The sequence below is a fragment of the Acipenser ruthenus genome, chromosome 3 (assembly GCF_902713425.1).
Source record: "Acipenser ruthenus chromosome 3, fAciRut3.2 maternal haplotype, whole genome shotgun sequence".
Taxonomy (NCBI): Eukaryota; Metazoa; Chordata; class Actinopteri; order Acipenseriformes; family Acipenseridae; genus Acipenser; species Acipenser ruthenus.
Genome location: NC_081191.1, coordinates 66,513,381 through 66,564,788, shown reverse-complemented (window position 1 = coordinate 66,564,788; position 51,408 = coordinate 66,513,381). Strand labels below are relative to the sequence as shown.

Here is a 51,408-nt window from a genome sequence, read left to right as displayed (position 1 = left end):
GCATAAGAAGACTGCACTCACAGCTACCAGAATTCTCACAACAAAAAAACGTGTGAAAGTCGGTGCAATAAAATGACTCATGATTTTTCTGGGTAAATATCAGGGTTTATTTTGGTGAACAGAAGGACAAAAAAAAAGTAGATGCTTTGACAAACGGAAACTTATGTGGGTTGCTAGAACTGAAAAAGAACTCAAAACACTTTATGCCACCTCTGAGTTTAAGTAAAACAATATATCTCTAATCCCCCAATAAAACTTTTTTGCATTTTAGATAGATTTACTTGCCAGGCACTTGATTTTGCGAGGGCTTTAGTAAAGTTTCCAGAACTCCTGCGTAGCGTAGGCTCACAGCAGTTTTTTTAAGTGTCTTTTCCAAGGCTCGTTCTCCTGCAGTCTTGGATGTAGCCAATTTTCAAAAATACTCTCTCCACATCAGCTGAGCCAGGTGGAACACTGAGGATGCGAGAAGCAGCACTGCTCAAAGATCGGTGGATTTTCCAGAATTCATGAGGAGTCAATGCGTGGTTGTCTGAGGAAGGCATTGCCATGTACGCCTGAAATTCGCTTTCTAGATTAGCACTTTCTTCGTTAGGTACCACAAAGGGGGAGATTATACAAGCATACTTTATAAATTTATCAGTTGAGGCCACACTTTTGCGATGAGGGTCAAACAGCATAATTACTTTCCAGAATGATGATTCGTTGTGAAAAGCTTCAGGGGACATATTGCGAGTGACAGTACTTTCCCACTTCTTTGTCAGCTCTTCGTGAAAACTTTTGAAAGCATTTGCTAGTATGTCCTGCTCACTGACTGGCAACATGGACATGAAAAGATTGTTAGATTGTTTTTTTTTTCTGAAATCTCCCCAGATGTGCTTTTGCGAGAAAGTTCTGCAGAGATATTGTTAACCAGAATGCCATACACCTCTGTATTAGAGAATGTTGCATCTCTTGAAGAACAGGATTCGAATTTCTTCTGTGCTTCATTCAATGGCTGAAGTGTTTCAATCAGGAATTTGAGGCTTTGCCTAGTTTCTTGCATAGCTGCTTGAGTTTTAAGCTTTTCGGCTTTTCCACTGTTGAACTCTTTGTTATCTAAAAGACACGTTAAAACACCCCATGCCTTCTGAACACTCTGTGCAGCCAAATACAGACTAAACCATCTAGTCGGTACAACAGCAACTGGAAGGCTGCATTCAAATGCAATCTCTTTGCAGACATCATAGAAGAGATTTTTTGTTTTACTTGAATGCTTGAAAACTGCACCAAAAATCAATTACGAACTTCTTTAAATCAGCCATTTTTGGAACACCTGTTGCATGAGAGACAGCAACGTGCAGTAGGTGAGCTGGGCAAGACAAACGAAGCAATTCAAGTTTTTCATTGAGCTTTACATCCTGTGTGAACTTCACGCAGTAAGAAGCGGAGTCAGAATTCACTGCTGCCACATCCTTCCAGGTAAGTGAATATTCATTTAAAGTCTTACTGACACACGCTGCAACTGTTTTACTATTTGCTAACATTACAAACTCCAAATTGGCCACAATGAGCGCAGGCTTCTCCACAACAAAATCAAAAAATGAAAAAATCACCAGGGTAGGGTGGTCGAGAACATCTTGCGATTCGTCAAAAATCAAAGAACTAACCACATTTCCGGTCAAACGCTCTTTAATTCTGTTGGTAAGGGCAACATTATTCTCCTCCAAATATTTATTGGTCAGGTTGATTGAATTTGGCAAGAACTTTGCAGCCGGACAGAAGTTTCGTACAAACTCCCCCAAAGGACCGTCAGCAAGGCCTAGCAGCTGCCCTGGAAAAAAACAGGGCACGGACAAATTCACTTACTGCATCGTGTTGATCTCGATCTTTCTGCCATGCCTGCATGAATGATGATTCCAGTGCATGCTGATTTCTAATTTGTCCTTCTTCTTTTAGTCAGAAGTGTTGCTTGCTCTCCAAAACGTCTTTAATCCTGTCTGCACGAGTGTCAATTTCGATGCAACACCATTTGTAGCGCAAACACTCAATGTCACCCTGTCCTGTACTTTTTTTGTTTTTTTATAACTCTCAAAAACCTCCTTATGTTCTGACACGTACTCTGATACAGTTTTTCTTTTTCATCCCATTTTATTTTTAAAACCGTTAACTGCTACTGCTGGTATGATGAATTGAATTGTGTACGTGGTGTGTGAGATTCGTCAGTACGTACAGATGCGCACGCACCTCTGAGCGTGCTTGCATGTATTATGTGTGTATATCTACATCTGCATTGCCTTACTTCAACAAGCAGCTCTGCATATATGCGTATAATAATTTATTATTAACATAACACATGTAATGCAATGTATTGTATTTCTATTTTTATGTACTTGAGTGATACAAAATTCGGGTGAAAATCGGTAAAACTGAATCATAGTTTTTGTAAAACCTAGGAATTTTTTGGTAAAAATTGGATTAAACCAAAAACGAAGGGGCTTGCCCACACTCCAGCAGTCCCCATCACCCTGCATCACCAGCGAGCAAAACCACACCCATCTCCACTGCCCCATCACACACTAACACTGCCCCCTCTACAGACGCACACACTGTTAGTCAGGCATCCCCCCAACCCCCACCCCCAGCAACACTGACACAATGGCATCAAAGCAGCACAGCGCAGAAGTGGTCTTATTCATGGATTCTAACGGGAAGTACCTTGATAAACGGAGGCTCTTCCTTGGCCTGCAAGTGAACAAGATCTGGTGCCCAAACACAGACAGAGCCCTGCAGCTACTGAAATGAACCAGCCTGGGGAGCCCCCGACACATCATCATTCATACCGGCACCAATGACCTGGGCTAGCGTGGAGAAGTGGCCAAAGAAGTGAGAAAGGTGGCAGAGAGAGTCATGCAGGAGTTCTGACTCCAGAGTTGTCATTTCCACACTGCTGTCTAGAGTAGACACCGCCCCACACATCATCAGTAATATCAACACTGAGATTGTCCGGGGCTGTGCTCTGACTCCCAACGTCCACCTGCCATTGCAACCCGGAGCAGCATAGCCCAGCCAAGTCCAGCCAGACCCAGAGCACCTCTGTGCACAAACCAGCACCAGTTCATCTACGCTAGAACCCTCGCTCAGCCAGCCCCCCCTGCCACCACTGATCTGGGTGAGATAAAACAGCTCCTCAACATCCTCTGCTCAAGACTGCTGAACTGAGGGACTTGCAGCACTCAGGTAGGAAACAGGAAACCCTAGTTTACTTGGGAAAATATCAGAAATTAATATGATATAAATATGAAAGTAAAAAACAAAAACAAATGTGTATGTATATGGGGTCTGTATTCCTCGGTCTTCAGGCTGAAGAGCATAGACCCTGAGTTTGTTACCAATGTAAATATTATTAATAATAATAATATTATTATTCTATTAGAGATGTGGTGCCGTGCAGATGTGCCCACTCACTGTCCCTCTGGCTACAGGGAGATCACAGTGCCCTTCCTGAAATACAGCACAGTCAGACAGGCAAGGATTCATGGGGAATACTAGTGTGGTAAAGAGGGGACAGAGGGGAGCCTGTCCAATTCATCGTCACAATTAAACAAGGACAGGCACACACATGGCTCAAAATAAACAAAAACGCAGTCCAAGCTGAAACTGACATTTATCTGTGTACAGTCTACACCCCTCCCTCTGAATCCCCATACTACAATGAGGAAAATTTTCAGAATGGGAACAGAACCTGACTGCATAAGCACACAGGGTAATGGGCATGTATTTGGACAAACCCCTCTGTACCTCACACCTACCTCAATCCACAGAAACAACCCTGATTGTACTGTGAACAAAAATGGGAGACAGTTAGTGCATCTCTGCCAAGCCTTTGGTCTGTACATCATTAATGGCAGGATCAGAGGGGACTTTAGGTAGATTCATATACTGCTCAGCTCTTGGGACTAGAGTAGTTGATTACGCCATCACTGACCTGGACCCCTCCTTTATTAATGCATTCACTGTTAGGCCACAAACACCTCTGTCAGACTACAGTCAAATTACTGTGTTCCTAAAAAGAACAGGACAGCCCAGTAACACACTAATACAGCCATGCAAGCTGTACAATCTGAACCATACTTACAAATGGGCTCCAAACAGCACAGAGGAATTTGATAAAGCAATTGGCTCTACTGAAATCACTAACCTTATTGAAACATACCAGCCTAATGAGAGAGGAGTAAATCTGGCAGTTAAACACATTAATTAAATATTAGAAAAAACAGCAATCAAGGCAAATCTCAAACAAATTAACAGGAAAAACAACCAGAAGCACAAACCCAAAGAAAAATGGTTTGATGATGAATGTAAAACAATAAGGAAAAAATTAAGACAAGTATTAAATCAAAAACATCATCAGCCACACAACCCAGATTTACGCCTCAGGTACTGCAAGACCCTAAAGCAATACAAACACACCCTAAAACAGAAAAAGAAAAACACATTAACAAAACCCTCACAGACATTGAGGAATATATTAACCAAAATCAGTTCTGGGAAATGTGGAACGATATGAACTCAACAAAAAAACACAAATTGACAATACAAAATGGAATTATTTGGAAAAAAAATATTTTGAAAATCTTTACAAGGAAACCCTACAAGAGGATTTTACAACAGAGCAAAGTTGAATTCGGGAAACATTAATTAGAACTATCTATTAAAGACAATCAAAATCCACTTGACTTCCCAATCTCCCTGCAGGAGCTAGCAGAGAAGCTCAGGGACTCAATCCCAGGAAAGCCTGTGGCCCCGACAGCATCAGTACTGAGATACTCAAACACAGCAGCCCTAAGCTGCAGGAGGCCCTGCTTAAATTATTCAACCTGGTACTACATGTAGGCTGCTTCCCTGACATCTGGAACCAAGGGCTTATAACCCCAATTTACAAAAGTGAAGACAAATTCGACCCCAACAACTACCGATGTATCTGTGTGAGCAGTAATCAGGGGAAGGTATTCTGCAGTACCATTAACACATGAATACTGACCTTCCTTACCAAACACAGTGTCTTGAGTAAGACTCCTTACTTAGAGGTTAGAATTAGGGATTAAGTTTAGGGGTAAAGGTATCCACACACCAGTCGCGATGACATGACATGCACACCAGAAGCGACACCGAGGCAATGCGACAGATTTGAAAACTGCCAGATCTATACAACTATTAAACTATACAAAACTGTGATCAAGACTGGTACATATTAGTCAACATTATGTAGTATAACACATATGGCAATAAATCATACATACCGGGGCTTATCCGTGTATATTATAGGGGCAGCAGTGTGGAGTAGTGGTTAGGGCTCTGGACTCTTGACCGGAGGGTCGTGGGTTCAGTCCCAGGTGGGGACACTGCTGCTATACCTTTGAGCAAGGTACTTTACCTAGATTGCTCCAGTAAAAACCCAACTCTATAAATGGGTAGTTGTATGTATAAATAATGTGTAATAAATAAATTAGTGTAATTATATGAAAAATAATGTGATATCTTGTAACAATTGTAAGTCGCCCTGGATAAGGGCATCTGCTAAGAAGTAAATAATAATAATATCCAGTTCCTTCGAAATGGGCTCCCATATATTGTTTTTCAAATCTGTATCTTTATAATTGTAAGTCATAAAGCTCTGGATATTTTTTTCAACGACAAGTATTATTGTTTCCTCTGTCATTTTGGATACTGCTTCACCCTGCTGGACCACGTGCATTGAAGCTGTTCTCTGGTTGTTCAATGCCCTTGTTGACCGCAAGAAACAGCATTCAATCCTATTTATTTCGCGCCGCTCCAGTGCTGCTCCTGCGTCGCCCATCGCGTCGCGTCGCGTGTGGTCTGAAATATACTTGTATAAGTTAATACTTCGTGTGAAGGGTGTCTCTCTTATTGTATAAGATATGTCATCTCACGCAGTTTACTGGGGAAAGTTGAAACCTGATTACTTAGTGGTGTTCATTGGGTTTCATCATAGGAAGCACCTCATGTTGGGTTAATCATACAGTATATTTATCACAAGAAGGTAAAACATGACTTCACACACGTTTAATGAACAAAGCACAGATATATCAACATGTCACACGCGAATAATAAAACAATAACAAAACTCCAACACAACACCACACAAACACACATATTTAACAAAATGAGTAAACTTGTGATCGGATACTGTATCCTCAAGCAAAATCCGCAGGCAACAATTTATGCAAGATCATAATAACGAATTATAATATTTAAAATATACAGCTTTCTTCCCCTGTCAATCTTTGTATTATTATTATTATTATTATTATTATTATTATTATTATTATTATTATTATTATTATTATTATTATTATTTATTTCTTAGCAGACACCCTGATCCAGGGCGACTTACAATCGTAAGCAAATACATTTCAAGTATCACAGTACAAGTAATAATACAATTAAGAGCAAGATAAAACAATGACTTTAGTTGTAGTGTACTGTATCCATTGCTCCAACGTAACCGGACGGCATTTTACTAGCTGTTTACATGTATTTTAGTCCTTCAGACAACAGTTCAAACTCCACACTAACAGGGCAATAATTAAACAATGTAACAGGATGTGTGTGTCATGTGCGTTGTGGAAACACTGGTTCTGAGGCAAGAGTACTGGTGAATTGGGTGCTTTTATTCACAATCTGTTTCTGTCTGTGCCATGTTTTCGGATAGTGAGTTAAACAGTGGCTAAAATGTTCCTCGCAGGGACACAAACGTGGCGCACAATATATACAGTGAAGTAGAAAAGTATAAACATTTCCCTATTAAATTAAAACAAAAACCTTGCTCTTCTTGAGTGCTATTGGTAGATATTGCTTCCAAAATGTATAGCCACTTGTACGTTGATATTTTCGGTTGAAAATCCTTAATCCAGTCAGATGACAGATCAGTCAAGCAAAGGATACCGACGTTCTCGCATATTGGCAAAATGGCTAAGTATTTCGTCTCCTATAGTTGTTCTAATGAAGGTGTTCACTCTCTTCAAAACTGAGAAGAATCTTTCATTGGCAGCTGTGGTGACTGGCAAGGTATGGGCGATTTTGAATACCTTCCAAACTCCTGAATATGCCACAGGCAATGTCTGCAATTTAAGCAATGTGAGTGTCGCAGTCCTCTGCATTTGATAGTCCTAAATGTAAGTACGCTTTTGCCGCACATCAATGTGAGTGCTATACAGTTTAGAAAGTTCTTCAATTTTGTCGACACCCAGAACTTCGGCGACTTGGTATCAAACGCTTCGATTGACTTGAAGAACTTTTTCCTTAAAGTGCCGACTGAACTCGGCAGTGACGCGATCAATAATTGCATAGAAAGCCTGCATCATCTTGTTGTGAATGCTGGTTGGCTCGTCATCGTTGTTTCCTTGCCCAGTATTGGAGTTGATAAAATAGTCCGCTAAGAGTTTTGATACTTTGTGGATTCCTGTTGGTCTGGATGTAGATGTGGAAGTGCCAGGGTTGAAATCGATCGCAACACCAACACTTGCAACAAAGTGGTTTGCTTTTACCAATGTAGCTTCCCATTCTGACTTTGATCGTGCTGTATGCAGCTGATTGCCAGTAACTTTGACCAAGTCTGCTGTTCGCAGCAACACAAGACCGCTTTTTTTGTAGTTGCTCGGAGAATGCATTCGTTATACCCAGCACCTTTTCCAGCATGTGAAGGTAGAGGATGAAGGAGGCAGATTCTGACCGTTTTCAAACCAATAGCCTCGGTGGCGCTGTCTTTTTGCAGTGAGATAGTTGCTTGCGGTACACCCAGAATAGCTTTGTAACGCAAAATGATCTTGATTGCTCTGTACCAATATAGCCACCATGTGTTGGCAGTTCTCTCTAGATGAACAGTTTGTTTTAAGTGTTTGTGCTCCTGTATAAACAACTCAGTCTGGTGTTACTGTTATCTATAGGGAATCAGCACTTAGGATATGCTTGTGGTATGTGCCTATAGCTCTTTCTTTCACACGTACCTAATTATTAAAGCGTGTTGCTCCTTCTTCGATAGATCCTTTGTCTCATAAATTAAAAGTGCAAATAATTTTGCTTCTTGAATTTCAGCAACGATTGTATTTTGTATTCGCACACCAAATATCTGAATCGGGTCGTTTTGGTACTCGTGTGATGAATAATGTCCGTACCTTCGCTCCATTTTTCTTCTATGGTTTTCATCGGTCTCGGAAAACACGTTCAACAGTTCGACAAAGTGTCCTCTATTGTTAGATGTACCTGATTCATCGTGCCTTCGGAAAGGTAATCCTTATCGGCCAAGAAAACTTGCTGCTCTAAGAAGAGCTTTAACATGAGCTCAGTTTTCTTAGACATCTGCTGACCTCCCTGTAGATAGCTGTGATGCTATAGACGTTTTTTCATCCAAACATATGGCCTGATACTCTGACCATGCAACGATTGAGCTTTTTATGACAGCCACTTAGAACATTTATTCATAAATGATTTTATATTTCCTACATTTTCTCATTTTATTTAAAGAATGCCACACAAAATGATGGTAAGAAAAACAATAAACAGCATCTTCTTTGATAGACAATTCGATCCACTCGTGCACATGGTAGAAATGCAGTGGTCGCCCCCTCGGCCCCAATTGGCGCCACTTTTTGAGTGTGCGAGTTAAGTGTTGTAGCGGCCTCTAGTGGCTACTACATCCGACGCTCGCCACCTGAACTGAAAGACAATACGCAGTAATGATTTCACCAATATTTCATAAATAAATTCATATTTTTTTCTTAAAATGACCTATTAAAGCTCAACAACAAAAAAATTGGCAGAATTTTCTATTCGAGTTTGTGAGTTAATTGTACCGTACATATTATTATTATTATTATTATTATTATTATTATTATTATTATTATTGGTCTACTTTTTTTGTTTTACACTTAATACTTGTTACATTCTTACTCCAGTTAAATGATATAGCTCTTTTGGTGTACAAACTGGATAGCCAACAGTGTCTGATTTCTAATGAAGTACAGTTTATAGAAGGGAAGGACACATTCCCTACATTAAAAATGTAGGAGAAACAGTAATCCAGGAATCATATATAGAAAAGAAACTGAACATGATCTGGGGACAGTGCAGCTTTAAAAACCCTATTTGCTGTGTGCCCAAGCCCAATATGTAAGCAAGTGTGTGATAATCCTGCTGAATTCAAAGCACACAGATCCAGACTATTCTGCTGCTTATGTTGTGATCGATGTGTGAGCAAGTGATGGCTTAAAGGGTTATGGACTGACTTTTACTTTGGGGAAAGGCACAGAAATTGGTAAGTTGCTCCACATGTTTATAAATAAAGTATAATGCACCAAACGTATTGCATCATTCTTGAGGGGTGATCTTTTCTGGATTTGCACATACAGTACTGTGTAAATTCACAGGATTGTAAAACACTAAATATCATTATATATGGATGAATATATTTCTTTCTATTGTTATTTTCCAATTTAAAAATAAACAAATTGAGGTTGAGCAGTTTAGCTGTCAGTTAATCTTGAAATTGACACGAAACATACTGTTCATGGTTTAACTCTTCCGTGTGACCCTTTCCTCAGTCGTGTGTGCTGTGAAGGCCCTCTCAGTTCATGTTGTTGGGAAGCATGTGACAGAGATTGTGAACGACTTCCGTGGGTTTTACAGGCTGCTCACAAGTGATGGGCAAATGAGATGGGTAATTACTTTGTGATCCAGGAAATGCATTTCAAACCTCTGTTCAGGACAACTTCACAGAAGAACCACTTGTATATTGTGACCACTCTGAGTAATGTGATTTTCCAATCCAACACCTGCCAGAGCGCAAAGGATAATGTAACGCTCCCAGTGGGTCAAAAGACTTTCTTTTAAAGTCTGTTTAAAAATATAAATGTTTCTGTCAGTATTAAATGCTAACGAAGCAGAATGAACAGATGTCCAATTTTAAAATGCAGCTGAATGTTACTGTAGCAAATTTCCCACAACTGAAATCAATTTGTCACAGCAGGAGCATCTGCGTGTAACTAAGTGCACTGTGTAAGATTACAGATTACTGAATTTGTGTGCAAATGTTCTGTAACAGATTGGTCCAGAGAAAGGTGTCATACAGCTAGCCACAGCAGCTATTCTCAATGCAGTCTGGGATCTGTGGGCTAAATCCGAAGGCAAGGTAAAAGACAACATTTCCTATTTTCATCTGATGGATGTAGTCATAGCTGGGGAAAATACATTTCTAGTAACAGTTTCTTCAGTTTTATGAAATCATTAGCCAAAATGTAAAAGCTTTGCAATTAAACCTTACACAATAACACTATACAAATACAGACCTTTTTGAAAATGAAATATAAATATCAAGAAAAATGCAGTGTATTAAATGACTAGCCATTTAGCTGTGTAGGAAGTTAGGAAATTCCAGGATTCAAGATTTCTGCTTAATTCAACTTCTGACAAAAGCAGACAAACCACGGTTCTAATGCGTCTTTCCTTTTCATTAGCCACTTTGGAAGTTGCTGGTAGATATGGTGAATTAATACATGCCTCTTCTACTGCTTTTGTTAGAAGCCTTCTCAATGGGCTACTGCTTGCCATTAACTTAAAAGTGGGATCTATGCTCTGTGTTACTGATACGTACATCTAAGCTCATGAGTAGTTGTATTTGTAATGCAGTGCTGGGAGAATGACAATGAAAGCCCATGGCAAAATCTCTTTCTTTTTATTTGAGACGTAGCCTACACCAATCCCTGCTTGGCTTTTTTTGCTTTAAAAATAATCACTTTGTTTTATCCATGGCAACCTTACTCTACATTCCATGACAGACAAAAGGCACAGGTATAGCTTGCTAAATGTGGAATTTGTATAATGTTCTGTCATAGGACCCTAAAAAGCTTGTGTCCTGCATAGACTTCAGATACATAACTGATGTGCTGACAGAGGAAGATGCTTTGGGTAAGTTTTGTTTTGTTCTTTTTCTGACGGTATGATTCACAGTGCACACCACCTGCCCGTGCTTTTACCAGGTGAGCCACTCTGGGAGCACAATCTGGGTTAAAATTACAGATTTTACATACAGTGCCCTCCATAAGTATTGGGACAGTGAAGTCAAAATTGCTATTTTTGCTGTACACTCAAGCAATATTAAAATACAATTAAAAGATGAATATGAGGCAAAAGTACAGAATGTCACCTTTTATTTCTTGTGGTTTCAAGACATACATGTTTTACCAACTAAGAATAACAGCACTTTGAGTTCCATCCCCCCATTTTATATGAGCATAAGTATTGGGACAATTCAACTTAAAGCATATATAAGAAGTATAAAAGCTAGTGTTTAGTCATGACCCATTGACATCACCAAACTCTTGGTATCGTCCTTTGAGATGCTTTGCCAAGCCTTTACTGCAGCCATTTTCAGCTGTTGCTTGTTTTGGGGAGTTTCCGACTTCAGTCTCCTCTTCAGCAAGTGAAATGCATGTTCAATCAGATTTAAATCAGGAGATTGACCTGGCCAGTCTAAAACTTTCCACTTTTTTCCCCTGATGAACTCCTTGGTTGCGTTGGCAGTGTGTTTTGGGTCATTGTCCTGTTGCATTGTGAAGCGCCGCCCAATGAGTCTGGTGGCATTTTCTTGTACATTGGTAGCCAATGTACAAGAGTGAGCCCGTTCCAGAGGCAGCCATGCATGCCCATGCCATGACACTACCTCCATCATGCTTCACAGATGAGGTGGTGTGCTTTGGATCATCTGCAGTTCCTTTTTTTCTTCACACTTTTGCCTTCCTATCACTTTGATAAAGGTTAATCTTCGTCTCATCTGTCCATAAAACTCTGTTCCAAAACTACTGGCTCATCTCTGTACTTTTTAGCAAATTCTAATCTGGCCTTTCTGTTTTTGGTGCTGATCAGAGGATTGCATCTTGCAGTGTAGCCTTTATAATTCTGCTGCCGAAGTCTTCTGCGAACAGTAGATTGTGACACTTTCACCCCAGCATTCTGGAGGTTGTTGGTGATTTCACTGACACTTATTTTAGGGTTGTTTTTCACAGCTCTGGTCATTTTTCTGTCATCAACTGCTGTTGTTTTCCTTGGCCGACCTGGTCGTTGCCGATTGCTGAAGACACCAGTGGTTTCTTTCTTTTTCAGGACTTTCCAAACTGTTTATTTTGACTATGCCCAACTTTTGTGCTATGGTTCTAATTGAGTTCCTCTTTTTTCTTTTAGCATCCAAATCGCTTGCTTTTCTTTCATAGACAGCTCCTATGCCTACTGACACCAAACACAGACTCCAAAGGCAAAAGCAAAGGATAGAACTGAGACTACTCATTCATAGCTCTTATGTGTGAACAATCAGTGCACCAGGAAACACCTGTGAGCCAAATGTCCCAATACTTACGCTCACATAAAATGGGGGGATGGAACTCTGAAAGTGCTGTTATTCTTAGTTGGTAAAACATATATATGTTGAAACAGCCAGAAATAAAAGATGACATTCTGTACTTCTGCCTCATATTCATCTTTTAATCGTATTTTCATATTGCTTGAGTGTACAGCAAAAATAGCAATTTTGACTTCACTGCCCCAATACTTATGGAGGGCACTGTATATCTTGAACTGCTTGTCCCATAGTGTTAGCTTCATAAGGAAGTTCTTTGGTATATTGAAATATGCACTCTGGTATTTTCCCCAAGAGGTGATTTATGGACACACTTTGTAAGAATCCACTGCCATATCTTGTAGGCGTTTGCAATTCTGCAGCTGCTTCCTACTCGGATGCAGGGTTAGAAACTTATAGTAGTCCAGCACCCAGCCCTGGTTTCAGAACACCCCTTGTTTAAGTATATTGAAATGAACAGGTGCCATGACTTTGAACAATCCGGCCCCTTTAAATCTGCTCTGAACTGATCACACTTGGATAAGTCTCACATGAGTCTGTAGGGTGACTGTTAGGAGCTGTTCGTCCAACGATGAGGGAAGGAACAATATGTTTAACAGGGGTTGCTCCAATTCCTGGCTACTGAATCATTTAATTAATAGACTTAATTTTTGGTAGTTCAGAAACCCAGGACTGTGTGCAGGCTAGTGTGAGTTTCTAACTCTGCAGATGGCTGCCATATTGGGGTTGTGTCTTTCTTTCTTTATTTATTTCTTTATTTTTTTTATTTTTTTGGATGATAAAGGCCTAACTATTTCAGACACTTGATTCATACTCCATACACAGTGGTATGCTGTGATTCCCTAGTGTGAGTTCGCTTGTGCAAAGCCTGCTGGGGACCATGAAATTGACCTCTGACCTAAAATGGCTGCCATGTTATGGGCATGTGACTTTTAAATTTCCTCTGTATGTATAGTACACTGTGACAGTTGTCTGTTTGGTACATAGCTGTATTCTTAGATTTTCTGAGTTCCGTTACCAGTGCTGTCCAGTACACATTAACTCTTCAAATGCCACCTTGTTTGAACCTCAGGCCATATCAATAATACAGACCACATGCTTTCAACCATAGTCTTCACAGGTTGTATTCTATTCTCTCAATGCAGTTCCATTACAGGGTATGTCCAGTAGAAATTAACCCTTTTTCACTTTTCCTTTTTACTTCATGTTTACAAACCATGCAGTCTGATGTAACATAACCGTTGCATTCTGACACTGTTTAGAGCATTAAAATATATGAGAATCTGGGGGTATATGGGACATAGATGTCACTGACATACTTGTTTAAAGGGGATGTCCCATTTGAGCCTTCTAAGATCAATTAAATATGGTCAACATATCCGGTTGCAATAAAAAATAAAACACTATTAGCATGTAAAACACATTTTTATTGAAACGCTCCTCCATTGATGCACTCAAGTAGTACATTTTAAATTCAGTCTGCCGTATGATTCTTAACCTTTGTACTAGTTTTATTGTCTTTTGGGGTGTTCATATTATTCTATTTCTACAGATATCCTCCAGAAAGCTCAAGCAGGGAAGAATCCAAGGGGGTATGTATATTTGGAAATTAAAAAGCCAGCTGCAGTAGAGAGATAATATTCCATGGGGCACTCAAAGTTTAAAAGGGTGTAGAGGGGGGGGGGATGCAATGCAACACCCCAGTCAATATAGGATTGAGATACATTTATTCATTTAATATTTGTTATTCATGTCTAAGATAATTTAACATTTTACTTTCAGAGAAACACATTCTGACACATAGATATCCTGCTTACACCACTTCTTGTGCTTGGCTTGGTTTCCCAGATGAACAATTAAAACAGGTTGAAAGATTCATTTCATAAATAACATTTCAAAACTATGCTTGTGACTTGCTGTGTAATAAGGGTATTTTATAATGCATCTTCAGTTTTATTTTAAGTATATTTTTTTATTTCGATTTTATCATGTTTCTTATCAACTGTATTTTTGTTTACGACTGTAAGTCGCCCTGGATAAGGGCGTCTGCTAAGAAATAAATAATAATAATATGTATACAGAAGTCTGAATATTCATGCCATTTCAGTATAAACGTTGTAAGGCTGTGTTTGCTTTTGCTTGTAGCTCTGTACAAAGGCACTGGAGGATGGCTGGACAAGGTGAGTTATACATCCAAACAGTTGTGTTTTTTTTGTTTGTTTTTTTTTCCCCAACCTTTGTACAGTGATTTCTGTACTAAACATTTTATAAGTGACTTATCAGTAATTATAGCCATGAATATATGTTGGTCTTTGTGTTTTTATACAGCAGTAACTATTCATGTTGATATGATACACATTAAAACTGTAGCTGTTTATTTGAAACTATTTGAGTTCTTCCTGTTTTTGTAAAGTTTAAAAGTGTCATCTTAAGGTTTAAATGTTTAGAAAATGAAATGGAATCTAAGTCCCCTACAGACTAATACCGTGTCTCATAGAGAGAGACCTATCCGATGGACCTAAATGTTGAGTTAGGAATGTTAACTGGGTTCCGTTTGCTAAGATTTTTTTTTTTTTTTCGGGAGTTTTAAAGTAAAGGTCAGTGCCGACCTACCCGATGATATCCGCAGATGTAAACTGATCAGAGAAATGATAGGAACAGACAATACCCTGGTGAGGAGGATTTTCTGATTGCTGTAAACCATACTCTCCTACTACAAATGCTTTATTTGTCATAGTTATTAGCACACTCACTTTCTCTTCTGGGAAAAGTTACAGAGCTTCCCTCTCGGTTTAATAAAGACGGAAGAGAGACTGCAGAGCTAATTTAGAAAACTACACCATCTGCTGGCATTTGGTAGTCATTGCAAGCTTAATATTTGCCCTTTTGTAAATAACTGAAGCACATATAATAACGTCTGCCCATCTGACATGGCTTTAAGTTAACAGTAATAGCGATATCAGTATTTATATTATTCATTGTTCTACATTTCAAAAATGTGTGATTTCAAGGACTTTCACTGATGGCTTTTGATCATAAATCTTCCTTGGACTTCAGAACTATTATTGCAATTGTGTTGTTGATTTCTTAACCAGTGATTGAGTTTGGTTTTTTTTTTTTGTTTTGTTTTGTTTATTCTCAATAAAGTAGATGATTGATGCCAATCAGCGATGGGATGTTCAAGAAGCCATTGAATGGGTTTCCAAGTTAGCTGAGTTTAAACCCTTATGGATAGAGGAACCAACCTCGCCTGATGATATTCTCGGCCATGCAACCATAGCCAGGGTATGAGATGAGGGGTTAGTAGTGGCAGTTATTTCCTCTTTATGAATCAGGACTGGAAGTTATTATTATTATTATTATTATTATTATTATTATTATTATTATTATTTATTTCTTAGCAGATGCCCTTATCCAGGGCGACTTACAATCGTAAGCAAATACATTTCAGGAAGTCCTTGTCAGTGTCTGTTGCATTATTAGAAATACTAAGAAGAAACTTTTATCAACCTATACCCCACAGGATAAGCTACAACTGCATTTTATTGGAGCCTTTTACAGCACTGGGGATTCACCCTGGATTGCATCAACCACCTATTCATGGATAATCCTGGGAATCACAGTAGGGGATGCAATCCAGGGGGTAAAGTTTATTTTTAGTACTACTGTATATACAGTAATACCGTATATCAACTCCCCCCCCCCCCCCCCCCCCCCCCCGTATAGTTGTTTCCATTGTGTCATTAAAATATAAACTAGGTAAACCTGTGTCTTTTGTAGGCATTGTCTCCCTTGGGAATTGGAGTAGCAACTGGAGAGCAAGTGAGTGCTTTTTAGTTTAAGAAATGCTTTCGACAGTGAAATGGAGTGATGCACATTTCCATGCTTTTTTAAATTATTTTATTTATTTATTTATTTATTTATTTATTAGCAGACGCCCTTATCCAGGGCAACTTACAATTGTTACAAGATAACACATTATTACAATAACATTTTTGATATGTCATCAAAAAGGTGGATGAATGAATCCTGTTTTAAATACCATTATACACAGCTGTAACAATTACTATATTCACACACTTATTGTTTTGAGATTCAGCTTTTATTAGGGAGCTCCCCTAAATCCTTTGCTAAATCCAGCTATGGGAGCGCACAGAGCACATACAACAGTGTATGGAAACTTTGGCAGAATCTACAATCTCTGAACTAATCTTCTCTGTTCAATAATAAACTAACGTTGCTGAAGAGGTTGATCATGGCGGATAAATGGTTAGGGCGGATATGTGACGGGCGGATACGCGATGGATTACTGTACCAACAGTGATTTATTTTACACAAAGTGAACAAAAGCAACTAAATTTGCCTTCAGTTTAGCAAAATACAGTTTTGGGATTGAATGCTTACCATATTGAGACATCTCTTTTATACTGGAGAACCAGAGGAAAATTAAACCGCTGAAACAACATTTTTTTGCCATGCATTAAATGCATTTTGTGGCCTTTTTCTCAAGACATTTATTCACATGATTGTTCATTTTAATATGTATATATTTATGGTAATTTTATATTCTCAATGAGCAAGAAAACCAGGAGAGGATCTGAATCAAAAGTGAAATGAGGTTGGTGGTTTGGACTTTAGCCTTCCGTAAACAGAAATCTGTTATAGCACAATTGTCACAGGCTGACGGTCTTAAAAAGAGACCGAGGGATGGATCGACAACTGCTCTCCAACCACCTAAGGAAAAGGCTGCCATGGACTTCAGTCAATGGGACTACCAATCCGGTGCATTGAAACACCAACATTGATCATTTAAAATGTAGACCAAATAAAACCATCCTGCACATGCTGCTCTGTGATTTGAACTTGCATTGCACTCGTTTTTATGAACTATTATTTTATTTTCAGTGTCACAACAGGGTGATGTTTAAACAGATGCTTCAGGCTAAAGCTCTGCAGTTTGTTCAGATTGATAGCTGCAGGCTAGGGAGTGTTAATGAAAACCTCTCTGTGTTGCTAATGGCCAGCAAATTCCAAGGTAAGAACATGAGAAAAGGCTAGTATTATCTGTGGGGCCTTCGTGACTACAGCTTGTGTGAAATGTTTTCTGGCCTTTTTTCTAGTGCCTGTGTGTCCCCATGCCGGAGGAGTTGGCCTCTGTGAGCTAGTGCAGCACTTAATATTATTTGACTACATTGCTGTATCTGGAAGTCTTGAAAACCGGTCTGTAACGGAATACACACATTCTTAACATTTCCTTAGACATCCCATATTTATGTAGTTTTCCATAAACTGGAACTAGAGTTCAAGTCATCGATATGCTTGGAATAAAGTATGCCACGAATCTTGGCAGACTAACAGTTGATTATGGGGGAGAGGATGGTGCTCTTGTGGTCACACTTGAGCACCTCCATACCACTGTTATAGTGCATACTTGCTTCTTTTCCTATGGATCTCCTTGAACTGGTCAAGAGACTTTTGAGCAGTTCTGCACATTACTGATTCAGAAACAGGACGATTAATGGTTGCTAGTGGGTGTCTGCAGTACCATGTATAATGTAAGCCATTTTATTGACTTATCTTTAAAAGCTTAGCCCTCTGTGTTTTAACTATTCATGTACTGCATTTTAATATTGTTTTAGATTAATTTGTGTCTTATTCCTAATGTTACTATTTGTAAGCAGTAGTAGTGTTTGCCAAAACGTTGTGTGTGTGTGTATATATATATATATATATATATATATATATATATATATATATATATATATATATATATATATTGCAATACTATAAATGATTACACCTTTTTTTTTTTTTTTTTCAGGATGTGTGAATATGTAGACCATCTCCACGAGCATTTTGCATACCCAGTGATAATTAAAAATGCTTCCTACATGCCACCAAAGGTATTCTCTTTTCTTTCTCACCTGCTTTTATTTTTAGCCTGTGTCTCTTTAGTTAGTAGTCGCTTTCCACCTCTCTGTGTAGTTTCAAGAAAGTCATCTGCCAGTTTCTTCTATTTTTTTTTTTTTTTTTTTTTAATCAGACAGGATTAGAATGTCATTGGGCTGATTCCTTTCTGGTTTTCCCTTTCAATCTTAGATATAGCATTACACATCCCCACATGTTGCTACAACTGTTTAAATAGCACACCTATAAGTTTTATTTTCATTAACATCCTGACATTTTACACTTAACTTTAAAGTCAGTTTCAAAGCTCTTTTCAAAATGTCTGCTCTAGTGCACTGATAGCGTAAGGATTATTGCCAACATTGTCAAACAGGTAACACAGCAATAACGATCCATGATGTGGTATGGAACAGAAAAGCCAGAACTTTTTTTTTTTTTTTAATCACTCTTCCTGCAGTGATTTTAGAGCAGGGGTTCCCAAACTGTGACCCAAAGGTGACCAAGACACAGTCCCGGGAGCAATGAGTGAATGACATTCTATGTGTTTTCTTCTATTAATAGCGAAAAGCAGGCGCCGGTGGCAGCTGTAACTGTAGAAAAATAAAGTGTAGCAAGGCAGTATTGGCAGACTGTCAATCAAAGCAGAAATTCACAGATCGGAGCTAACAGATTGCCTACCTGAAGGCGGGATGTAGAGCGAGAGCTCTGACAATAGGGCAGTGTTAAGGTCATGTGATTGCGTTGCTGGCAGATGTAAAAAGTGTGTTCAGTATTAGTAAAATTACAATATGTCGAATCCACTACCAAAGAATACGTTTTGCAAAGTTTGAACAAAAAAGGCAGCTACAGGAGTTTGAATGCATTTGTACCGTGGGCTCAGTTTTGAGATGCTCAGTTTTTCATACTACCTTTTGTACTTGATAACATTCAATTAAAAATGTTGCAAGCCAACTGAATGTGATTTTTGCAAGTTGTATTTGGTTGTACAGAGTAGTGGCAAAAGAAGTAACTTATGCAAGGCTCTTGTTTCCTTCTGTACTGTGTGCATTCGTCTTTTTTGTGCATGACAGTTCAACATGAGAGGTAACGTGTGGACGTTTTTAGTTAGTGTTCAGAATTAGGATTAAATAGTTATGTTTTTGTGCACGTTGTACTGGTTTTACTCACAAGTGATTCCTGTTCAGGTATTTATGAATGGGAATAATAAGAGACATGCACTTCTTTCTTGTTTGATGACCAAGAAAAATTACTGCATTTCTAAAATGTTCAATTATACAAAAGTACCAAATTTAAAGGTTTGATAAAAGCGTGTTTAGTTTTTGCAATTTATTTTATTTACTAAAATTAAAGTGTTAAATATATATATATATATATGGGAAATATTTTTAAGAAATAAAAAACTGAAATATCTTGCTTGCATAAGTATTCAACCCCTGTGCTGTGGAAGCTCCCAGTTTACACCGATGAAAGAAATTGCCCTCACGAGGACACAATTACCTTACCATTGGCCTCCACCTGTGAACCATTAAAGTTGCTGTCACATTTTCTGGATAAAAACCCCACTGTTGAAGGATCATTGGTCAGGCTGTGAATCTGAAGGAAAATGAAGACCAAAGAGCAATCTACAGAAGTTAGAGATAAAGTAATACAAATGCATAGATTGGGGAAAGGGTACAAAATAATATCCAAGTGTTTGGATATCCCAGTGAGCCCAGTTGGATCAGTAATCAGGAAGTGGAAGCTGCATCACACCACCCAGGCACTGCCAAGAAAAGGCTGTCCCTCAAAACTCAGCGCTCAAACAAGGAGACTTGTGAGAGAAGCCACAGAGAGGCCAACAATCACTTTGAAGGAGCTACAGAGTTCAGTGGCTGGGAGTGGAGTAATGGTGCACCAGTCAACCATATCAAGAGCTCTGCATAACACTGGCCTGTATGGGAGGGTGGCAAGAAAGAAGCCGTTACTCAAAAAGTACCATCTGAAAGCACGTCTGGAGTTTGCCAGAAAGCATGAGAGTGACCCAGCTGCGATGTGGGAAAAGGTTTTGTGGTCAGATGAGACCAAGATGGAGCATTTTGGCCAAAACTCAAAGCGCTATGTGTGGCGCAAACCTAACACTGCCCATGCCTCAAGACACACCATCCCTACAGTGAAGTATGGTGGTGGCAGCATCATGCTGTGGGGATGCTTCTCATCAGCAGGGACTGGGCATCTTGTTAAATTGAAGGAAGAATGGATGGAGCAAAATACAGTGAAATACTGCAAGAGAACCTGTTTCAGTCCGCTAAAAAACTGAAGCTTGGGAGGAAATTCACCTTTCAGCAGGACAATGATCCCAAGGACAAGGCCAAAGCAACATTGGAGTGGCTAAAGAACAAAAAGGTGAATGTCCTACAGTGGCCCAGTCAAAGTCCTGATCTCAACCCCATTGAGAATCTGTGGCACTATTTGAAAATTGCGGTCCACAGCGTCGTCCAACCAACCTGGAGCAAATCTGCCAAGAAGAATGGGCCAAAATCACTCCGACACTGTGTGCAAAGCTGGTACATACTTACCCCAAAAGACTTAAAGCTGTTATTGCAGCGAAAGGTGGCTCTGCCAAATATTAATGTGTGGGGGTTGAATACTTATGCAAGCAAGATATTTCAGTTTTTTATTTTTCTTAAAAATATTTCCCAACATAAAACCAATGTCACCTTAATATAATTGATTTTGAGCTTCAGTGTTTTAAAATAAAATATCAAACAGAACGAAATTTCAGTGTACCATTTGTAATTCAGTAATATGAGAGAATTGGTCAGGGGTCTGAATACTTTTGCAAGGCACTGTATATACTCTGTGCATTTTCTATGTGATTTCCATCTTTCACAACATTTTTTCAAATGAATAAAGGACAGTTTAGATTAGGTTTAGACAAGGAGTGCTAATAGTGAGTCACAGTGCCTAATGCTGCTGAACAGGTGGGCCTCGGGTAAAAAAAAGTTTGGGAACCCCTAATTTAGAGGACAGATCTCAAACCCTGGTGCACTAGAGCAGACATTTTGAAAACAGCCTTTAAAGTTATAAGTGTAAAAAGTTATCAGGATGTTTAATAATGGAAACAAAATTACCGGTATGTTATTTAAACATATGTAGCAACACGTGGGGACGTGTAACGCTATATTTTTGGAACCCCCACTATTTACTCTTTTTAATTGATAAGGAACTCTGCAGAGCCCAGATTTAGCAAGTCTTATAAATCTCCCTGCAGTGTCCTTGGATTCAGGTCTAATATCTGTACAGAAAAGAAAAAAAAAAGAAATATTGATGTCCATTTTCATCTTCTATAATACTTGTTAAAACGTCCTTTTTCTAACCTGGCATGAACAGCCCATTGCAGAATGTTTTATAAATGCTCAACAGGAATTAAAGATGGCTTTATAGATGCACGTTTGTCACATTTTGTTTTTCAGCTATAAATGCGTACCACTCTAATTGTAATGAAACTTGAAGTGTGCATAAGTTAATACCGGTGTCCTGGGTAGGGTTGCCAACTTTACATTTTTCCAAAAGCGGACAAAATGCTCAGTAATCGTATCGCGCTAAGCAGTGAATGGCAAAATAACGCAGGATACATTTCAGTGTTGTTCTCGAACTTAACGGACCAATGCTAATGCAAAAAAGCAACGTTGAAACAGGACTGGCTCAGCAACAATGGAAATACCCTAACGGCAATGAACAGTGAGTAAGCAAGATTCGCAAGAACCAGATTTCTGCTGTCCGGTCAGTGGTTCTATAAATTCCTTTAAAACCGGATGTCCGGGGAAAAGTGGACCACCGTCTAGAATTTAATGGGGAGGTTCCATTGTTTCTAAGGTTTACGCCTACTAGTACTACGTTTGGGGAATTAGTGGATTGAGCCCAGGGAATAAGTTGATCGGCTATATTAACTAAAAATAAATCATTTAAAATTAACTTTGTAAGTGTAATGTATATGTCTGTTTGTTTAACAAATGTTTATAGCAACTCTGTTTTTGTTACATATTTAACATGTAAGAAGTACTGTAAGGATAGGTATGCTAGCGCTTATCAAAAAGTTAAAGCACGATTTTCAGTCATGGACAAAATTGAGCTCCATGCTGCGGTTGCTAACTTAGGCCACGATGCACAGCAATCACTGATGCACTTGTACTATTATTTATTATGCACTTTGTTCTTTCATTTGTTTTTACAGACACTACTCATTTATATGTACTAACCTAGGTACATAGGGTGCATGACGTATTCAAACAAGAAAAAAAAAAGAAAGGTGTTTACTAATTTAGCTATCATGCTTGATGGGGTTTTTTTTTTTTTTTTTTTTAAAGTATTGTTAACGTTTCGTCTTTGTAAACTGAGAGTTCACGCTAGGCCTACTGACAAAATAATAGTAGACCTTGCAATACTACAATAATGTATGATTGTATGTCATTAGAATATATTACTAAAACATTTTAATTTCGATTAAAGATTGACAACATTGACATGTAAAGCCTTTTAATATACAATCTTTACGATCAGAATTCAACTACATGATTAACAACGACATTTTTACAGGCAGAAAAAAAGCTGACACTAGTATAACTGAACGCTGTATCGCATATATATTTTTAAATAAAAAAGAAAGTGGTGTGAAAACAATTACCAAACGTAATGAAATGTCAAGATCGAAAATGTTGACTCGTGTACCTCCCCTTTAATCAAACTGCTGCCGCGCCTTCCTTTTGCCTTACTGCGCTTGCGCGATCCATTTTTTCCCGGTCTACTAATTCCCTATGACACCGGGTTTTGAGTGTGTCAACAGTGATGCTGACCAGCTTTTGCTGGCGTAATGAAGGTTTTTATCTTAGAGTTTGGCCTTATTTGATAAAACTTGCATGGTTACTTTTTCAAGTTAATCCAAGTTCTGTGTATCTCACTTTTGACAGTATGAACACCAGATTGGCTGAAGTACTGAATGCTGTCTTTAGAACCCCTCAAGAGAATTTAATGATACATTTCGTGATTATGGCTTTCTACTTGTGGAGTCAATTTTTGAGGAGAGCACAAATACCATACTCTACCACTCCCCTTTTAGAGAAATGATTTCCAACCTCTTGGATATTGATTACAACAAAGGGCAGGCTGTAGAAGCCGTGGGGCAGTTCAGGGATAAACGTTAATTAACTAAGATTAGGTTTATGTCCCATTTTGTGTAAGTAAAATGGCTGTTGAATTTAATAGTTTAATTGACTGGAGCAGTTGCTCACAGCAATGACTAAGTGTCTTAATCTCCACTCAGGACCCAGGATATTCCACAGAAATGAAGGAAGATTCAGTAAGGAGATATCAATTTCCTGATGGAGAGGCCTGGCGGGAACTTTGTAAGCACAAGGTTAAAGCTTAACCACACAGATTGTCAGCCACAAGTTTTCTCGTGTCATCTTCTGAATTATTTATTCTGTTGATCTAACCAGAAGTAGTAAAATGCTGCCACCATTTACAGTACATAAGCCCCTTTGTGTACCAAGGTTATGAAAATCAGTGCTTGTGAGCTTCTATATAGAACTCCAGGGATTACTGGAATAATTTAAACAGCGGTGGTACTTACATCCCTGTGTGTACACATTACTAACACAAAGCATTGCTGTTAACACATGACAAAATGAGTACATCAGAAAGCTGGGTTGCCATTTAACAATTGAAGATTAAATCTGAAACATTCAAGTTTGCTTAGCATTGATAATTTGTGGTTATATATATATATATATATATATATATATATATATATATATATATATATATATATATACTTATCTGAAATTCACTTTCCTTGATATGAAATGCAGTGGTAAAATATTTCATTTTGTAAATCTTAACATAACTATAATAATGTACACAACTTAACTGTTTTCTTTGTGCTAGTGAGTGTCCATGTTTATGCAATGAGAATATTTGTTTAATGACTGGTGTACAAAAGAGAACAAAGAAAAAGAGCCAAACAAACATTACTGCATTTATTACAACAGACAATCATAAAAAGATTAATGAAAATGTATGTAAAAAAAATTATTAAATCATTCAAACTTGAAAAGCTACTGCATCCACATCATTTAAAGTAGTAAAGTTGTTACACTGCCATCTGCATTTTAATAGCAGGGTGGGGGTTATATTCAATAATTTCAAAGTCTTCAGCTTTGAAGTCATCAATACTATTCACTTTGCGCAAGATTTTCAGTTTAGGAAAAGGCCTGGGTTCTCTCTGAAGCTGTAATGAGAGGTACAAAAATACATTTAATCACTGCCTTGATTTTCAAAATCCATACAGCACTTTATTTTTCTAGATATTGCGTTTAATTGAATGATCTAAAACGGGTGTTTCTCCCACAGGGGTGATTTAATGACCATTACGTTATAAAATATAAATACAATGAAATGAGGTTTATAAAACATGAGGTCGTCAGTAGTAGGATCTGCAGCCATTCAGATTATATACATCAATATGGGCAGTAGTGGTTAGGGCTCTGGACTCTTGACTGGAGGGTCGTTGGTTCAATCCCAGGTGGGGGACACTGCTGCTGTACCCTTGAGCAAGGTACTTTACCCAGATTGCTCCAGTAAAAACCCAACTGTATAAATGGATAATTGTATGTAAAAATAATGTGATATCTTGTAACAATTGTAAGTCGCCCTGGATAAGGGCGTCTGCTAAGAAATAAATAATAGGAACACAATTGTACATCAGTGACACAGTATTACTTGGGAGTTCTGGTTTAAGAATCGTCAACTCTTACCTGGATTTTTAAAGGCTCAATGTGGTTTACATAAATATGCGCATCTCCCAGTGTGTGTACAAAATCACCAGGCTGAAACAAAATGCAAACAAACATCAAACAACCGTTAGAATATATGCAGAGTAAGTATGGCAAATCTACTTGTTTTTGGTTGACAAAGGGTAGTCTATAAAACCATACCACCACTTTTTTTGCAGGCCACAACATACATTAGAGAGGTTTCTGCTGAAGGATAATCCTTTTCTTCAGCACAAGCAAAAATTACTAACGATTTAAGACCTTTACAAATTGTGTTTTATTGAAGTCATTGCCGTCATACATTTTCTTAAATATAAAGTAAATCTTTTAGAACTCTTGTAAACTAATATACGTGGCTTGTTTTGGGCTTAAAGTTGCGTTAAGTATGAAAGAAAATGTAAATATTAAAAAAAAAAAAAAGCTTGTAGTACCTTTAGTCCTGTAATATGGGCAATCATATACGTGAGCAATGCATAGCTGGCAATGTTGAATGGGACACCCAGTCCCATGTCTCCCGATCGCTGGTAGAGCTGACAGGATAATTCACCGTTACACACATAGAACTGGCACAAGGCATGGCAGGGAGGAAGAGCCATTTGAGGTAGATCTTGAATATGAATAACAAACTAAATATTAATACAATGAAAACAGGCATACAAATTCAGAGTTCCATATGCTTTCTATTTACTACTAATGCAGAATGAACGGCTGGGATATTCATTCTTTCTTTGTTTTAACACAGAAAACTGGTTTTTCCAACAATGGTAACTGACCATGAATGTTGTCCTAATTTTGACAGAATCCCATTATGGAGGTAAAAATGAAGCTTATTTATCCCACCCCGTCATTCCACGTTTGTAGTAAATTGATAACATTTTATTATTACCTATTTTTAAAGATGGTAAGATTATCTGGATACCAAGAAACTTTACTTAGTAAGCAGGGTTTTTAAGTAAAAGAAAATGTTCATGCATCATTCTTAAATTGAGAACATCTTGTGACTTTGTTCATAAAATAATTTGCATATAGTCAAAGATGGACAATTACCTATTCAAGCACTCCAAGATTGTTAGTAAGAAAGTTGTGTAACTGGGGTAATATGGGCACTACAAACCATCAGGGGGCGATGTTCCAACACTTTTTCCAGTTGGCAGTTACATCATTTGATATAAATTGTTTGACAGCATATTTTAAATGACAGGTCCAAGATAATTCTCATAGCCAGTCCAAAGTGTCAACAGATTTACTCTGGCTGCTTTTAAAACGTCTGTCCTTGTATAATAAATACAATACCTTTGGGATTCCAAGCACACATGATAATCCTTCTGTCTTCAGGGTTGGTTTTAATGGCGTCAATAACTTTCTGCAGCTGATCATCACCTTGTCGAGTGTAATCTAAACATTATGAAAAAAATGTGTATATATTAAAATGATCGCAACCAAGGAGTCATGTATATTTTGCTTTAAAAGTCTGAATATGGTAAATTAAGTTTTACCGGTAACTGGCAACATTTACCAAGTGGTAAAACGTATAGAATTATGAAGAAATATATTGCTTTTCAGACATTTACCGAAAGCTTATTGGTAAAGGCACTTTGTTATTCTTGAGACTTAACGGTACATGTCCCAAGTAAAGTGTTATCATGTTTTTCAGACATTTACCACTTTACTTGGTAAATGTCGACATTTACCAGTAAATCTTGACATTTGCCACTGTTCAGACTTTTACCGTAACATACATATACATTGTTTGATATGAATATTGGGAGCGTATTGTGTGTATATATATATATATATATATATATATATACACACACACACACACACACATATATACACACACACACATATATATACACACACACACACATATGGGAACAGCAATAATAGCATTTTTTTTACTGTCATGTTTATTAACAGTAATTATGTTAAAAAAAAAAAAGTGTCCAATTATTTTGTTCTCAAACTTCGATCCCACTGCCAAGCCAATCAGCTTGAGCGCTGATCTAGAGCTCAGCAGGTGCCTGGTCAGTAGGGTCTGCTCTTCAGGTTTATAACATGTACAGCTCCACATTCCAAATGGGATCTCCATCCCAGATAGTAAACTAGGAACAGCGAGGACCAAACCTGCACTTCCTTGAATGCGCGACTCGCCCTGCACACTACAAAATAGTGCAATTACCAGGTTAGTCTCTCTGGGGTCCCACATGCATATTAAATAGGTTACATTTAATACTTTTGGGAGCTGTGAAAAACATAGGTGACCATCTGTAACTTTACTGCAACGATTCCTGTATGTGTTTTAAATGTGAAGCAAAAGGGTAAGCAATCACACCTGTGTTCATATCCTTGTATTCTGCCCCAAAGTGTCGCCACTGGAAGCCGTAGACAGGCCCAAGGTCTCCTTCCTCTCTTGATGTAAAGCCGCTTCTGTCTAAAAACTCCCGCGATCCATTGGCATCCCAGATTTTCACACCCTTTGCAGACAGTTCTTTGGCATTTGTTGAACCCTAACCAAATGAAAAAAATAGCAATGTTCACATATGCCTGCACATTGTTTGTACATTTAGATTAACATCACTGGACTCCTGAGTTATAACAATGCCTACTCCTTGAATCCCTTGTCTAGCTTTTGAAAAGTCTTTCATTAACCTTTTAAAGCTGTAGTGTCCCAAATTACATGGAGTGCAGGATGAAGCATAAAAGTGTGGTTACAATACTGTTAATGCATTTTTATCTTGGTAAGGGGCCAAAAGGAAATGCTGTATTTGCCACCCGTGAGTGGGAGGAAATATGGCTTGGGATACAGAGGGACAGGATATCTCCATATACCCACAAGTAATTTTTGGCCTAAAGATGGTCCTTTTCAAGTTTAACACAACTGGATAAAAGGGTCAAGATATGCAAAATTGTAATGAACTATCATAAAAGATATAACATTTAACTAAACCACAAAGGAACCTAACCCTCAATCCAAGGGTCTGAAGTCAAAACAATTAAACGTGGCAGACCTAAACACAACACAATTACAGTGGAATTGTGAAATATTGGAGAAGGTATATATATATACACATTTAGATTGCCCACTGCCCCCCCCCCCCCATACTCAGTTTATTTTACTAGTATATAGCCTGTGATAAGTCACTTGAAACACCAGAAGATAACCTATTTTATTTGGCAGAAATTATTTTTTGTAGTGCACCAGAGCTTTCTTTACCTTGATGAACCATAACAGCTCTTCCAGTATGCCTCGCCAGAACACTTTCTTTGTTGTCAACAGGGGAAACTGGTCTGCAATAATATCAATGTACTGTCAGTTTATGCGATACATTTGGTCCTTAAACTTTATTACAATTAATGAATGTGACCAAAGGTATTCTAATTCCGTACTCTTAAAGATGTAGGCTATATGACAGACATGTTTGACGATAACAACAATAATATAAAACACTTCCTTGCGCCACTGGCACTACTAAATTAGCGCCAAATGTAAGATTTCAGAATGACCATGCAAAATCAAACAGTAAGGCAGATATATGGCTGTAATATAATTGTGGTATCAGAAATCCGATTCCGTCTTCCCCCTTTTTTATTGAGCATTGCTTACTTACTAGAGTGAATAATAATTAATTTTATGATGCCAATTTTAGAATGCAGACATAAAAAAAAGAAGAAAAAAAAGCAGTTTACACAGAAGTCATTCTGCACATACATGTATTTTTTTAAAAAAAAGCTAGGTATACCGCTTTTTTTAAAATTTCTTCTTACCCCTCAGACTGTATCTTGCTTGTGAACCGAACACAGAGACGACCCCAGTACCAGTCCGGTCCCCTTTTCTGAATCCGTGTTTCATGACGTACTCGACTTGATCCAAATATCCTTGCTCATCACAAAACATTGTGAAATTCTTCTCGGCTTTATAAGCTTCTTTCTGCTCCTTGGCATTAACTTCAGAAGCCCGCGCGCTTGCATTAATTTCTGAAGTAGCAGGCATGATGTATTTATTAAACGTGAAAATGTTGAAATCTAAATGTAATATGCTTTTGGATTCGACTATGCAGTGCAAAACATTGTTGCATGCGCCTTTTTTTAATCCCTGCAAGCGTTCATTAAAAGAAAAAAAAAAAGAAAAATGTACATATATATTAGACTTTATACTTTAACCTCAGATCACTCTCTTTCCTTAAAACAAAGCTGAGAGTGTTGTTAAATTCCCGCGCAGTTGCTCAAATACAGCAAACTCTGGGCGGGGCTGTATGTGTGTCAGACTCTGTCGTGGCAAGAGTTTAGATGCTTGTAGTGATCGGGGTGTAAGCACCTAATAATGACGTACTTGGAAGTGTGCGCTTAGCTTTTTTAAACGAGTATTAGGGTACGTATTCGTTTTGGTTTCTATTTTTTTATGTCAATGTATGCCTTAAAAGTTATTTTTGCGCTTTTGTTTTTTTCCCCGTAACTTGAATGCTACAACTTCACTGATAACAATGTTTAAAAACAGGCATCTCCTTGTTTTTAATTCAAACCGAACACAAGCGAGTGAGGTTAAATTCATTTTCCCTCATTTAAAATCTCAATGACTCGTTGCAAAAAATTGTATAACCTGTTTTGCATTTTTTTTTTTATTAATTTGCAAATTACTATTTAATTAAAGCAAATTAACTTAACTCGCTTTTTGTGTTCGGTTTTAATTATCAAGGAGTTGTGTTTTTTTTTTTTTTGTTGTTGTTGTTTTGTAAGTGGTTATCAAACAGAATCAGAGGCCAGCATTTATCCGCGTTTGATTAAGAAAGGGAGTCGGCTCAAAATAACTTTAAAGGGACATCACGTGATCAAAAATTAATAATATAATTTATAACAATACTATGATTTATTGTATGTACGATTGTATTTTACAATAAATTAAATGGCGACTATAGTTTTGCAGTTTAGATACATCATCCCAAACAGATTTTTTTATATATATATATATATATATATATATATATATATATATATATATATATATATATATATATAATTTCTTCCTTGTCTAATTTCAAAGAAATGGAGGGGAGGTGCAATAACCTACAACTGCTTAAGGCTTAGAAAAAAAGTTTTAATCACTTCAATAAAGAAACTAGTGAAATTAAGTCGTTAATAGCAAAAACTTAAAAACAGAAGAATTTAAGTTGTATAGGTTGATGCAAAATGCTTATAGAACTGTATTCACTGTCTTTTGTAGGTTAGAATGAGCCTCTGGTATCCAGTGCACTCTCCTCTATCAATGTATAACATAGGGTGCACTACAAGCAGCTCTTTCAATTTCTTTGAGGACTTTCGTCACATCAAGCTATTTGATGATTTAACCCTATTCATGAGTTTGAGAGGGATTGGGAAGTCTGCCTGTTGAGAACAAACCTATAGCCGTTTCAAACATTATATAAGAAAATAAAACAATTCAACTGAAATAGGAAACAAACTATTACAATATATTCAGACATTTACATTATTTTTTTCTCTTACATCTTTTAACTCTTCCTTTTGCAAAGGATCTTTGGGTGTATCCTCTTATAAGTATATGTGCCTTTCCGAACACTCAATAGAACCCACTGTATTCCATGTTACTGAAGTATGAGCTCAAAACACCATGCTGGCCAACACCATCAAGTTTAAGTCAAAATTATGCTTTCAGGCCAGCTCAGTTCTGTGTAATCTGCATTATAGTCCATTAGCCAGACCAGATTTGACTACCAAATGGAGGGACTGTAAGCCACTATGGTTTTCAGTTAGCCTGATGTCTGAACTGTCTTGAATCATGTGATGGACATTCCAGATTCCCAGCTAAGTGCCATTTTTAAAAATGGCTGCCCTTTTCCACCCGATTTGACATATCTCAGAAATTGGCCTCTAGCTAAGAATTGGTTGATCCTAGGCATATGCAGTTAACTGAATGTTGTTCAGTATCAAATTCTGCATATGCTGATGTATATTTTGTAGGGGTATATTTTATGTTTTAGAAAATACAACCAAAAATGCACTTTTTTCCGTACCATATGTACAATTTATTCCAACAATAAAATGCAGACAAAAATATGGACAAACGAGATTTTTTATTTCTGAAAAGTATGAAGATAACTTTCTAAAATACAAATGTACATGATGAGTATTCACATCTGAATGTGCCTAATCTTGTGTCAATAGGTATGGCAAAGTGGGTTTACAGAAACTGAGAAAATTTGAAAAATATAATTCTAGTCATCATCAATATCACACAAATCTTCTGCGTCCAACAGTTGCGTCTCATCCTCATCATCAGCCACATTTGAGCAGCTTGCAGGCTGCCGTGCATTTGAGATTGTTCAAAATGCACTTGTAGTCCACTGGCTTGCAAGCTCGAGCACACCTGCATGACATTAGACCAAAGATGACCTCTGGGGCTGGAGAACCTGTCATCCATTGGATAACAAGACTTCCTTCTTTGTTTGTTGTCCAGCCATGTTCTTCAGTGGGGTCAGGAATGTAAGGAGGCTGTGTGGTCCAGTGGTTAAAGAAATGGGCTTGTAACCAGGAGGTCCCCAGTTCAAATCCCACCTCAGCCACTGACTCATTGTGTCACCCCTGAGCAAGTCACTTACCTCCTTGTGCTCCGTCTTTCGGGTGAGATGTAATTGTAAGTGACTCTGCAGCTGATGCATACTTCACACACCCTAGTATCTGTAAGTCACCTTGGGTAAAGGCGTCTGCTAAATAAACAAATAATAATAATAATAATCAGGAGAATTCTTGAGGCTGTGCCTCCAGATGGCAGCCTGTGATGGGGTGCCCTCCCCTTGTGGATATTATGTATTTATGTATGTATTCATTTGTGTTGTTGTTATTATGTATTATACTGTATGTGTTAGTCTGTGGACGGACGAAAGCCGTCCAACATTGTTGTTTATTGTATGAGACCGGCGAAAAAGCCATAAAGTGTAGCTGGAGTGGATGGTGTTAAATCCCCACCCCGTTAAAACCCATGGGAATGTGGCTGTAGCCTTAATAAGGTAATTGTTTAATGGGTAATTAAGGCCCCAGCCACAGTATAAAAGATCCACTCCGGGTTCAGAGCGGCAGAGAGTTTGGAGGAGTAAGAGCGAGAGTCTGATGAAGATTTTGCTAGTGATATCCGTGCTCAGGCCAAGGGATATGATGATGGCAATCGTCATGGGTAAGTTTGATGCATTGGTCAGAACATGTGACGAACATGGTTTTGTCACCAAGCTTTTGTCTCCTGCTCTGATCTTTCCAGCTCTCTGCAAGAAGCTTTGTCAGCTTGTTCTTGCTCTCTGTGCATGTCAGCAGCTGCCTCCAATTTTTTTATTTTGTGGCCAGGTCTTATTTGATCGAATGTTACACCTTCTTTTGAACCATGGCTTACATGATTGAATGGTCTTGGAAAACATCGAATACCACATCAATTCTGTTACTTCCTTGGCCAGCATGAAGCATCTGCGCAGAAACACGATCAGAGAGCTCATCGAATGTATGATTCTCACCATGGCGTTTCATGGCATCAATAAGCGCAGCACACAGATGAGGGGTGTCCTCAGCAGGTGACACTTTGCTCTCCAGGTGTTTCGCTAGAATGGCTTTGTTGTTTTTTTTTTCATTGTGCCATCAGCATTTGCCAGCGCCCAAGATGAAGGACCAAGAGGGTGACAAAGAATGTCCCGCATGTCCAGCTTTCTTTTCTCAGCAATGAGAACCATGTTCCCAAACACCCTTTGGTCAGCTTTCAAGATGTTCTTTGTTTGTCCCCTTAACCATTGTCTGTTTCATTGCACTGAAAGTTTTCAGTTTGAGCTTCTTGATGGTATCATAAAAACCTTCACTTTTGCAGCAGCTGCTCCTGGAAATTCTGGTAAGCTTCTTCTCCCTTTTTGTCGTGCTGTCTGTCGGTCAACACAGACCTCAGATGGGGCAGCTGCCCCGGTGGACATGCTCACAAGATCTGAAGGATCTTGATCATTTTTCTCCAGCAGATCAACCAATGAGGCAACATCAGACTTGTCTCTCTTAATGCAGGGTTTCTCAAGGTCTGGATGACTGAGACCCGCACACTGACACGCAATTGCTTCAGTGCTGCTGCTCAATGCTTAGCTGTGAGATAATAGCGGGACACAGTACCTGGTTTCAGGCTGAAGCCACGTGTTCCTCCAGCAGTTTGGTTGTTTTTATTCACCGTTTCTTCAGTGGTTTGGACCATCGCAACTTGACCAAAAGGATTTGCGTACCTGAGCTGAACAGAGAATCCACCGCTTTGAAAATGATCATGCACTTCTGGACAGATCTCCTTCAGACGTGTCATCTGGGCATAGTAAACTGGAAGATACCTTGCAGAGTTGATTTTGTCCATCGCGAAGCACCATGGGCTCATGTCTCGAATGCCGAATATATGAAAATGCCAGTCACCCTCTCTGTCAGCACGGAGTAGTCCAAGCAGGATGTCGACCATTTCAATGTAAGTCATCCAAAATACTGAGAGTAGACCTCTCTCGTGCCGCAAAACATTCAGGTAAGCGATGAACAAGTCCAGAATGATCTTGCATGATTCATTCTTCAATGCAGCATTGTGTGTTGCATGACTTGTGTTCTGGTGAAGCTCGTGCACTGTGCGAATTGTGTCATTCAGCTTTGAAGGTCTTGAAGGTGGTTGGTTTCAAGCCAGTCCGCAAAGCCTGTCCACGCTCACCTCATCAACATTTCATATGTTAGCTTGTGAATTTTGTTGCTTAGCATATGCCTCAAGTTTCCTCTTCAAACGTACATAATCGGTAGATTCAAGTGACAAGCTGTCTGGTCTGACATACACTCAGTGATCCACCGTGAAAAAATGTAAAAAAATCTCCAGACTCCATCTCAAGATTGAGTCTGTGACCTCATCTATTCCATTTGTGTTCATGAAGGACACAATTTGGGAAGTAAGTTCAGTCAGAGGAACAATCCGCGGGTTTGAAAAAACATCACTGAATATTTTCAAATAGCATGTTGAGAGCGGCCTTCTCCACATTTGGTAAGAGTCTTCCACTTCGCCACACTCAGAACAGGCTTTTTCCAGCCTTTGGCATGTATAGTCTCTGTAACACGTTCTGTGATAGTACGCTTCTGCTGCGACAATATCTCTTGAGGTTACAGAGAATTCTTTCATCTAAGCGTTGGGTTGCGATGTCACAAACTGTTTTGTCAGCTCCGAGTTCTGCTGGGCAGCAGTGTGGAGTATGGTTAGGGCCCTGGACTCTTGACCAGAGGGTCGTGGGTTCAATCCCAGGTGAGGGACACTGCCGCTGTACCCTTGAGCAAGGTACTTTACATAGATTGCTCCAGTAAAAAAAAAAAAAAAAACGTGTATAAATGTGTAACTGTATGTAAAAATAATGTGATATCTTGTAACAATTGTAAGTCACCCTGGATAAGGGCGTCGGCTAAGAAATAAATAATAATAATACTGCTGGCTTCAAGGGTTCACGACTGTTCGTTCCTTTGATATACTTTGTTGCTGACAAAAGATGCACATTTTGTCATACACACTTGACTGTGTATGAGCAGGCCCTTGTCTCGACGAGCACCTAGGGTCCTCTGCATTGGAGCAGCAATCGGATTGTCTTACAAGTTAACGATTGTCTCAAATTGTCTCACTTCTGCAGTTTCACAAAGCGTTATCCACGAACAGTCATCTTGGGGTCTGGTCAGCTCATTCAGAGGTGATTCCTTATTACATATAATGCCACAGTCTCATATTACATATGAGTCCACAGTCTACCTTTTGTTGCTTGGGTGTCGCTTAAGTGTCTGACATTTTGATGGCTTGCGGGCTTAGTTTAGGAGGATTGTGTGAAGGAACTGTAGAACGTCACTCACTGTCACCGCTTCCCTGAAGCAAAAGAGAAAAACTGTCAGTACCTCCAAACTCACTAACATACATGTCACTGGTATTTAATGACAAATCATTTGATGGTTATAGATTCATTATTAATTTGTGCTAGGACACTTTATAAATTTGAGACTCAAAAATGGTACAATAAATTAACCGGCCTAGCTTTAAAGATGGACGGCAAAATTATATTTAGCAGGGAATCTGGAATGTCTATCACATGATTCCAGATACTTTAGACATCAGGCTAACTTAAAACCATAGTGTTTTTTAGTCCCTCCATTTGGTAGTCAATTCCCAAATTTTGAGCCCTGGCTCATGGACTGTTAGTACAGATATAACATTTTTCAGGTACACGTTACTTTTATTATAAAATATAATTTACAAAGTATATGTAGCTCTCTTAATATGTCTGTTAACGTACGTCAAAAATAAGTAATAAATTACATATTTGTTTAGTCGTGATAATAGCGACGGCTATATATATATATATATATATACATATAGACAATATCTGGGCAGTTAAAAAAGTTAGAAAAACCACAAAGAAAGTGCTTTCTATCATTTCTGATTGTTCTATTAAAAGATATAAATTAAAGTAGCGATTCAGCTTTATAATAAAACAATACAATATTACATAACATGCATAAAATGAAAAATAGCATGCAAAAACTAATTTAATACATTAGTAGTTTGTGTGCCCACCATTTGCTTTCTTTACAGCTTGCAGTCGTTTTTTGTATTTTGAAGCCAGTTCCTGGCATCTTTCTGGAGATTTTGCAGAAATCTTTCTTGGTCTTCCACACCTGGAGCTACTGTAGTTGCTGCAGTGACTATTCTCCTGTGTTTGTTATTAATAGCCCACACAGTGCTTTTCAGTAAACCGAGTCTTTCTGCTGTTTTTATTGTAGTTTCTCCTTTTTCGTTTAGTTGTATCACTGCCATTTGGAGCTCGTTGCTGTAATCTTTAGATTTAACAATTTTTGTTGCTTTTTTAATCACAAATTTCCAATTTACTTTTCAGCACTTGATGATTATGCATTTATACATTCTATAATTATCATGAGGTGTTGGATTTCAGTCATGATAGTTGTCAATAATTAATATTATAATTTATTAACACACGCTTGCCTATTGTCTTATTCTTAATTTCATATGTTGATGCTCATGCGTCATGACATAAGTAATACATACATTTGTATTTATTGATTTATATCATGATTGGCCTTGGCATATTGTGGCCAGTGGTCAACTGTCCTAAGAACACTTCTCTTGCTTCCCGAGGGGTGTTCTCTTAGCCAGAGACTACTGTATATATATATCTATTTTTTTCCCCAAAAGTTTAAATAAATTTTTGGTATAACTTACCAATTCATTGTGCTTGGCCGCCATCTCCACAACGTTAATTCATTCTGATAGGTTTGTCATGTGATCGGGGTGTAATGCATGTAATGATGATGTACTTGGAAGCTGCCCGACGAGCGGCTCTGAGGCTGCAGCTATACCCCCCTCAAGCAGTTGGCATTTCGTAGATTTCATGGAGAAGATGTCTAATACATTTCTTACAGATAACTACAGAAGAGTACACCAATGCTAAAAAAAAGTCTCCTAAAAATAAAACCACAACTTGTAACATGCAGTTTAGTTGTTCCTTTGCTAGTTTAGTGGTTTGTTTAACATTTAGCACTTAGGTAGGCCCGTATGCTTTGTTTGAAGTTTCAAGGAAGACATTTAAGTCAAAAATAATGCAGCAGGATACCATGATGTGCTTGTCTTTATATTGTAAAATGTAAGGGTATGAAATGATGGTAATGCAAATTAAGTATGGTCATCTGGAATTGTTAGATGTCCTTTAAGGTTACCAACCCCACTCGAAAACTGGGATTAAAACCCACTTCAAACAATAACATAAAAAGTAGTAATACAAAACCATTTTACACAAACCAAAAAGTTAGAAAAAGGGATTAGCAGTAAAATGTGAAACCTACAAAAGGGGCCAAGTAATTACAAAATAGAAACAAAACAAGATGGATTCTGAGTGAAAATGAGAAAACTGGCGAAATCTTGTCTTTGAATGTAACTTTGGGAAGTGAGTTTCCAATTGGTTAAATAGTCTGTTTTCTGATTAAATGTTCATGAAACAATCACCTTTGATAAGAAACCTCTGTCACCTCACTGATCAGTAACCGTTAGTATAGCAAACAGTAAGACCTTTTATAACTGAAAAGACCCTTTACACCTTTGTAAAAGTTTACCATATTAAAAGCAAAGTGTAATAAATAGGGTGACCAGATGTCCTTGTTTTGCTGGGACAGTCCTGGTTTTCCATCAAAGGTCCTGGTGTCCCGACATTTTGCTCAATATCATTAAAAAGTCCTGTTTTTTAGCTTTTGTCAAAATAACATAAACAACCGCTTTTAGTTTATGGCACCTGCAGTGAAAACAAAATAAAAAACAAGATACTAGGACTAAGGGTTTCTTTGTGAAGTGTCATGGTATACAGCTTGCAAAATGTGCACTCTGATTGGCTAAAATATTCTCATCTATAATATGCAAATAAGAGACCAGTCTATTTGTTTTGATGCAACTCTAATTTAATTTACACATCTAGAAAAACTAACATACGGTATTATATTACCTTGGCTCTAGTACACAGGTTAATTAAAATCAATCTTGATAGCAGACCTGGGACAAATATATTTATGTAATATTTATAAATATCAGATATTTCAAATATATATGTAAGCTGTCTGTCTTCAGTTCAAGTTCAAGTCACTCACATAGTACTTGCTTATGTTACCAACATGTTATTTCCTACATCTAAGGCTGCTTTGCATTTCATTATACCAGAAAATGCCTCGGATAAATTCAAAGCCACTTGTAAATATTGTAAACCGTGAACTCTACCTCAAACCTCCTTGTGCATGTCAGGGTAAGTGCTTGTTACCCAATTACATAAGCATTCCTCAGGGTCTTTAGAACTCACAGTGGAAAACAATAGGCCATACTGAACATAGCAGATAACAGTTTAACGAGTGTAATTAAATTGTGTTATGATTCAAGTTATAGATGTTTTTAAACTGTAAACATGCATGCTACATACTGGATAATATTTTGTGTAAATATTAATGTGATAATACTAAACAGCTGTTCATATAAAACTTAATGTGTTATGTTTCACATTATTGTAAAACATTTATAAATATATTTAAAACAAAAATTGAAATATTTGAATATTTATAAATATTCCCAACAACATTATTTTGAAATATTTAAATATTCAAAATCATTATTTATCCCAGGTCTGCTTGATAGATAGCTACATGCACAATTGAACAATCAAACACACCTGTTTGCTGTGAGGCAATTTTACAAAAATATAAGATGACATTTGTGTACATTAGATTTACACAAACTCTTATTCTTCCGATGTAAATTATATTGTATATCATCTGTAGCAAGCAAGGTTATAAACATAATAACAACAAACACATATTTAGCAATGTCTAATTAGCAGATTAGAAGATTATTTAGAAACCCGTAAGATGCCAAGATGAAAATGATTCTTAAATCTTCTCATTTTCACAAACAAAGATGAGCGTTCTTGTTGTTATCACTTCAGGGTGAATCCTTCCTGAAAAAAACAAAAAACCAATAGGAAGTGTCGGTGTAATTGTATTTACCTGCAAATTATTTTATTACTTTTAATCATCTGATAGTGCTTTCCCCAATTTGATCACTTTCATGCTTTTAGAAAAATATGAATATGTGCTGTAGGCCATCTTTTACACACTGCTATCTGGAAATAATCAAGATGCACAGGGGCTGTTTCTAGAAAATTATCCCATAGCAAGTTCAAATTGAAAATGTAATACAATTCAAATTGCACCAGGGTGGTTTAATTTTTACATATCAGACCAATGTTAAGCATGTCAAACTTAATAAAGTGATTAAATCTACTTCTTTATAAATTAATTTCTGTAGATTATTAAGATTTTAAAGTGTAATTATATGAGTGTATACTGTTTAAGGTTCTCTGTTAATACGTGGGGCTTCAATTACAGTTAGATCTCAGTGCACTATGAACAAAGAAAGGTAGAAGTGGTACAGACCCCTGAATGAAAACTGCTTATCTTGGAAATTTACTTGGACATCTCTTTGTAGAGTCCTAACGCCTCCTGAGCCACATATTTAATAAAGGCAGGGTCTTCTATTTCCAGCTCTCCAGGGACATTAAAAATGAAGGTGGGTGAGTTGAGAACATTCACTTCTACAGTTGTGTATGACGCAAGCATTGGATTTCCTTCACCAGAATGAGGCAGCACCTGTGTTGAGACAACACCAAAGATGTTCAAATCAAATGAGAATTCAATATGTTTCAAGACAGCTATATTAAGCAGCGTCCATCACATACGCCTCCGACACACATCTCTTTCTGCAATCAATTTGACCTGTTTGTTAAAATAAAAAACCTCAAGCCATTTCAACCCAAAACACTGTACAATTACAAATTATGGATGACAATAATTTAACTGACTTGGGTGTGACTTGCATCATTGGAACCTCTGGAACCCAGAATGTGATGTTATGTTTCTAGAATTTTGATGTAATTATACTGTCATCATACTATAGTTTTCTAGATTTTGGAGATGCATGTTCCAAGTCTGGAACGCGTGGAGGAGGAAGGCCAGTGACAGTTTGGTCATTGTACAGTTCTTATGATGAGTGACATCCAAAATATTAGCATAGCTGCTCCTCAATTACCATTAAATGACACCTACTGGAGTGACACTTAAGTTTGTTGTAAACCAATATCAAAATAAAAAATGACAGGGTCAAGGGATTTTTATGAGGATTAATAGTGCTACTATAATAGCATGCTACTTCTATTTGTGTTGTAAACATCTAAACAAGCACCTTTGTCTGATTTAATTAAATCACAATTACAATATTGATCCACCGGGTGGCAGTGTATGTATGAGCAAAAAAATCAAAACCAAAAAAATCAGAAATAACGTTTTTTTTTTTCTTTTTGCTTTGTGCTTTACCGTTGTAATGCTGAAAACACTCTCATGTTCCACTGTAGTGTTGGCTAATTCAGCCACCCAGCCAAATCTCTGGGCCATTTGCTTAATCCAGCTGACTGTGTCCTCAGTGTGATGCTGCACTATCTGGAGCACCTCTTCATACTGCTGGCTAGACACATTAATCAGGTGTGAGATTTCATTAAGCTCAGAGTGCAGCTCAGGCAAACTGGGGCAGTCTTAATGGAAAATAAAAGAAAGGCATTTCAGTTAGGTGAATTAAAGCTTTAGCTTTTTGAATCCTTATCAGACAGCCATACCCCCATATATTCTTAAGTTAGTTTCTTGTTTTGCAACATTAAATACTGTTTGTACCTTCCAACAATCAAATACACACACAGACAAGGACAACAAACACCTTAAATCATTATTGTACAATATTACTTATGGAATTGAGGGTCATTTCAGAATGATCTCTTTTGATTAGTGTGAAGTTTAACGTAAACTTGTCTTAATTTTAACCAGTGTAATTTTATATTGGTTTAAAACTATTTGTGTCACTGCTGAAAGTATTATGACTTCTTATATTAATTTAAATTATATTAACAGAAATTACACTAGTTAAGGCACCACTGTCATTGGTTTTAGGTTATTTTTTAGGTATATTTTATTTGTTCGGTGTTTTTTTAGAAGTTGGTCCCTTTGATAAATAAACCACAGTTAACTATAGTTTACCAAGGTTTGCAATGTTTTTAAATATGATTTAATATATATGTACATCTCTCGGATTTACAGTGCTTATCTGTGCTTTATCATGCTTTCACCATACTTTATTAAACTTTGCAATGCTTTTACTATAGTAAGGGGTAAGGGGTAGTAGATCCAGATTATTAAGGCTAAGGTGTGCTACTTTATGGTATCAGTTGATTAGGGATATGTTATTTTAGTACTAAGGGGAGGGTTCTGTCAGGATTTCTGAAAGGTTACCTTGAAACAATGCGACTTGGCAAGATTGACACTTGCTCTGAAGCTGCCAGCATTCTGAACTATTCCTGCGGAGGTCTCTACACAGCTGTCTGTTCATCGATGGAGTTATACTTGAAAGGATGTCATTTTCTTCAGTTGTCAAGACAGATCGAAAGTATTAGTCAAAACTTGTTGCATTGGTTGGTTGTATAAAGACAAAATCTAATTACAGAATATATATATATATATATATATATATATATATATATATATATACACTACCGGTCAAAAGTTTTAGAACACCTCAATTTTTCCAGTTTTGATTGAAATTTACGCAGTTTAATGTCTCAATGTACTCTGAAATTAAAGCATAGAACAAATAAACAATTGGAGATAAAAAAGAAATCATGGAATCGTTTTGTTTAACAAAATTTAATCTAAATTTTTGACTCATCAAAGTAACCACCTTTTGCAGATATAACAGCCGAACACACTTGTGGCATTCTTTCTACAATGGAAATCAAATATTGTTCGGAAAGTTCTTCCCAACACTGTTGCAGAAGTTCCCACAAATGTGTTGCACTTGTAGGTTGCTTTGCTTTCACCCTTCTGTCAGTTCATCCCAAACCAGCTCGATGGGGTTTAAGACTGGAGACTGCGCTGGCCATTCCATGATTTGAAGCCAACCATATTGTTCTTTTCTTCTAAGGTAGTTCTGACAGCCTGGAGGTATGTTTTGGGTCATTATCTTGCTGTAGGATGAACCCCTGACCAACTAGGCGTATACCAGAGGGTATTGCATGGCGCTGCAAAATGCTGTGGTAGCAGTTTTGGTTCAGGGTGCCACTCTGTGCAAGTCGCCGACTCTGGATCCAGCAAAAGAGCCCCAGACCATCACGCTTCCTCCTCCATGTTTGACAGTTGGTGTCACACACCGAGGAACCATCCTTTCGCCTACTCGACGGCGTACAAAAACCCTGTGTGATGAACCGAAGATTTCAAATTTTGATTCATCGGTCCATAAGACCTTCTTCCAGTCTTCAGTAGTCCACTGGCAGTGCTTCATGGCCCAGGCAAGCCTCTTTTTCTTATTTTGCCATCTTAGCAATGGCTTTCTTACTGCCACTCGACCTGTCAGACCTGCAGCTTGAAAGTCTTCTCTTCACAGTTGAAACTGAGACTTGCTTACTTCAACCAGTGTTAAGCTGTGCTTGAAGCTGTTGTCCTGTGAGCCGCCTATCACGCAAGCTGTTGACTCTCAGAAACTTGTCTTCTGATTCTGTTGTGGCTTTGGGTCTGCCAGACCTCTTCCTGTCAGAGTTTCCTCCAGTTTCCAAGTGCCTTTTGATGGTGTAGGAAACTGTACTCACTGACACCTTGGCTTTCTTTGCAATTTCTCTAAAGGAAAGACCTACACTTTTAAGGGTTATAATGGTCTGTCTGTCTTCCTTTGTTAATTGCCTTTTTCTCGCCATTATGAGAGCAATATACTACTTCCTGCAGTACAGTACTGTCCAAATAATGCTTAAGAGGGTCTAGTAACACAGTCTGTTCCAACACTGCTTTTATACAGACAGAGGGTTTGTAAGTAATCAACAAAAGTTGGGACACCTGTAGGAATTGTTAGCATCAACTTTCAAGGCTTAATTTACTTCCATTGCTGCAGAACAGCTGTAAGTTGTTAACCCATTACTTGTTCCCTGAAAACTTTTTTTTTTAACCTCTGGCAGTTTACCGCTTACCTTTGTACCATTTCAGGTTATTCACTGGACTTGAACTGTTTACATTTCAATAAAAACTGGAAAAATGGGGGTGTTCTAAAACTTTTGACCGGTAGTGTGTGTATATATGTACACACACTATTGCCTATTGAACTATTGCCCTGACATTCTTATACCACCGGGCAATAGTTTACATCTGTCAGTCCCGCCCCTTTTCAAAGGAGCGTCTTTCATCTCCACTCCTCACAACAAGAGGAAATGGCTGAACACCGATTCTGTGACTTAAAAGAAAATGAATTACAAAAGAAAGATGCTCCAAACACTAAAATGGTGACTAAAACATCACTGTCACTGTTTTCTGACTTTCTGAAATTCAATTCAATAAATTTGTTATTTGTTTATTTACTTATGCTGTATCAGCAATATTTAGACAAAATATATAAGTCAATATTTACATATGCTGTATTGTCTTTATTTAAACAAAATGTATAAACTCATATTTACTATCCAACCTTGCCCCACTTATTTTCTTGACTGATTCATATATTAAATATGTGCTGCAATGCGCTCAGCCTGCAGTTCGGGCATAGCCCCCAGTCGGTAATAATAGTCTTCCTTTGGGTCAATAATTTTCTACTATAGCCCTCCTCTCCAGTCCATATTTACTATATATATATAATATATCCTTTGACCCTGTCATCAGTGAGTTACTGGAAAACAATTCCATGTGGGGTTTATGTGACATCATAAACTATGAGACCTTTAGGTCACAGAAACCCAAGATGGAATTATTTTTCTTTAACTCACTGAAGCCTATCTATTTAATATTTTTTTTTTTTTTTTTTATAATACATTGATATTAGTATCGGTAATAAAAACACAATAAATGGGTGTTAAGGTTCAAATTGCAACTGAATTTAATGAATAATAATAACGTAAATTAAGTCAATATTAAAGAATTTTAAATATAATTCTCTTTTTGATAATTCAGGAATGGTGAATTAAACTGGGTAGATAATGAATTGCAAAAAATAATGTATTTTTAAGGAAAACGTGTTTCAATTGGGTATGTTTTTTTATTTTTTTTTATTAGTCACTGTCAGTTGAAGAATATTTGTCTTGCTCTCTTGTTTGGTGCTCCCGCTGGTGGAGGATGATTGTAAATCTTCACAGAGCCAGATTTGTTAAAAGTGCCTAAAACCACTAATTGTGGGTCTTGTCGAGTGATTGAGAACGAGACATTTTGTGTTTGAAAGTGGTCTTGGGGTGCACAGGAGTATATATATATATATATATATATATATATATATATATATATATACAGTAAGCCCCATGTGACCAACTCCATATGAAGAGCAGCCTCGAGATATTCTGAACATCTACCTCTATCAAACTGCCTGTCTATTAGGACCATTTTACTTAACTGTTACATATGCTACATTACATTTTAAATCAGATTTTGCTGATACAGTACACATTTATTTTTTTATTAAGTATAGATTGTTTAATTCAGGAGTGCTCCTGGTCTTTGTTCTAAGTTTTATTTATATTGTCTGTTTTTATGACCAATAAAGATAAAAACAAAGCAATGGTACAATGCATTACTGATACTATGTAATATATATTACCAGTTTTTAATGTTTTTAAAATTTCACAAAGCTGTAACTCAACTTTTGTTAAGCCTCTTTTGAAGAATTACATTGTTCTAATATACTGTTGGCTTAACTAAACTTTAAAAGTTTCATAAATACCAAACAGTCTTAAAGAACTCATGAGTAAAATGTGAATAAGGCCCAATATAACAAACAATACATATTTGTCCTTATCAACTTGCCTTGTTTCTTCTCCGACATACCACTCATACTCTCCTGAAGTCCACGAAATTCCTCAGTAATCACAGAGCTAAATTCTTCAAAAATTCTTCTACCAAAATCAACAAAGGACTCTAAAACATCACCTAGGCCAAGGCTTTCCAAGAAACCTGGGCTTGAGTTGTGATTGGAGTGAGAATGGGCTCTCAGGTTCAGTCCAGCTGTGTGCAGCTCAGAGGTAAAGGCTGCCTGAAAAGACTGATCAAATTCCTCATGCATCTTGTGGAACAGCTCCATGCTTTGATTGAATAGATTACTCACTTCAGAAATCATTTTGTTAAAATAATCTTCAATCTGTACCACTTTCACATCAACGCTTTCTGGGTCCTGATTTACCACAAGGTCTTTGTTTTCATGAGAATTGATGAATAGCGGTGACATTTCTCTGAAAAAGGTCTCTACCTGTGAATGTAAAACAGGAACAAGGTAACTCCTCTCTGAGAGCAACCCAGGCGAATAGGTTTCTTTCAAGTAAAACAGCACTTATCTGACCACTTGATTCCACTGATAAATACATGGTGACACTTTAGTGTTGTAATAATTGCTGGCTGTTGGGTTTGTTTATTGAAGGTAGTATGGTGCCTAAACAAGCAACAATACTTGTTGCTTTTAGATCACTTTAGATAGGTAGTGAGTATAGGTCCTGGCAAGACAACACAAAATACAACTGCAGACAGACAGAAGCAATTATACAGCCACCATAATACAACTTGTAATATAGGAGCTTGTGGTTATATGTGCAACATTTGATCATAACAAATTAACTGTAGAGGCAAGAAAAAACAAAAACAATAACTTGAAAAAAGAGTTAGAATTGAGCATCAGACTGGTTTGAAAATGAAAATGGTAACACTTTATATTGAATGGCATAAATTAATATTAAATAGATATGGAACTGCATATTAAATTAATGTTAAATTAATATTTAATAAATATGCAATTCATATTAAATTTACATTCAATTATTCCTTGTTACTTTCCATTAACATTTAAGTCAGATTAACTGTATTTTCAATTAAAAACATGTAAACAATGGGAAATTATTACATATTTTCAAGAGTAACAAAACAGTCAATCGAAATTTGGTTAACATTTAGCAAGAAACCAGCTATTGCATATTTATGAAATATTAATTTAATATGCAATTGCATATCTATTTAATATTAATTTATACCACGCAATATAAAGCGTTACCATGAAAAGTATACCATAGACAGGTAAAACTGTCCAGTTATGTCATAGTACACTACAACCCCCATACTTATGTTTCCCAGTGTAATAATAGTGGTTGCTGTTGATACTGTAGCTTACCTTGCTAGAAAATGTGGAAAAGCCTCTGCGACAATTAGAGGTGTAGAATGATTTGCAGGTGACTTCAAGGCAAGGCCTGCATTCATCCCAGGAAGTCTTTAAGGATGATTGACACTGGTCCTTGGCCTCTTCTAGCTTTTGTTTCACCTCCTCAGCAAGTTGAAGAGCTCCCTAAACCAAAGAAACAGGTACAAGTCTACCATCAATGATTGTTTGGTCATATCTGCAGAATTAAGAGACTTCTCCATTAACAAGGGTACAAAATTTTAGTAAATAAACACACTTTTCACAAAAAAAACCCAAACTATTAACATGAGAATAATCCTGGTTAAAGATAAAAAATAGCAAGAGCTATGGACTTCAACTTCTAACATAATGAAGAACAACTGAAGCCTTTATTACAATGTTATGTCATTCTATTCTTTATATTTTTGCTACATTACCTGCTTCTTCTCACTACTACGTCTTAAAGATTTCATCAGGTGTTCATGTTTCTCTTCATTTTGTTCCACGATTTCCTTCATCTGTTTGACACCAAATAAAGCCCTCTTCACCTCTTCATCCACAAACTTTTCTCCATCTATAGACAACTCTAAATAAAACCATATCAGTGGTTACAATATTTTTTGTGTGTTCAGTTTGTAGAGTGGTCAAATAGCACTATTAAGTATGTCCACTATTTTTTTATTTTTTCCAGCGATAGAAAAATATATGCTGAATAAAAAAAAGAACCTGATTTCGAAAAAAAACAACTGTAACGCCAGCAATACCCCACACTGTGAACGATCACAATTACAGATTAGTTTGCCAGAACTGGAATTTTGTTATCTGACAGGTTTACAATTGTCAAAACAATGAAAAGCATTCACAGAGCCAAGTTCAGTTAAGACCACAAGCAGTACAATATATGATGCATAGACCTACTTTTCAGGGTCTCTTCAGAGAGGCTTTCTAGCTTTCCCCCAGGTCTGCTTTGAGAAACTCCCAGCCATGTCAAACAAATGGCTAAGAGAAACCAGGACTTCATTTTCATTCGGTTTCTCTGTCAAAGTCTAAAAAAAACAAAAAACAGTATGTTAATCTTAACTTGTTTTTCAAGAACAACATTTAAACATCAATGGTATTATTATGATTCTGTGTTTTCAGGTGGTGTGGGAAAAGGTTTAATTTTGACTCATTTCTTAATTAAAATGTATTTTAATATACCAGTTATTGGTGCTGGTATACCGTTCTGCTTTATGTTAAATGTTCAAAGTATTCCAAGCTAAGCTGTCTATTGTCCATTGCTTTTTGTACATACATTTTATATTTGGAGAAAAAAGCTACAGTAAATACCATAAAAAAAGCATCACAACTCTTAAGATAGACACTGCTGAGTCAGGTGTGAAAGGGAGACATCTGGTGGATACAATCTGCCATGTTTTGTTTTTTTTCATCCTGTTAGTCTGGGTTAGAAAATAAGATGCCACTTCCATCTCTATGACAATTTAACTAGGACAGTTGTTTGTAGTGCTTTTAAATTGGGTAGATCTCAACATATCTTGTTTGATTCTGATCTTTTGGAATTCTAATGATGTCTTACTTTCAGTAGCTGAATGTTATCATACATTTAATGTGACATATAATTTGCTATTGTTATTGTCACATATTCTTTTTAGAACAGGTTTAGTGCCTGTTCTAAAACCACGGCTTGTTGGAACACTTCATCTAGGCAATTGAGCCCAGCTCTCAAAAATTAACACTTTCAGTGATTATTTCAGGCAAACAAAAGTAATGAATTGCTTAAAACATTGCCTTTTAATAGTGATAATGACATTGCTGTGGCGTGTTCCTCATTCAAATAATTTATGTTGACTCTGTAGTTTCATATCAATGCCATTAAACCTTAAATGAACAATATGATACCCGGGATAAAATTAAAAGTAGAAATTATGTAAATATATATATATATATATATATATATATATATATATATATATATATATATATTGTTTTCATAGAAATTTGTATTTGTGTTTATTATAATTGTGTTATTTGTTGGAATTAGGCATATCAAAGACAATATGGTCTATATAAATATATGAATCAAAAGGATGTTGACAGAAGATGAAATAACTCGACTCTTTATTTTTCAAAAGACTAATAGGCCTACTACAATTCAATCAAATAATGGCACTGTAATACTAACTTATTAAATATAAATGCAATATGGTCAATATTCTTACATTATTAGCAAAAATCCATATTTAAAACCAACTTTTGAAAACATCTAGTTTTTTTTTTCTCCATATTTAACATGGACATTTCAGTCACATACAAACACACCCAATGCTTAATATAATTCAAGAAAAAATGTAAATAAAAGCATTTAGTGAACATTAACCATTAATTAACATGATAAAGACCAATATACACCATTTCTGGTAGTTTAACAAACCATCTTTATTAAAAAAGCACTTAAGCAATTTCAAATATGTGTTCATGACAAAATTACTGAAACCTTTACATTAAACTGTGTAAAAATGTAATAGAACTAATTTAAAAATAAATAAATGGATGGAAAACCATTACACAATAACTAAGCTGAATTATAAAGTCGATAGCCAGAAGAAGAGGTAATTATTTCCAACACCTGTTGAAGGTTTTAGCAGCACAGCAGATGAAGGTCAAGACAAGTGAGTTGGATTCAAGTTGGATTCAAGTTTGAGAAAAGCAGTTGTAGCAAACTACAAGAAAGGAAATGGCTGCAGGGACAGTATCATAGAAATATGGAATACCAAAATCCACAATCAGAGCAATAATCAAGAAGCACCACAGAACAAATTCAACTGAAACACTTGAAAGATTTAGGAGCATCAGAACTGTACAAGGCATTTAAGAGTTGTAAGCACCACGTAGAACTCACAGCAAACCACTTTTAAAGAAATTTCACCAAAAAGACCACCTGAAGTTTGCCAAGAAATATGAACAAGAATCGAAAGCATTGTTCAACTAAATTATCTGGTCCAATGAGGCTAAAATATAACTTTTCACTCAAAAAAAATGGAAAGCTTTCAATGAACAAAACCTTGTACCTTAAACATGGAGGTGGTTCAATCATGATATGGGGGTGAATTAATGCAGCTATGTATCAAAACATTCGACAAAGTACAATGCTACCATCTACTAGTAAGTAAGATTGGCAGACAGTTTATCTTCCAACACCTCAATGACCCAAAGCACACCGCTAAGTCAACTCTGGAATTGTAAAAAACGAAGAAAAAAGTTCTGGAATGGTTTTAGCAATCACCAGATCTCAATCTAATAGAAATGCTTTAGACTGTAGCCAAGCGTTGCTTATCCAATCTATCTGACCTGAAGGAGATTTTTATGACAGAATGGGTGCAGATTTCACCAACAAAATGTAACATACTACTGGTTAAGAACGTCTAAACACGTAATAAAAGCAAAAGGTCACACGTGTCAATACTTTTATCACGAGTGAATACTTTAAATGAAATAAGTTTGTTTGTTTTTTTGGTAAAGATTAATTGTTAATTTACTGAAAATGGTGTATTTTGCATTTTGTTTTATTGAAAAGTGGTTAACGTTTACGAAATGCTTGTGCTTAATCTGTTACCTTGAATTATGGTATAATAAGCGTAGGGTGTCAATTCTGTCTGCAACTGTACATATTATTTAGATTCTACGCCTAAAAAAAAAAAAAGTACACAAAAAGCTTCAATGAAAGTTTAATTAAAAAACCATTTAGTTTACAGTGTTTGCCTCTTGTTATAAAAAAAGACGATTGTCAATTGGTTATTAGTTAATTTTCACCTAGGATTTTGTAAATCTCTGGTTTACTTCATTCACTAAACATGTTTAACTACTGCATTTGATGTCTTACAGAATCCTCAACATTTAGCAGAGGAAATGAAACTTTTAGCCTATAAGTGTATGCATCGAATATTGACAAGGACAGAGCCTTGTGTTTAAACACATTTATTTGAATTTGCTTTAATAACTCATATGAATACATACCATGTTATTATTAAAATTTATATCACAAGAATTCAAATAAATGAGGATATTGATAACTAATATTTAAAATTACCAGCATTAACATTACTACAGTTTACAGCAACGTTGATTTGAACGATTAATTAACCTTAATAATGATTTATTTAGAGCTACAAAAGCATACAACTATTATATTTACCAGAGGTTGTATACAGTAAATCCTTCAGTCACCAAAACAGCAGACGCAGTCAACTCTCAAGTGCACTTTTATCTTTACCAAGGATTTGTATCTATTTATGTGCAGTTGATGAGCACAAAGTTAATCCAATTAACGTGTTTGCATTAGCTGTATAATGTGTTGTGTTGTGTACAGGATGTACTGTAAATACACCCTTAAAAAATATCCCTACTTTTGGCACTAGGGGGAGCATTGAGCATTGAGTATGTGATCATCATATTCAAAATATTTGACTCAATATACACTAACGTCCAACAAGTATTGGGAAAGATGAATAAATACAGAACTACTGAGGATGGGCATTTGTGCTTGTTTTACTCCACTCAGACCCTCAGCTTAATAAATACATGAGTATTCCTGATAATAATAATACAATAAACAAGTGCATATGAGACAAACCTATTTTAATGAGCTAGCCATCTCATAACAGCAAGAGGTACCCCAAAATTGTATCCAGTTTCTAAGAATTTATAACTACTGGGGTGGGCAATTTAGACCTTTACCCCACTTAATCCTTTAACTCAATAAATGATGTTGGTATCCATAAATAAATAATTGCCCCATCTTCAAATACTTTCAAAATGTCTAAGTGAGCACTCCATCCCACAAGTGCAGTGGTATCCTCAGATATGATCTGTTTATTACCAATTCAGAATAGATGGGACATTTGTTTTTTATTTTACCACTGTAATTTGAACATAGCATTTATTTTAAGACGAAACAGTGGTGGGTTCACGAAAATCTCAGGAAAATTGTCTGCCTTCGTGAAGGGATATACTAAGGCCTACCTGCAAGGCTTATCAATTGAATTTTTTTCTTTTTTTTGCGTTGTTGTTTCTAAACTTCTAAATCTCTTTGGTGAAACAGCATCCTGTCTTTTTATTTATGTAGAGAAGAATATTACAGCTCTAAACTTATTTAAGATAATAAGAAGCATTTAATCCTTGAGGTCAACTAAAGGACTCACCCTAAAGTATTAATAGTAGAATGCATTCCATTCCAAAAGGACACATTTGCCAATCCTTGGAAAACATATTATTATTATTATTATTATTATTATTATTATTATTATTATTATTATTATTATTTAAAAAATCTACACAATCTTTCTGTAACGTATAGTATTTGATTCATAACTATAAAAAAATATATATATATAGTCTTCAGACATTGAGAAAACTACACATTTGTTATAACATTTTACTGGTTTTACTATGTACGTAAAATATAATGGAAATCACTGTCGTGCCACTTCATTAGAAACACA

General features: G+C 36.9%; 3 protein-coding genes across 5 annotated transcripts; 1 reads left to right on the top strand and 2 right to left on the bottom strand.

Moving 5' to 3' along the window:
- The first annotated feature begins 2,634 nt into the window (after window positions 1-2,634).
- enosf1 (enolase superfamily member 1) lies at window positions 2,635-24,057 on the top strand. Its single transcript, XM_059020806.1, is given in 16 exon segments — window positions 2,635-2,727; window positions 3,186-3,216; window positions 9,600-9,715; window positions 10,100-10,186; window positions 10,512-10,538; window positions 10,890-10,962; window positions 13,959-13,998; window positions 14,166-14,271; window positions 14,552-14,586; window positions 14,991-15,078; window positions 15,557-15,691; window positions 16,187-16,228; window positions 17,312-17,441; window positions 17,527-17,626; window positions 18,228-18,309; window positions 23,613-24,057. Coding segments are annotated over 16 exon segments (1,290 nt in total). The 3' UTR covers window positions 23,718-24,057.
- A 256-nt stretch (window positions 24,058-24,313) lies between these two features.
- Window positions 24,314-29,383, bottom strand: LOC117435236 (thymidylate synthase-like). Its single transcript, XM_034058242.3, has 7 exons — window positions 28,891-29,383; window positions 28,340-28,413; window positions 27,458-27,632; window positions 26,416-26,517; window positions 25,554-25,729; window positions 25,105-25,176; window positions 24,314-24,578 (listed from the first exon to the last, which is right to left on the bottom strand). The coding sequence occupies exons 1-7, from the start codon at window positions 29,114-29,116 to the stop codon at window positions 24,441-24,443; spliced, it is 963 nt and encodes a 320-aa protein (XP_033914133.2). The 5' UTR covers window positions 29,117-29,383; the 3' UTR covers window positions 24,314-24,440.
- Window positions 29,384-37,589: 8,206 nt separating this feature from the next.
- clul1 (clusterin-like 1 (retinal)) lies at window positions 37,590-50,230 on the bottom strand. 3 transcript variants are annotated; one of them, XM_059015134.1, is made up of 9 exons: window positions 50,103-50,230; window positions 46,829-46,956; window positions 46,348-46,496; window positions 45,905-46,075; window positions 44,557-44,995; window positions 41,023-41,151; window positions 40,060-40,274; window positions 39,124-39,336; window positions 37,590-38,645 (listed from the first exon to the last, which is right to left on the bottom strand). In XM_059015134.1, the coding sequence occupies exons 2-8, from the start codon at window positions 46,935-46,937 to the stop codon at window positions 39,154-39,156; spliced, it is 1,395 nt and encodes a 464-aa protein (XP_058871117.1). In that variant the 5' UTR covers window positions 46,938-46,956; window positions 50,103-50,230; the 3' UTR covers window positions 37,590-38,645; window positions 39,124-39,153. The 3 variants fall into 3 exon arrangements, with proteins under 3 accessions (XP_058871117.1, XP_058871120.1, XP_058871109.1); XM_059015137.1 differs by having other exon boundaries at window positions 37,590-38,641; XM_059015126.1 differs by having other exon boundaries at window positions 39,158-39,336.
- Window positions 50,231-51,408: the final 1,178 nt, after the last annotated feature.

Coding starts and splice junctions, on each gene's coding strand:
- LOC117435236 (XM_034058242.3), bottom strand. CDS start 29,116: ATGCCTGCTACTTCAGAAATTAATGCAAGCGCGCGGGCTTCTGAAGTT. Junction 27,633..28,339: donor AGCTGTTATGGTTCATCAAG/GTAAAGAAAGCT, acceptor TCATTTGGTTAG/GGTTCAACAAATGCCAAAGA. Junction 24,579..25,104: donor TTGAGCCTTTAAAAATCCAG/GTAAGAGTTGAC, acceptor CTCTCATTACAG/CTTCAGAGAGAACCCAGGCC.
- clul1 (XM_059015126.1), bottom strand. CDS start 46,937: ATGAAAATGAAGTCCTGGTTTCTCTTAGCCATTTGTTTGACATGGCTG. Junction 46,076..46,347: donor GTAGTAGTGAGAAGAAGCAG/GTAATGTAGCAA, acceptor TCTTTGGTTTAG/GGAGCTCTTCAACTTGCTGA. Junction 40,275..41,022: donor CCAAGTCGCATTGTTTCAAG/GTAACCTTTCAG, acceptor TTTTCCATTAAG/ACTGCCCCAGTTTGCCTGAG.